The sequence below is a fragment of the Dipodomys merriami genome, unplaced genomic scaffold (genome assembly GCF_024711535.1).
Source record: "Dipodomys merriami isolate MVZ:Mamm:240054 unplaced genomic scaffold, mDipMer1.0.p SCAF_3, whole genome shotgun sequence".
NCBI classification, from domain to species: Eukaryota; Metazoa; Chordata; class Mammalia; order Rodentia; family Heteromyidae; genus Dipodomys; species Dipodomys merriami.
The window spans coordinates 81,591,581-81,663,287 of record NW_027204492.1 but is presented as its reverse complement, the minus strand read 5'-3'; the positions used below and the strand labels follow the sequence as shown (position 1 = coordinate 81,663,287).

The following is a 71,707-nucleotide window of genomic DNA, read 5'->3' as shown; positions in this document are numbered from 1 at the left end:
AAGTGGCACTGTAGCTCAAGTGGTAGAGTGCTCGCTTTGAGCTGAAGAGCTGAGGGACAGCGCCCAGGCCGAGTTCAAGCCCCACGACAGACAAAAAAAAAAAAAAAAAAGGGAGAAAAAGAAATGAGAAAAGATTGGAGAAAAGATGCAATAGACATATGATTAGGAGTTTGCCACATAGAAAATCAACTTATAAAAATCAATAACAAGCCTGGTGCTGGTAATTCATGCCTGTAATCCTAGCTGCTCTGGAGGCTGAGCTCTAAGGAGGATCACAGTTCAAAGCCAGCTTGGGCAGGAAAGAGTCTTTAAGACTTTTATCTCCAATAAACTACGCAGAAAAAGCCAGAAATGGTGCTGTGGCTCTAAGTGGTAGAGCAATAGTCTTTTTTTGTCAGTTGTGGAGCTTGAATTCGGTTTCTGGGCACTGTCCTTAGCTTCTTTTGCTCAAGGCTAGCACTCTACCACTTGAGCCACAGCTCCACTTCTGGCTTTTTCTGTTTATGTGGTGCTGAGGAGTCAAACCCAAGGCCTCATGCATGTGAGGCAAGCACTCTACCACTGAGCCCACCTTCCCAGCCCCGGTAAAGCAATAGTCTTGAGCAAAAGAAGCTCAGGGACAGCGTCCAGGCCCTGAGTTCAAGCCCCAGGACCAGAAAAAAATCATCCTGGTACCTGTGGCTCATGCCTGTAATCCTATCAACTCAGGAGGCTAAGATCTGAGGATCATTGTTCAAAGCCAACCCAGAAAGAAAAGTCCCCATGAGACTCTTATCTCCAATGAAATACTCAAAACCAGCTAGAAGTTGCTCAAGCCTTGAGCACAAAGATGCTCTGGAACAGCACTCAGGCCAAGAGTTTAAGCCCCAGAACCAGCTAAATAAATAAATAAATAACAAGGGCTAGAAATGCAACCCAGTGGTAGAGCACATGCTTAACATGCATGTGGCTCTAGGTAATATAACACTGAACACAAAATTTTACTATATTTTTTATATTTGCAATAAAGAATGAGAAAAAGGAGATGGGTACTGGTGGCTTTATGCCTTGCAATCTTAGCTATTCTGAAGGCTAAGATCTAAGGATCTCAGTTTAAAGCCAACCTGGGAAGAAAAATCTATGAGACTCTGATCTCCAGGTAGACAGCAAATATCTGGAAATGGAGTTATGGTTCAAGTGATAGAGCACCAATTCCTTTTTTTGTGTGTGTGACAGTACTGGGAATTGAACTCAGGGTGCTGTCCTGAGATTTTGTGCTCAAGGCTAGTGCATTACCACTTGAGCCACAGCACCACTTGCAGCCTTTTTTGGTGATGAATTAGACATAAGAGGCTCATTAATTTTCTTGCTTGGGCTGGCTTCAAACTACAATCCTTAGATCTTAGCCTCCTGAGTAGCTTACACCTGTAATCCCAGTACCACAGTACCAGCTTTGTGTGGAAAAAGCCAAGGGACAATACTCTGGCTCTGAGTTCAAGCTCCAGTACTGGCATAAAAAAAGAAAATATGAAACAAAATAACAAAGAAAAGAAAATAAATCGCTAGTCCAAAATCTAAACTCTTTTTCCATACTAGGGTTTGAACTGAGCATGTCATGCTTGCTAGTCCAGTGCTCTACCATTTGAAGCATACCTCTACCCTCTAAATCTAATTTTTTTCCAGTCCTGGGGCTTGTACTCAGGGCCTGAGTACTGTCCTTGAACTTCTTTTGCTCAAGGATAGCCCTGTACTGCTTGGCTTTTTCTGTTTATGTCGTACTGAGAAACCAAACCCAGGGCTTATGCATGCTAAGCAAGCACTGTACCACTAAGCCACATTCCCAGCCCCCTAAATCTAAACTTTTCTATCTTTCTTTTTCTTGTGTGTGTAAGTGCCATGGATTAAAGCCAGGCCCTCACACATGCCAGGTAAGCATTCTACCACAAAGGTATATGCCCAGTCCTAAACTTTTCTAAATGTCAGAATAACTATAAGAGGAAACAAAAATGTGACTATAGAGAGAACTACTTTCATTTCTTGCCAGTCCTGGGGCTTGAACTCAGGGCCTGGGCACTGTTCCTGAGCTTTTCTGTGCTGAAGGCTAGTGCTGTACCACTTGAGTCACAACACCACTGCTAGCATGTTTTGCTTATGTGGTACTGAGGAATTGAACCCAGAAATTCATGCATATTAGGCAAACACTTTACCACTAAGCTACATTCCCAGCCTGAGAGAACTACTTTCAATATATAAATATACATATTAAAATAAAATAAAATGATCAGCACCAAACATCTTTCATATCAATGTCATGGCTGATGTCTGTAATCTCAGCTATTCTTCAGGTGGAAATGAGCAGAACTGAGATTTGAGACCAGTCCAGGCAAAATGTCAGGAAACCAGACATGGTGACAACTTCCTGTAACTTAGCTATATAGAAGACACGGGTAGGAGGACTGTGGTTTGAGGCTGGCCCCAGGCAAGAAAAACCCAACTTCTATATTCAAGAGAATCAGCTATGGCATGGGATGAATCTCCTTGTTAGAAAGCTCCCTTAGCTCATGGCAGGAAAAGAGAGGAGAGCCAAGGAGAAGAGGAGAAGAGAAGGGACAGGAAGAGGGAGGGAAAGGGGCAAGAGACAAAAAGAGACATAAAAGGTGGAGGAGGGCAGAAAAAGAGAGAAAAAGGAGAGAGGAATGGACAGAAGGAAAGAGACAGAACAAATTGATCTAGAAAGGAAAAATTATGAGTGGAGCTGGGAGCTTGTAGCTCATGCTAGAATCTTAGCTACTCAGGAGGCTGAGATCTGAGGATTGCAGTTCAAAGCCAGCCTGGGCAGGAAAGTCCATGAGACTCTTATCTCCAATTAACTACCAAAACACCTGGAAGTGTAGCTGTAGCTCAAGTGTTTGACTCCTAGTCTTGAGCAAAAGAGTTCAGGGACAGCAAATAGGCCTGTACTTGAAGCACCATGACAGACCAAATATATATACATATATATATGAAAGATACATCAGTCAAATGGAAATAAAGATGGCAAATTTGCAGTCTTCACCCTTTCCATTGGTATTGGAGCTTGAACTCAGGCCCTCATATTTTCCATTGACTTTTTTGCTCCAGGCTGGTGCTCTTGAGCTCTACTTTTGGCTTTTTGCTGGTTAATTGGATAGAAGAGGCTTGTGGACTGTTCTGCCTGAGCTTTGAACCATGATCCTGAGGTCTCAATTTCCTTAGTATCTAGTATTACAGGTGTGTACCTGGTTTAGGTTGCAGATGTGTGTGTATGTGTTGGTCCTGGGGCTTGAATTCACAGCCTCGGTGCTGTACCTAAGCTTTTATTTTTATTTTTTCACTTAAGCCTTACCTCTACTTCTGGATTTTTTTGGTAGTTAACTTGGAGACAAGAGTTTCATTGCCTTTCTTCCCCAGACCAACTTCTAACTGCAATCCTTAGATCTCAGCCTCCTGAGTAGCTATGATTATAAGTGTGAATCACCATTGTCTGGCTAAGGTTGCAGTCTGTTTTTTTTGTTTTTTGTTTTTTTTGGGTCCGGTCGTGGGGCCTGAACTCTGGGCTTGGGCGCTGTCCCTCAGCTCTTCAGCTCAAGGCTAGTGCTCTACCACTTGAGCCACAGCGCCACTTCTGGCTTTTTTCTTTTTGCTTATGTGGTGCTGAGGAATCGAACCCAGGGCCTCATGCATGCAAGGCAAGCGCTCTACCACTGAGCCACCTTCCCAGCCCCTAAGGTTGCAGTCTTAATAGCAAATAAATAAGTTAGGAGTTCATAGTTGACAGCCGGGTGCTGGTGGCTCATGCCTGTAATCCTAGCTACTCAGGAGGCTTATATCTGAGGATCACAGTTCAAAGCCAGCCTGGGCAGAAAAGTCTCCAATAAACCACTAGAAAACTAGAAGTGGTGCTGTGGCTCAAGTAGAGCACTGGCTTGAGCTGAAGAGCGCAGGGTCAGCACCCAAGCCCAGAGTTCAAGCCCCACAACTGACAAAAAAATTAGTTGACTGTTGAAGTCATAAAATACAAAGGAACACTAGGACTGTCACATTGGAGCAGACATGGAGTAAATGCAATGTGGTATCCTGAAGTAGAACCTGGGAGAGATGGAGGAGGATGCCTGTAGAAACACTGATGAAACCTGAGATTGGTAGATAGAATGTACTAATGTGAATACTTTAATTGTAATAAAAGATGTTAACACAAAGGACAAAGGTGAAAAGTATATAGAAACTCTACAATTTTTCCAACTCTCTATAAACCTAAAATATTTCAAAACAAAATGTTTATTATAGGTGGTTTGTGTGTGTAATTCTAGCTATACAGGAGGCTGAGATCTGAGGATCACATTAGAAATCAACCCAGAAAGCAAGTCCAAGAGACTCTTATTGACAATTAACTAGTAAAAAGTAGGAAGTAAAGCTGTGGCTCAAGTAGTAGAGTGCTATTCTTGAGTGGAAAATACTAAGGAACAGCACTAAGGCCTTGGGTTCAAGCTCAGTTAAGGCGTGTACATGCATGTGCACACGCGCGCGCGCGTGCGCGCACACACACACACACACACACACGATTATTATAAAAAGAATTAATTGAAACAAAGAAGGTGCCAGGTCTTGGTGGCTCATGCCTATAATTCCTAGCTACTCAGAAAGCAGAGGTCTGAGGATTGTGGTTCAAAGCCACTCTGGGCATAAAAGACCATGAGACTCATATCTCCAATTAACCAAAAGAAAGCCAGAAGTGGAGATGTGTACAGTGCCAGCCTTGAGTGAAAAAGCCAAGTGAGGGTGTGAGGTCCTGAGTTCCAAGGCCCAGACTGGGTGGATGTTGGTGGCTCACAACTCTGATCTTAATTACTCTGGAGGCTGATATCTGAGGATACTGGTTCAAAGCTAATCGGGGCAGGAAAGTCCATGAGACTCTTATCACTACTTAATCAGAATTTTAAAAAAAAGTTGTGGGAACTGGGAAGGTAGCTCAGTGGTAGAATGCTTGCATGAATAAGGCCCTGGGTTCAATTCCTCAGTACCACATAAGCAGAAAAAAGCCAGACGTGGCACTGTGGCTCAAGTGGTGGGGCCCTAGCCTTGAGCTGAAGAGCTGAGGGACAGCACCCAGGCCCAGAGTTCAGGCCCCACAACCGACCAAAAAAAAAGGTTGCAAGTGGAGTTGTGGTTCAAGTGGTAGAATGTTTGTTGCTTGCCTTCAGTGGAAAAGCAAAGGGACAGTGCCCAGACTCTAAACTGCAAATGGCATGTGTGCATATATGTGCATGTCTCCACCTGTGTGCACATGTACAAACACACACACAAAATGGTACAACATCAGTGAAGAGAAATTTTTGCAATATCTAACAAGGTTCCAAATATAATTCTCAGAGTTCACCGTGAGAAATCTCAGCAAATGTGGCACCATCTGTAATACCAAAGAGTAAAAGCACTCCAAAGTCCATCAACAGGGAACTCTGCTCATCACATAAAAGACAGTACATCCACATAATTAAGCACATTTGCTATGTGCATTCATATAGCTACTTTCTGAGTACTGAACAATCTCTAGTGCAATTATATGGAAAGCTGTCCATGATGTATTATGTGAAATAACAACAAATATAACAGTATTTATAATATGGTACCTTTGGGGAAACAGAAGTGGGGAGTGGAAAAGGATTATATTTATATGTACAAGCATAAAAACATTGCAGGAACCAGCTGGGCCTCGGTAGCTCACACCTGTAATCCTAGCTATTCAGGAGGCTGAGATCTGAGGATCATGGTTTGAAGCCAGCCTGCATAGGAAAGTCCGTGAGACTCTTATTGCCAATTAACCACCAGAAAACCGAAAGTGGAGCTGTGGCTCAAGTGGTAGAGCACATGCCTTGAGCTGAAGTGCTGAGGGACAATGCCCAGGCCCAGAATTCAAGCCCCATGACGGACCAAAAACAAAACAAAACAAAAAACCCCACAAAACAAAAAAACAAAAAACCAACCACATTTCAGGAAGACAAAATATTCTAATAAAACAATATCTATGGAGGGATGTGGCAGGGGGTGGGGTGGAGGAGGGCAACCGGGTCATGGACAGTGGTAAGATATTTCAAAGTGTAATTTTGAATTGTTTTGAAATATATTGAACTGTTTCAAAATATATACTACTTACTAAAAGGTAAACAAAAATACATTTCATGTAACTGTAACCCCTCTGTGCAGTATCTTTACAATAAAAAATATATACTAGCCGGGCACTGGTGGCTCACGCCTGTAATCCTAGCTACTCAGGAGGCTGAGATCTGAGGATCACAGTTCAAAGCCAGCCCGGGCAGGAGAGACCGTGAGACTCCTATCTCCAATAAATCACCAGAAAACCAGAAGTGGCGCTGTAGCTCAAGTGGTAGAGCACTCGCCTTGAGCTGAAGAGCTGAGGGACAGCGCCCAGGCCCAGAGTTCAAGCCCCACGACTGACAAAAAAAAAAAAAAATACTAAAATGCAACACAGTAGTAACAAAAAGTGGAAAGCAAATACAAATTAATATATAATGCTAAAGAGAAAATTTTAAATAAAAGAACAAGCTGTACACAGTTGGCTGGAATCCTAGCTACTCAGGAGGCTGAGATTTGAGGATGCGGGTTTGAAGCCAGCTCCAGGAGGAAAGTTGGTGAGACTCTTTTTTTTTTTTTTTTTTTTTTTTTGTGAACATATTGTACAGAGGGGTTACAATTACATGGGCAGGATAATGCATACATTTCTTACCAAGCATTGCAGCCTCCTCCTTTGTTTACCCTCACATCCCTTCCCAGCCTCCCCCTTCCCCCCCATCCTTCCCCCCCCACCAACGTTGTAAAGCTCGTTTTCGACATGATTGGTGAGACTCTTAACTCCAAAAACTTCTCAGAAAAAGCTAGACACAGCACTGTGGCTCAAGTGGTAGAGTGTCAGCTTTGAGTCAAAGAAGCTCATGGACAGTGCCCAGACTCAGAGTTTGAGCCCCAGGACTGGCAAAGAAAACACACACACACACACACAGAGCACATGATATAGTGAACAAATTCTATATTCCATGCTCTTGCATAGAATAAGTCATTGCTACAATGTACAATGACATCAACTCTCCCAAATAAAATTTTAAATCCAGTGTCATTCCCATCAAAATTTTAGCTGGTTGTGCATGTGTGCACATGCTTGTGTGTGCGTGTGAGTGCGTGTGCTGGTAGAGGAACTTGAATTCAGGGCCTCATTCTCTTGCTTAGGGTTTTTCTCTTCAAGGCTCGTGTTCTACCACCTGAGCAACACTTCCACTTCTGTCTCTCTACTGGTTAACCAGAGTTAAAAGTCTCTCTCTCTCTCACATTTGTCTGCTGGTACTGGCTTTGAACCAGGATCTTCAGAACTGTTCAGCATTTTGCGGTGGAAATTCTTGCTCCCTATGTGAAAAAAAACAAAAGGGCATCCTTGGGCTGGGATGGAGCTTAGTGGCAAAGTGCTTGCCTAGCTAGTGCAACATTCTGGGCTTAATCCCCAGTATCAAAAAAGAAAAGACAATAAAAAGGGCATCCTTACATATTACCACTTATAAGAGTGGATTCTACATGGATAAAAATCTAAATTTGGAATTTAAAACTATGAAGTTAACAAAGAGAAGTAGGTGAGATATGCGAAGAGAGGGATAGTTGGGGAATACAATCATAATATTCAATATACATATGTGAAAATGGAGCCAAGTAACTTGAGGTAATGGGTAGAGTTGGGAGATGTGGGAGGAATGATGTAAGGTGACATTGATCATGATGCATTTTACTCATAAACCGACATGTTGAATTGAAATCCTTTTGTACAATCATCTAAAGATAATAAAATAGAAATAAATTAAACTGTAGTAGCTGGGTGCTGCTGGCTCACACCTGTGATCCTGCTATTCAGGAGGCTGAGATCTGAAGATCTGGCTCAAAGCCAGTCTGGGCAGGAAAGTCTCTGAGACTCTAATCTTTAATTAACCACCAGAAAACCGAAGTGGCACTGTGGCTCAAGTAGTAGAGTACCAGCCTTGATTAGGAAAAGGTATAATGAGCACCCAGGTTGTGAGTTCAAGCTCCAGTAGTAGCACGAAGAAAAAAAATCTATATTAAAATGAGGGAGGGAGGAAGGGAGGGAGGGAGGGAGGGAGAGGGAGGGGGAGGGAGGAAGAGAGAGAGAGAGATCTTTATGATCTAGGAAGAGGGAAGTACTTTAAAAATATAACCCCATACCAAAACCACAACAAAAACTGAATGAATGTGAGTTCAGCAAAATTAAGTTCTTTTCAGCTGGGCACTGGAAGTTTATGCCTGTAATTCTAGCTATTCAGAGACTGAGATCTGAGGACCAAACTCCCAAGTCAGCCTGGGAAGAAAGATCTATTAGACTCTGATCTCCAGTTAACCAGTGAAAGACAAGATGAGCTGTGGCTTACGTAGCAAAGCACTAGACTTTAGCGAAAAAGCTAAGGGGTAGCAATTGGGCTCTGAGTTCAAGCCTCAGTGCCAGCACACACACACAAAAGAATTTCTGTTCAAAGAAGTTCATGATTAGCAAGGTTAAAACAGAAGAATATTTGCAACATCTGAGGGCTAGACTCCATAAAGAACTCCAGGAAAAATAAGAATCTCAGATGGGAGGCAACTACACAAGAAATTTATAGAAGCGATGTTTAATTCACTTATGAAGGGATGCTAAAAGTTCATTAGTGACCATAAAATTAAATGTGATACAAAATATTACTTTATACCAGTTAGACTGGCAAAAATTAGAAAGCTGGAAAATACCAAGTGTTAGAATACAGAGGGGGCTCCTCTTCTAGATGGAAAATAATCTAGAAGTAAGTACTAATGTTTTGGGTTTTGACAAATTAAAATATGAAAAATTTGTACTGGGTGCCAGTGTCTCACACCTGTAATCCTAGCTTCTCAGGAGGTTGAGATCTGAGGATTGAGTTTTAAACCCAGCCCTAGCAGAAAAGTCTGTGAGACTACTTATTTATTTATTTATATTGTAAAGGTGATGTACAGAGAGGTTATAGTAACACAAGTCAGGTAATGAGTACACTTCTTTTTGAACAGTATCTCCAATTAACAACCAGAAAACCAGAAGTAGAGCTGTGGCTCAAATTATTAGAGCACTAGCTGTGCGGACAAACCTTCAGGGTTTGTCCTTGGGCTGGGATGGAGCTTAATGGCAATGTGTTTGCCTAGCTAGTGCAACATTCTGGGCTCAATCCCCAGTATCAAAAAAGAAAAGACAACAAAAAGGGCATCCTTACATATTACTACTTATAAGAATGGATTCTACATGGATAAAAATCTAAATTTGAAATTTAAAACTATGAAGTTAACAAAGAGAATCAGGTGAGATATGTGAAGAAAGGAATAGTGGGGGAATACAATCATAATATTCAATATACATATGTGAGGCCCTGAGTTCAAGCCCTAGGACTAGCACACACACACTCTCACACACTCACACACAAACAAACAAGCAGGATGCAGAAGCAAAAAAAAAAAAACAAAAAACAACAACAAAAAAAGCCACTTAATTTATATTCATAAAATATAAGAAAAACAGAAAATGAAATTTATTCAGTCTTATTTTTTCCATCAATCGTTCTCAAAATGTGGTATCTGGAATGGTATTAGTAACAGCTTCATCATTATCATTATTGTCATTGTCACCTGAGAACTTGCTGGAAATAAAAATTCCTGGGTCCTAGACCAGAGTTACCAAATCAAAACTCTGGGCAAGGAGCCCAGTATTTGCTATTTTAATAAGCTCTCCTAGTCATTTTGATCTTTGCCAAAGCTAGAAAACCAATAATCTGGATTTAACTATTACTAACATTTTGTAAATCCTTGATTTTTTTAAAAAATTATGAAATATTTAAGGCCCATAAATATAGAAAATAATACAACAAACACTCATGGACCATCCATGTATCCTGCTAAGAAAATAAAATATTATACAAATACTTAAATTCCTTTTATCTTCCTTTATTTTCCCTCTATTTGATATCTCTCTTTTTTTGGTCCTGGAGTTAGAATTCAGGGACTGGATGCTGTCTCCAAGCTTCTTTTGCTCATGGCTAGTGCTCTACCACTTGAGCCACAGCATCATTTCTGGTTTTCTGGTGGTTAATTGGAGATAATAGTCTCACGGACTTTTCTGCCTGGGCTTTGAACACAGATCCTCAGATTTCAGCCTCCTGAGAAGCTAGATGTTAGCCCAATGACTTCCCTTCCCATAGCTTAGTATGCTCCTTCCCCTTTTTTCTTTTTTTTGGGTCCGGTCGTGGGGCCTGAACTCTGGGCCTGGGCGCTGTCCCTCAGCTCTTCAGCTCAAGGCTAGCGCTCTACCACTTGAGCCACAGCGTCACTTCCAGCTTTTTTCTTTTTTGCTTATGTGGTGCTGAGGAATCGAACCCAGGGCCTCATGCATGCAAGGCAAGCGCTCTACCACTGAGCCACCTTCCCAGCCCCGCTCCTTCCCCTTTCCAAAGTTTAACATCTCCTTTCTTAGGCAACACTGGGCCCATTTAGTAAAGGCAGTAAATAATCAGCCTCCAACCCCCTTTACCTTGGGATGGCACTTCTCTGGGGCAGCTACCACCATAGAAGGCAACAAGAGCCCCTTAGAGTGACCTTCAGGTCTGGGCAGCTGCAGGGACCCTTTACTACTTGGGCAGCAGCCATAAATCCTAATCCATCATGATGAAGTCCCTGGCCCTCATGTCCACATCAAGGTCTCCACCTTCTAGCCTCTTCTAGGCTCTCCTAGCCTCAGTAGGTTATATAGGTCACCTCAGACAATAGTGGGTGCTTCTTCTCACTTCTCCCTTGTAAGAAGGGGTCTTGCAGGCCCCTTTCCTGACAATAAACCTTTCTTTGTACCTGGATGTCTGTGTGGTTTTCTGGCAAAGTCTAAAATACTCCAATACTAGGATTATAGGCATGAGCCACCAGCACTTAGGTGGACTTGTATTTTATCACTGTGTTTGTGAAATTTATTTGGGTTCATGCATGTAAACTAATTTACTCTTCTTCAATGTTGTATTTCATTTTATGGCTATCATTTTTATTCACTCTCCATTGGTAGACATTCAGATTTTTCAACTTTTTCTCTATTATAATAGTTCTCAATTAACCTACAAAAAACTGGAGTGGAGATGTGGCTTAAGTGGTAGACCCTCAGTCTTGAATGGAAAAAAGGTAAGGAAGAGAACACTGACTCTAGCCTGGTGCTGGTGGTGCATGCCTGTAATCCTCACTACTCTGGCTGAGATCTGGGGATCAGGGTTCAAAGCTGGCCAATGCAAAAAAATCCTTGAAAGTCTTATCGCCAATTAACCTCCAAAAAGTCATAAATGTAGCTGTGGCTCAAAGAGGAAGGGTGCTATTTTTTTTTTTTTGGTCGGTCGTGGGCCTGAACTCTGGGCCTGGGCACTGTCCCTCAGCTCTTCAGCTCAAGGCTAGCGCTCTACCACTTGAGCCACAGCACCAATTCTGGCTTTTTCTGCTTATATGGTGCTGAGGAATCAAACTCAGGACCTTATGCATGCAAGGCAAGCACTCTACCACTGAGCCACCTTCCCAGGCCTCAAAGGTATTTTTACACCACATTTTATATTAGCTTTTGAATTTTACCTTTCACATTCACAGTCCCTTTTCTCATGTAGAATAAATACTGATCCAGTCTTACTTTCCTCTTTTACCACTTCTTGGGAATTCTTCATTTCCTATTGATTTGTGGTACAGGCCTGAAACTCACCCATTTTTAACAAATTTGCTTGAGGCCAGCTTTGTATGAGTCTTATGCTGTGTGTGGTTGTGAGTTCAAGGACGTGCTGCCCCTGCTCTCAGGAGTCCTCACCTGTGGAAATACAACAACATAAATAAACACAGTTAAGAGTGGTTAAGTTCTAGTCATCTGTAGGAGAATAGATGATCTGGCTTTCTTATGGGATGGAGTCGGGGAAGAAGGTCTTATTGAGATACAAAGAATTTGCAAATACAGGGGGAAAGGTGAAGGTGGCCTGGGTTAGTCTGGGGTTCAGAGGAATTTCATGGGTCTCACTAGGGTGAAACATTCAAAGTGCCCTACGGATATAGGGGGTAGAGAGTCCAGTGTGAATGAAAGGCAGCAGGGGAGAGGGAATGCACAGTGCCGGGAGACCAAACCCCCAGGTTTTAGCCCCACCTACTTTGTGCCCCACCCTAAGGTTTTTGCCGGCAGAAAAGGTGTTGGAATTAATGATTGAGAACATTATTTTTCAGACTAATGTTTAGTTTTTAGAGATACGTCTCACTCTCCAGACACATCAGGGACTCCTTGAGATGAGTCTAAAGAAACCCTACTTGCTTCCATTTCAGAGATATACATGTATTCCCTTTTGTAGACCCGACTCCTGGAATTTGGGGAGGAGGAGGTGGGGGTGGGGGTGGCTGCCTGTTATGCAGATTTCTGCTCTAGATGGGCTTGGCCAAGGATCTGAGCTACTGGAACTAAAGTTTAGAGGACAGCTCTCAAGCCTGGGGGGACCGACGAGTCGGGAAGGTCACTGGGAGCCCCTAACCATTCATGTGTGAAAAACTCGGCCAGACATGTGACCCAGGCAGCCATTTTCTCACACCCTTTCACGTCGCCATCTTCCAGGCAGACAAAGACACCAAACCCCATCTTCGTCTGCTGCAGCAGACACAGTGATCGCTTGGCCATTAAGATTTGGGAGCAAGCATACTTAGTGCCAGACACAGGCCTACAGAGAAGATTGCATCCTACGAGTAGGTTATTTGGCCACACAAGTACATACACGCCTTTCTCTCACCATTTCCCCACCTTCCTTCTCCCCACCTCCGGTTTTTCTTTAACTCTTCCCGCAGCCAGAAGGCGGGGCGGGCGTGGGAGCTAGGAAGGGATCGGCAGGCGAGAGCTGTCAATCCGAATTCCCGCCCCTGCGTAGGACGCACAGTGGGCGGAGCCATACGCCGCAAGACTGGGATCCGGAAGTCGGAGTCTAGCGGCGTGAGCGCACCTCCTCCTCCTCAGTCAGCGTTGGTGAGCTATCCTGTTCTCTCAGATCCACGCCGGAAGTGTAGGTAAGAGACCACTCGGCTCTTTTGTCCTAATGAGCGCTCACTCAGCTAGCGGCACAATAAGAATCGTCGTTTTGAAACGGTCCAGAGATGCCCCCTCCAGCCTGAAATACAGAGGTAGACAGCTGGTTCCCTTCCCGGGTACCAGGGCCCAGAAGAGAGGTAGAAATGGCACCACACGCGGAGATGCGCCGAACTACATTCGTGCGGGGTGGGGGCGCGTGGACTCATACCCTACCTAGAAAGTTATATGTCCCGGACATAGTGTAGAGAGACACAGACCACACTTGTATGGAAAAGAAAGGGTTGATTGCCTTCCAACTCGCAGAACGGAGAGGATCCATTTCGCGTTACTCCTTCCGGTGTGACAGGTATCAGTTTTATTCGTTGAAGATGTGGCAACATCGTTCCACACTACTTAGCTGCGTAGACCTGTCCTGGTTTAAGACACATTGATCCACATCGAGGTAGCTCCTTCCTAAGGATGGGTTTTGTTATTAACGCCCCCCTCCCCCCAAAAATATGTAGGAGCTCAGAAACATACCTAAAGGAAGTAAAGCTCCTCTGATGTAGAGGGAGGGCTAGAGCTCTCTCCAAGTCTTCCGCACTCCTGCCTAATATTTAATTGAAGGAAACCTTCAAATCAGTTCTTCCCCAATTAATTAAAGCCAAAGACTTCAGCTTACTGAGAACCACTCAGATTTGCCCCCTCCTTGGCTAGAGTGAAGTCCCCGTTGTGGAAAATTAGACCCAACTCTGACCCCTTTAGGAAGGGCTATTTTACTGGATTTGAAAAGGCCCACAGAACAAATAACAACAGATCTTAGTCTCTGAAGAGACAGTCAGATTTGCCCCTCAAGAAGACCTCCGGGTAGAGTGACTAAGATTTATTCTTTATAAGCAGACAGATTATATACCCTCCGAAGACTTTACACCCTATTAGCCATGGGAGAGCCCTCACTGTGGCAGAGACTCAACTCTGTAAATGAGAAGCAGTAGAATCACTGATTACAATATTGTGAAGTGTTCCTTCCTTATCCAAGGTACAGACACTCAGATTTGTTTCTCCTAACCCAGGATAAAATGACAGACTCCTCTCCTGCCATGTAGGAGCAGATCATTTAAATTTATAACTGCATTGCCTTATGTGTCCTCATGCCATACCCCTGTAAAGAACCAGAGGCTGTATTCCTTGTAATGAATGTTAGTGTGCTACTCACTTCAACCCACATAAAAGATTTTGCCAGGTGTGGTAGTGCACAGCATGAATCCCAGCATTTGTGAGGCTGAGGCAGAAGAATCTCAAGTTCAAGGCCAACTTGGGCTGCATAACAAGTTCCAGGCTATTTAGTGAGACACTGACTCAGAAAAGAACAAAGAAAAAAGATACACATATCATCCCAGTCCACCATCCACAGAAAGATTCAGAACAGTCTCCTTCTTTCCTCAAGCAAGGTATAGATCCTACTTATTTAAAGCTGTGCAGTTTCTCTATTAGTATGACACAAATGTCACCTCATCACTTGAACAGGCAGAACAGTACCATCCTACAGCCCCCTCTGTGGCGTAGAAACATAGGATCCCTTCTCTTCTTCCTTTCCCAACAATTGAGATGTGTGGACCTGTGCTTCTTTCCCACACATCAGAGAGGTACAGTTACTGTGCTCTTTTTCTCAGTTCTCCGTATCTCAGAACAGAGAGGGACAGATGTCAAATCCCACCCAGTTGCCAAGGTATAGACCTGCAGGCATAGGGTTAACTCTCTCAAAAGATTTTGTATTGACCTTATTGACCTCAATCCACATAGCCATGCAGGTAAAAGACCTTGTTCTAAGGCCTCCTCAGTTAGATTTATGGGATATTCCTACCTCTTCCCAGGGTGGATACAATACACAAATCATTTCTTGGGAAAAGAGACACTATTATCACGCCACCCTATGAAGAGTCTCCTCTCAGTGGGGAGGGATTTACTACTGATTCCTTATTATTTTTTGTTGGTCCTGGAGCTTATACTCAAGTCCTGGTGCTGTCCCTGTGCTTTTGTGCTCATGGGTAGTGCTCTAAAACTTTGAGCTACAACTCCACTTTTGGTGATTAAATGGAGGTAAGAGTCTCACAGACTTTCCTGCTTGGGCTAGCTTTGAACCAAGCTACAGCTCCACTTCTAACTTTTTTTTGATAGTTAGAGATAAGACTCTCATGGACTCTTTACTGTCTGGGTTGACTTCTAACTGTGATCCTCAGATCTCAGCCTCCTAAGTAGCTAGGAATTGCAAGTGTGAGCTTCTGGTGCCTGGCTTTTAGGGAGTTTAAAAGGCCTTGGGGTTCCTGAGTTTGTCTTCAAATTTCTTGCTTCTATTCCCACAGGAAGAAAGTAGCATATTTGAGTATACCTGTTTTCAAGCTGATCTGATCATCATGGTGAAGCTCAGACACAGTGAGTTGCTTTTCCCACCCCTTCCTGATCCTCTACTTTTAATGAATATTTATAGTATAGTATTTCACAAGAACTTTTTTTTTTAACTTTTTGAGATAGAGTCCCACTATTCTACTAGGCTGCCCTTGTATTGTGATTCTTCTGTTACAGCTTCTCAAGTTCTGGGATTATAGACATGTACCACCCATCCTACTTGGCTCACAATAATGTTTAAAAATTGCTCAATATGTCAGGCTCACGCCTGTAATCCTTACTACTACGGAGGCAGAGATCTGAGGATCAAAGGCAGCCTGGGCAGGAAAGTCCATGAGACTCTTATCTCCAATAAACAACCAGAAAATCAGGAGTGGCACTGTGGCTCAAGGGGTAGAGTGCTAGCATTGAACTGATATGCTGAGGAACAGGCCCAGCGCTCAAGCCCCATGAAAAATTGCTCAATTTATTCTAGAGCTCAGTCTGGTCTTTTACATTGCTGTCCTCATAATTTCCTTGAAAGTTAATGTTTTCCTTATTGATACTTCCATTTTACAGAGGAGAATTTGAGGCTCAGCAAGACCAAATGATTTGATTTGAGGTAAATAGCAGTAAATACTAGGTACTAAGGTAGCATAACTTTTTTTTCTTTTTTCTTTCTTGAACTCAGGTCCTGGGCACTGTCCCTAGTGCTTTACCACTTGAAGCACAGCTCCACTTCTGACTTTTTTGCTGATTAACTAGAGATAAGAGTCTCACAGACTTTCCTGTGTGAGCTGGCACCAATCCTGGTCTGGCTTCAAACCCTGATCCTTAGGTGTTAGTCTCCTAAGTAACTAGGATTACAGATGTTAGACACTGGCACCCAGCTTCTTTGGCTTTCTTTGCTTAAGGCTTGTATTCTCCCACTTGGGCCATCCCTACACTTTCAGCTTTTTGGTGGTTTATTGAAGACAAGAATCTTAGGAAATTTCCTGCATGGGTTGGCATTGAACCTTGATCCTTAGATCTCAGCCTCCTGAGTAGCCAGTCATACCGTTTTCCTTTATTGTTGGTACCATACCTTGTACTAGTTAAACTCTAAGCTGCACTAGGTTTGAATTTCATCTCTCCCACTTATTATAGCTGTGTGTCTGTGGACACACAACTACATTTTCCTTGCCTATAAACAAAGACAAAGGCCAGGCACTGGTGGCTCATGCCTGTAATCCTAGCAACTATTCAAAGCCAGCCGGGCAGCAAAGTCGGAGACACTCTTATCTCCAATAAACCACTCAGAGAAGAAGAAGTGGTGCTGTAGCTCAAGTGGTAGAGTACTAACCTTGAGCTGATGAGCTGAGGGACAGCACCCAGGCCCAGAGTTCAAGCCCCACGACTGATAAAAACAAAAACCAAAAAAAGACAATTAATTATAGTATCTACATAGTAGTATTAAAAGTATTTATTAACTTTTATTAAGGGATTTCAATTCAAGAAGTCAGGTTATGAGTGCAATGCATCTTGATCAGTGCCACCCCTTCCATTGTTCTTCCCCATGTTAGCCCATCCCATCTTACCCTTGTTACATAATTCAATATTACATAATATATTGAATAAAATGACTGTATTTGCTCATTCTTCCTCCCTCCATTCATGTGCCACTTTGTATTGTTCCCCTACCCCGAACATATTTCAGTTTCCTGGTATTCATTTTTTTGTGCTGGTCCTGAGGCTTGAATTCAGAGCCTGGGTGTTGTCCTTGAGTTTTTTTGCTGAAGGTTAGCCCTGTATGAGTTTGAGTCATAGCTCCACTTTAGGCTTTATGGTGGTTTATTGGAGATAAAATGCTCATAGACGGGCTGGGAAGGTGGCTCAGTGGTAGAGCACTTGCCTTGCATGCATGAGGCCCTGGGTTCGATTCCTCAGCACCACATAAGCAAAAAGAAAAAAGCTGGAAGTGGTGCTGTGGCTCAAGTGGTAGAGCACTAGCCTTGAGCTGAAGAGCTGAGGGACAGCACCCAGGCCCAGAGTTCAGGCCCCACGACCGGACCCAAAGAATAAATAAATAAATAAATAAAATTCTCATAGACTTTTCCTGCCATGGCTGGCTTTGAACCTTGATCCTTAGCTCTCAGTCTCCTCAGTAAGTAGAATTATACACGTGAATTGTTCAAAGGAGTTACACTATTGGACTCCTCTCTTATACAATAGTTTAGTCAATTTGTGTGTGTATGCATATGCCCCTGTATATGTTATCATATTATGTTTGTATTTTATTTATTTTTGTTAGTCATAGGGCGTGAATTTGGAGCCTGGGTGCTGTCCCTGAGCTCTTGTTCAAGGCTAGTGCTCTACCACTGAGCCACAGCCCCATTTTGCATTTTCTGGTGGTTAACTGGAGATGAGTTTCATGGACTTTCCTCCCTAGGCTGGCTTTGAACTGCAATCCACACATCTAAGCTTCTTGAATATCTTGGATTATAGTGAGCCACCAGTGCCCAGCTATGTTTGTATTGTAGATCGGACTTTCATATATGAGGGAAAACCATATACCATTTGTCACTTGAGCCTGACTTACTTTGTTCTAGGTCCTTCCATTCCTCTGCAAATGATGTAATATTCTGATAGATGAATAAAGTTCCATTATGTATTTTTACCACATTTTCTTAATCTACTCATCCTTTGTAGGGCATCTGGGCTGTTTGTATAACTTGGCTGTTGTGAATGTTGTAGCAATAACTATGGATGTGCAAGTGGCCTTACCATATCCTGATGTGTTATGATCTAGGTAGATACCCAACATTGGTATGGCTGGATCATAGGGTAGTTCTATATATAGTTTTGAGGAATCTTCAAACCTCTATCCAGAGTAGTTACACTAATTTACTTTCCCACTAACAGTGGAATACAGTTCCTTTTCCCCCAAGTCATGACTGGCATTGTTAATATTTAAATTCTGGGTGCTGGCCAGTCTTACTGGGGTTAGATAGAATCTTGGTGGTGTTTTGATTTATATTTCCTTTATAATGGTTAATTAGATATATGAGTCTCATAGACTTTCCTGCCACAGCTAGCTTTGAACCTCAACCTTGTGTCTCAGCCTCCTGAGTAGCCACAACATTTTCTTTATCTGTTTAGGTTGTTACCAGCTGTGCTCTGGAGTCACACTAGGTTTGAATTTCAGTATGTTGAACATTTCCTCATGGTTTTTTTTTTTTTGGCTATTCTTAATTCTGAGAAATTTGTATTTCTCTCCTTGTCTATTTATTGAGTTACTGACTTGGGGGGGATTTAGTTTCTTTTCTTTCTTTTTGTTGTGTGCTGGTCCTGGGGCTTTAACTCAAGGCCTGGGTGCTGGCTCTGAACTTCTTTTGCAAAAGGCTAGAGCTCTACCACTTGCACCAGAGCTCCACTTCTGGCTTTTTTGGGGGGTGGGATAGTTTATTGGAGATAATAGTCTCATGGACTTTCTTGCCCAGGCTGGCTTGAACCCAATCCTCAGATCTCAGCCTCCTGAATAGGGATTTAGTTTCTTGAGTTCCCTGTACATTCTGTATTTTTAAAAATACTTACGATTTTGTCTAACCAGAATTAAAGATTTAGTTTTTCATTTTATCTTCTCCAATTGTTTTTTTTGTAACGTGCATATTTTGCCTTCAGCAAAAAAAAGCCAAAGGAAATTGTGAGGCTCTGAGTTCAAGCTCCACTACTGGAAAATAAACAGACAATAAAAAGTGTGGTCTTTGTAGACTATATGAAACTTATCATCTCAGCGGCCCTGTATTCCTTGTGAATGGTTTCCCTGCCTCTAGGGTTTGGTGAAGAAAATAATCAATACAATTGCCTTATATAATTATTCAAATCAAGAAACAAAACTATATTAATACCAAAAAGCAAATAATAATTTTCCAAATAACATAAAAAAATTAATACTTTATTTAGTCTAGTACCAGATGATAAAAATAGTGAGAATGGTAGAAAAAACAATAATTCACTGTTTCAATTAAGTAGCTAAATTCATAGCAGTTTAAAAAATGAGGAAGTTGTATATGGAAAGGTGATTTGGAAAAATTGTATTCTATGGAAAGATCATTAGATGGAAAGGTTTCCAGGATTTCTTAAGTGAAAAAACAAGTTACCAACAGGACTGCACTGTATTACCTTTTATGGGAGAGAATGAGAGGGAAGAATAAGAATATAAATTTGTGTTTGATAACGAAAAGAACATGGATTCTCATGGCCTTAAGGGACTATAGTGTACTAACATAGGAGGGGAAACTTTTCAAAATACAGTTTTCTTTTTTTTCTTTCCATTTTTTTGGGGGGTCCGGTCGTGGAGCCTGAACTCTGGGCCTGGGCTCTGTCCCTCAACTCTTCAGCTCAAGGCTAGTGCTCTACCACTTGAGCCACAGCACCACTTCCGGATTTTTTCTTTTTGCTTATGTGATGCTGAGGAATCGAACCCAGGGCCTCATGCATGCAAGGCAAGCGCTCTACCACTGAGCCACCTTCCCAGCCCCAGTTTTATTTTTATAGTGCTGGGGTCTGAAGCCAGCATCTTGTTCTGGGCAGGCACTGTGCTGCTAAGCTGTATCTTCAACCTGAAAATATACTTTTGATTTTGGAGCCATGTGACTCTCAATAGTTAAAAATTAAAAAAAAAAGGACTAAGTGGGTGGCTCAGCAGTAGGCCACTTGCCTAGCATGTGCAAAGTCCTGGGTTTGATCCCTAACTCTGCAAAATAAGAATATAACAAACAAAAGTACTAACCTCCCCCATAATACTATATATTTACATTAGAAGAGAAAAATGGTGAAAACACTTTTCACATGTACACAAAATCAAGACCTACTCTGGTAAATTGCAACAGAAATAATGATTATACTGCCTGTGATGATTTTGGGGAATGATAGGTGTAGCTGTGAGATGGTAACTGTCCCCTGAGCTCAGGACATCCTTTTTTTGGTGCCAGTACAGGGGCCTGAACCCAGGGCCTGGTTGCTATCCCTTAGCCTTTTTGCTGGAGGCTGGCACTCTGCCACTTGAGCCATAACTTCCAGCTTTTTGTTGCTGAATTGGAGATAAGAGTCTCAATAACTTTACTGCCAGGGTTGGCTTTGAACTTCTACTCAGATCTCAGACTCCTGAGTAGTTTAGGATTATGCATATGAGCCACCAGTGCCCAAACTGGAAGTTCATTAATTTAATAATAATAATGATTAAATCTGGTAACTTTGCAAAGAATGTTCAAATACATTTTTGCATGTGTATGGTGCTGGGGATTGAACCTAGGGCCTTGTGTGCTAAGCATATGCTCTACCACTGAGCTATACTTCCAGTGATCCCAATACAACTTTATAATTGTTGAGCATTATTGAATGATTATTAAAAAGGGAGATATTTTATCACTTTAAAAGCTTAAAACCACCAGGCATGGTGACACACACTTCTAATCCCAGCACTGTGGAGGCTGAGGCTGGAGGATTGTGTGTTTGAGGCCATTTTGGGCTAAGTAGTAGGATGTCTCAGAAGAAAAAGATTGCAAGTATCCTTGGTAGTATGGGTTATAATTCCTGGAAGCAGCCTGCTTTGCTTATCTGCTGGAGAGGAATTGAGGCTTTGTGTAAGAGTGCAGTGTAAATGAGTATAAATGAGGAATGAATGAATTAATAGAGAGATCTGCCTTTGAGTATTGATGTGAGTTAATAAAGTTAGATGATGGTGGATGTAGACATTGAGATAGAGGAGATTTATTTATTTTATTTTTTGCTGGGCTTAGGGTTTCAACTCAGGGCCTGGGCTCTGTCCCTGGGCCTCTTTCTGCTCAAGGTGAGCGCTGTACCACTTGAGCCACAGCACCACTCCTGGCTTTTTCTGTTTGTGTGGTACTGAGGAATTGAACCCAGGGCTTCATGAGTGCTAGGCAAGCACTCTACCACTAAGCCACATTCCTAGTCCCGGGAGATTTATTTATTTCCTTATTGTTGGTACTGAGGCTTGAACTCAGGAAATTTAAAAATATTCTTGACATTAGAGGTGTAGTTCAGGTGGTTGAGGGCCAGTCAGTGAGTGAAACTGTCAGATACTAAGTCTAGGTGTGTGTTTGGCTGGGGGTGAGGGAGGCGATTCTTGAGCCTGATGTTGATGAATCAAATTTATAATCCTAGCTACTCAGAGGCTGAGATCTGAGGATTGAAGTTCAAAGCCAGTCCTGAGTTCAAGTGTTGTAGCAGTACACACACACAAATCTCTGTGCCAGTTGTACAATGGTAGGTATTTGCTCTTTCAAGCTTTTGGAAATCTAATGAGCTGAAGCTCCAGTGCTATGGAGCAATGCCTGACTCCTCCCTGCCCTCTTCTACTTCTTTCTTTCCCTTTCCTTCTCTCCTCTGAAACAGATGCTTTTCCCCTTTCCCCCTTTGAATGATGTATTTTCTTTCATTGTGTGCCTGTGCCCTGCGCAGGGGCTCAGTTTTCCAGAGAAGTTCAGCAGATGGAAATAAAATGGCCAGACCTCTTTTTTCCTCCAATTTTTACATTTTTTTTGTTGAAACATGAGCATTTTGGAAAAGAAAGTTGGGTTTGTTGGTTTTTATTTTAATTAATTATTTTTTTTTATTTTTCTTTTTTTGGGTGTCCAGTTTAGGGCCTGTACTCTGGGCCTGAGCTCTGTCCTTCAGCTCTTCACCTCAAGACTAGCACTCTAACACTTGAGTCACAGTGCCACTTCTGGCTTTTTTTCCCTGCTTATGTGGTGCTGAGGAATCGAACCCAGGGCCTCATGTATGCAAGGCAAGCGCTCTACCACTGAGCCACCTTCCCAGCCCCTAATTAAATTACTTTTTTGATCAGTCATGGGGCTTGAACTCAGGGCCTGGATGCCATCCTGACCTCTTTTACTCAAGGCTAGTGCTCTACCACTTTGAGCTGCACCTCCACTTCTGGTTGTTGAGTGGTTAATTGGAGATAAGAGTCTCACAGGGACTTTTCTGCCCCAGCTGGCTTTGGACCATGATCCTCAGATATCAGCCTCCTGAGTACTAGGATTACAGACAAAGAGCCACCAGCACCTGGCTTTCTTTTTTCTTTTTTTTTTTTTAATTGTGAAAATACCTTACAGAGGGGTTACAATTACTTGGGCAAGATAATGAGTGCATTTCTTTCTTTCTTTTTTTGGGGGGGGCTCCGGTTGTGGGGCCTGAACTCTGGGCCTGGGCTCTGTCCCTCAGCTCTTCAGCTCAAGGCTAGTGCTCTACCACTTGAGTCACAGCGCCACTTCTGGCTTTTTTTCTTTTTGCTTATATGGTGCTGAGGAATCGAACCCAGGGCCTCAGGCATGCAAGGCAAGCGCTCTACCACTGAGCCACCTTCCCAGCCCATGAGTGCATTTCTTATCAAGCATTGTTGCCTCCTCCTTTGTTTCCCCTTCCCATCCCTTCCAATCTCTGCCCCCCTCACCCCCCCCTCCACGCCAAAGTTGTAAAGTTCAATTTCGACATTACATCTTGTACATCTCATAGGTGCAGTGGGTCCACCTGTATCCCTATTTAAACAATTTGTTTTTTTCCCTTCCCCTCCACAAATTATACCAACATCAAATACAGTGAAAACGGGTTATACTGTGGGGGAGGAACATATAAAGCAACAAAGAAATATAAATATGTTAGACACAATAGCAAGAAAGAAAAAACATTTGAGTCCTTAACTTGGGATTCATTTGGCTTAACATCAGCTTATCTGACCATTTCTGCTTGTCTCAAACATGTACTAGTTATTGCAAATAAGGGAAACCATGGGACCTATGTTTCTTTGGGCCTGGCTTACTTCACTTAATATAATTTTTTCCAAGTCTTTCCATTTCCTAACAAATGGGGCGATGTCGTTCTTTCTGATGGAGGCATAGAATTTCATTGTGTATATATAGCACATTTTCTTGATCCATTCATCTACTGAGGGGCATCTGGGTTGGTTCCATATCTTAGCTATGGTAAATAAGGCTGCAATAAACATAGTTGTGCTGGTAGCTTTAGTATGGTCTTGTTTGTGATCATTTGGGTAAATGCCCAAAAGTGGGATTGCTGGGTCATAGGGGTGCTCAGTAAATGGTGCTGGCAAAATTGGTTAATCACTTGTAGAAAACTAAAGCTAGATCCTTATATATCACCCTGCACCAGAATCAACTCCAAATGGATCAAAGACCTCGGAGTCAAAGCAGACACTCTGAAAACATTACAGGATGGAGTAGGATAAACCCTAGGTCTCCTTGGCACAGGCCAAAATTTTCTTAAAAGAGACTCAGAAACACAACAAATCAAAGAAAGGTTGGACAAATGGGATTGCATGAAATTGCAGAGCTTCTGCATGGCAAAGGACATAGCTAGCAAGATCAATAGAAAGCCCATGGATTGGGAGAAGATCTTCAGTAGTCATACAACGGACAAGGGTCTCATCTCTAAAATATACCTGGAACTCAAAAAATTAAATCCCCCAACAACAAATTTTCAAGGAAGGGCTGGGATGTAGCTCAGTGGCAAAGCGCTTGCCTAGCAAGTGCAACGTCCTGGGTTCGATCCCCAGTACCAAAAAAGAAAAGACAAAAAAAATACAGTTAAAAAAAAAAAAAACCAAACAAATTTTCAAGGAAACAACTGCCCGATAAATAAGTGGGCTAAAGACTTAAACTTCTCTGAAGAGGAAAGAAGGCTGGCCAGTAGACACATGCAGAAATGCTCAACCCCCCTAGCCATAAAAGAAATGCAAATCAAAACAGCATTGAGATACCACCTCACCCCAGTTAGAATGGCTATAATCAAGAACTCTAATAACAGCAGATGCTGGAGGGGATGTTGGTGGGAGTGTAAACTTGTTCAACCACTTTGGAAAGCAGTATGGAGGTTCCTCAAAAGACTCCACCAGCTTTATTATTTTTTTATTGTTTTGCTGGTTGTGGGGCCTGAACTCTGGGCCTGGGCGCTGTCCTTCAGCTCTTTAGCTCAAGGCTAGCACTCTACCACTTGAGCCACAGTGCCACTTCTGGCTTTTTCTGCTTATGTGGTGCTGAGGAATCAAACCCAGGGCCTCATGCATGCAAGGCAAGCGCTCTACCACTGAGTCACCTTCCTAGCCCCTATTTTTTTTTAAACAGAGAAGTACACATATTCATTATGACACAATATGTTTGGTCATATTTCTACAAAATGTCTGGTTAAATTTCTATTTGTTGTTTGTTTCCTATTGTTTATTTTTGTTAAACTGATGAAGTTTTAAATTGTTTAAATAGGGATACAGGTTGACCCATTACAACCATGAAATGTACAAGACACTGTCAAAAAACAAACTTACAATTTTTTGGGGGGGAGTGGGGAGGGGGAAGGGGAAGGGGTAGGGCCTGGCAGGGAAGGGAGTGTAGTTGTGGAAATGGGAGGGAAGAGATGGTAGGGGAGAAACAAAGGAGGAGGCAACAATGCTTGATAAGAAATGTACTCATTACCTTGCTCATGTGATTGTAACCCCTCTGTACAGTATTTTCACAATAAAATCTTAAATTAAAAAAAAAATCCTCTACCAGTAGTTAAAATTACATTAAGAATTGCATTTTTTTTTCTTTTGGTCATGGGTCTTGAACTCTGGGCCTGGGCACTTTCCCTGTGCTCTTCAGCTCAAGGCCAGTGCTCTACTGCTTGAGTTTTCTGAGTGGTTTATTGGAGGTAGTCTCAAGGACTTTCCTGCTTGGGCTGACTTTTAACTGTGATCCTCATATCTCAGCCTCCTGAGTAGCTAGGATGACAGGCGTGAGCCACCAGCACCCACTAAGAATTGCATTCTTATTTGTATCAAACATAATTAAATCTACATTTCTGTATTATGTTAAATAACAGCTATTTTGATCCTGCCTTTCCAGAGTGAAATCTTTAACATGCTTTTGCTTTTCCAATGCCTGTCACTTCATTCTAGGAATTTGTTGAAATTGGTGCTTTGGTTTTCCGGTAGCCCCCTGCAATATGCTTTCTGGATTTTAAGAGTCCTTTCTGTTTTCCTTTTTCTTTTTCTTTGTGCTGAATTTAAAGTGCTTGAGCTCAAGACTCTATGTTCTTACTTGGCTCTCTCCCCTCCTAGCACTTTACTACTTGAGCCATACATCTACTTCTAGCTTTTTGGTGGTTAATTGGAGATAAGGGTCTCACAGCTTTTTCTGCCCAGGCTGGCTTCGAACTTCTATCCTCAAATTTCAGTTTTCTGAGTAGCTAGGATTATAGGTGTGAGTCACTGGTGGTTTGGCCGGGAGTCTGTGTGTATGCTGGTCCTGGGGCTTGAACTCAGGGCCTGAGTACAGTCCTGAGTTTTTTGCTCAAGGCTAATGTTCCACCACTTGAGCCATAGCACTACTTCTGACTATTTTTGGTGATAAAAGATTCACAGATTTTCCTCCTGGTGCTGGCTTTGAACCATAATCCTCAGATCTCATCATCCTGACTAGCTAGCTTTACAGGCTCAAGCCATCATACTCAGCTGAGTCCTTTTTAAATACATCTTATAGTTTTTAGCCATATCTCTGGTTTCCTTTCCTAGGCTTTATGATAAATTTAATACACTTTTTGCATTTTTATACTTATATTACTAATGAAGGGGAGAGGATTTCATTGTGAGATTCCTCACTTTTTCAATTTTTTGGGGGGGGGGTTCCGGTCATGGGACCTGAACTCTGGGCCTGAGCGCTGTCCCTCAGCTCTTCAGCTCAAGGCTAGCGCTCTACCACTTGAGCCACAGCGCCACTTCCGGCTTTTTTCTTTTTTGCTTATGTGGTGCTGAGGAATCGAACCCAGGGCCTCATGCATGCAAGGCAAGCGCTCTACCACTGAGCCACCTTCCCAGCCCCTCCTCACTTTTTTATAGCATATTTCAATCAGTCTAAATCTCTCCCCCATCTCCTTTTTCCTTCCTAAGACAATTTAAACAAGTTTCATTTTATTTGAATTCACGTAAGCAATAATTTACTTTGACCATAATTATCCTCATTCATCCTTAATACACTTATTGCCTATCACTGTTTACTTTGTTATCTTTGATGTGTGTGTGCTGGTACTGTGGCTTGAACTCAGGGCTCTTGCTCTCACTTGGCTTTTTTATTCAAGATGACATTCTACCGCTTGAGCCATACCACTTGAGCCGTTTAATTATCATTATTATTTTTAGTGTTGGGGTTTGAAGCTGGGCCCTTGTGCATGTTAATCACATGCCCTACCACTGAGCAACATCCTTAGTCCTATTTTTCCCCTCTCTGTAGTATTACCAGAAAGGAGCAAAGGTGGTAATCTTTGTTATTGTTGTTTTTGGTCGGTCATGGAGTTTGAACTCTGGGCCTGGGTGCAGTCCCTCAGCTCTTCAGATCAAGGTGAGTGCTCTACCACTTGAGCTACAGCATCACTTCCAGTTTTCTGATAGTTAATTGGAGATAAGAGTGTCACGGACTTTGCTGACCTGGCTGACTTTGAACCTCCATCCTCAGATCTCAGTCTCCTGAATAGCTAGGATTACAGACGTGAGCCACCAGCGCCCAGCTAAAGGTGGTAATCTTTGTACACTTGAAAATGTCTTTTATTTTCATGTAAGAGGGATCTATTGAGCTGGGCAGGAAAGTCTGTGAGACTCTTATCTCCAATAAACCACCAGAAAACCAGAAGTGGTACTGTGGCTCAAGTGGTAGAATATTAGCTTTGAGCTGAAGGGCTGAGTGACAGCGCCCAGGCCCAGAGTTCAAGCCCCACAACTGACAAAAAAAATGATCTATTGGTCAGTTAGGGAATTTGATGTGCAACATGTTCCCTTTTCTTAGAAATTTTGTACAAGCTCAACATCCCTAACCCAATGCTCCAAAATTTGAAACTTAAAGTGTCAGCATGGTGCCACAAATGGAAAATTCCACACTTTGAACTTTGGTCTCATGCACAAAATTACTGAGAATATTATATAAAATTACCTTCAGGTTATGTACATAAGGCGTATGTGTGAAACATAAATTCGTCTCTTCAAGATATCTCAATCTGTATATATGACTATTCGAGAGTCTGAAAATATCCAAATCTGAACTTTTTTTTTAAAATGCTGATACTGGGGTTTGAAATCATGGCATGGTGCTCTTGCTTGATTTTTTTCACTAAAGGTAGGTGCTCTATTACTTGTGATTAAGAGTCACAGATTTTTGTTCCCAGGCTGGCTTTGAACCTTGATCCTCAGATCTAAGCCTCCTGATAGCTAGGACTACAGGTGTGAGCCACCAGCCCCTGGCTAAAATCAGACATTTCTGATTCCAAGTATAAGGGGTAAGCGATTCAATTTGTAATGATTTTTCTTTTGTCTTAAGTATTCCAGGTTGTAGCTTTCAGAAGGCTGTTTGCTTTTCTTTTGTTGGAAGGTCTTGCCATGGAAGCTTATAATAAAATTTTTCTTTTTCTATGGAGTTCAGATCTCTAGAGAGGGTGTGAATTTGACTTTTTTTCTCCAAGGTTGCTTTGAACCTTAGTCCTTTCAACTAACCTTCCTGAATAGGTAGCATTATAGATGAGAGCCACTGGCGTCCAGTCTTTCCCTCTTTCTGTTTCTCTCTGTCCTGGGCGTTGAACCTCAGACATTTCACATACTAGTCACATGGCCTGCCACTGAGCATTGTCCCCAGACCAATGTTGCTAATCTTTATCTTTCTTATCTGAAACCTCATATATGTCTTCATTAATATAAAGGACTTATCATTTAGCAAAATCACTGCGTCTCCATTTGTACCTTTTTATTTTACTGATATTGAGCCTTAAACTCAGGGCCTCATATTCTCTCTCTCTCTTTTTTTTTGGGGGGGAGGTTGTGGGGCTTGAACTCTGGGCCTGGGCACTGTCCCTCAGCTCTTCAGCTCAAGGCTAGTGCTCTACCACTTGAGCTACACAGCATCACTTCCTGTTTTCTGGTGGTTTATTGGAGATAAGGGTTTCATGAGCTTTCCTGTCTGGGCTGGTTTTGAACCGCAATCCTCAGATCTCAGCCTCCTGAGTAGGATTACAGGCGTGGCACCTGGCCCTCAAATTCTCTTGATTGGCTTTTTCACTCAAGGTTGGTGCTTTACCATCTGGTCCACACCTCCACTACTAGCATTTTGATGATTAGTTTGAGATAAGAGTTGAATGGGCTTTTCTGCCCTGGCTGGCTTTTGACTGGGATCCTTGGATCACCTCCTGAGAACCTAGGATTACAAGCATGAGCTACCAGTGTCTGACTCATTTGTACTTTTTTTTTCTTTTTTGCTAGCACTCTACGACTTGAGCCACAGCACCACTTCTTGTACCTTTAGTTCTTGTTGTTTAGATATAATTAACTTTTCCATGTTTAAATGTTCTGTTTTCATTCATAATTGTATTTCTTTGGCTTTTTATTCTAAGTAAACTTCCTCTCTTGGTCTTCTAGTGTATTATTTTACTTAGCAGTGTCTGTTCTGTTTTATTTATTTTTTTTAAACTACATCTATTGCACTTTTATTCAGTATCAATTTTGGGGTCTTTTATTTCCTCAGACCATACTGTACACATTCAGAATAACTTGTGTAGTAACAGACTATAGAAATGATCCCTGAAAGTACAGCTGTAATTTTTGGGGAATCTTCCACAGTTGAAGTATCTTCTTGAATTTCCTCAAGGATTTGTCACAATATTTAAGTTCTGTTTCCTATATTAACTTAGCATCAGTGTGAGCTACCCAATGTGTTTGTGCAGCCTGCTTTGTGTGTGTGTGTATTTGAAACTGCTCTTGTATTTGTTGTGTGTATTCTGAGCTTCTATAACCGCCCCCCCCCCCAGGAATTTAGTCCCTTGAAGGTGGGGAGAATTAAGGGAAACTGTTCTTCTCCTCAGAGGCCAGCTGTGAAGGGGATGACAGATGGGACTTTGAAGCCAGGAGAGGCCTCTTAAGTTCCTGGGCTTTTTTAAGGCATGATGGTATCTGAGGGAGGCAGCAGTTGAGCTGAGTAGGTAGTATGCTGTTGGAGGCAGTAAACTGAAACAGGTTCAACAGCAAGGGATTGTTCGTGTGTGTGTGTGTGTGTGTGTGTGTGTGTGTGTGTGTGTGTGTGTGTGTGTGTGTGTGTGTGTGTGTGAGTGTGTGTGAGTGTGTGTGTGTGTAACAATTATATATACTATATTAACATATACTGGTATGTATTAATACATAATAGGCAGTATAGCTATAATTATACATATGAAATTATATCGATATATAATTATATCGATATAATTTTATATATGTATATCTCTAAGTATTTGTACAAAGGAGTTGCCATTCCATGAAGTAGTATATAAATACTCCATCTTAATCAGTGTCACCCTTTTCATCATTCTCCCCCATCCCTCCCAACCCACCCCTTCCTTCAAGGGATAGTTCTTTCTGCACAAGCTGAGGTTTATCCCCAAGGTTTAGCTTCCTAGGATTTTGCACATCACCTTTCTGTTGCTGCTAGCTCCTTTACCTCATCTCTAGCCCTGAAACTGTTGAGATGCTGTAAGTAGACATTTGGGGCTCAGGGTGGAGCAGGAGACCCAAGCACTTATTCAGGCTACTCTGTAGAATTTTCTTCTGAATTGTTTGCATTTGCTTTGGAATAACTCTATAAACATAAATATGAAGTGCTTCCATTTGTGTCTCTTGTCTTGTGTTTGATACAGACAGACATGGTGTTTGAGGTATCCTAGGTTCTCATGGTGTGTCCTGACCTTGATTAGGTTGTTAGCACACATTGGATAGGTAGATGATGACTCTTTGTTTTATTTTGCAGAAAATAAAAAGCCAGGTAAAGGGTCCAAAGTCTGTAAGAAGGTAAGTTGGCTCTACCTTCAGGTGATGTATGCCTATTCCTGGGGGACAGGCCAGCAGATATGACTCTGGGAAGAACACCATATTAGAATGAACACAGCTGACTTTTTTTTGGGGGGGGCAGCAGAGAGTCAGCAGCATGCATTAATTTTTTTTTTTTTGCCAGTCATGGTCCCTGAACTCTGGGCCTGGGCGCTGTCCTTCAGCTCTTCAGCTCAAGGCTAGTACTCTACCACTTGAGCCACAGCGCCACTTCCGGCTTTTTCTGCTTATGTGGTGCTAAGGAATCGAACCCAGGGCCTCATGATGCAAGGCAAGCACTCTACCACTGAGCCACCTTCCCAGCCCCATGTATTAAATTTTTACCATACACGTACACATACTGCTTTGTGCTTGATTTAACTTGGTAGGGACTTTTTTAATTTTAGTACTGGGACTTGAACTCAGGGTCTGAGAACTTTCCCTTAGATTTTTTTCACTTAAGGCTGGTGCTCTGCTACTTGAGCCACAGCTCCATTTCTGGCTTTCTGCTGGTTAATTGGAGATAAGAGTTTCATAAACTTTCCTGCCTGGGCTGGCTTTGAGCCATGATCCTCATATTTCAGCCTCCCAAGTAACTAGGATTGCAGGTGTGGGCCACTGGCACCCAGCTGGTAGGGATTATCATCATCCTTATTTTTATTTTCTTTGCTGGAGATGGAATCCAGGCTTTGAACCGTGATCCTCAGATTTCAGCCTCCTGAGTAGCTAGGATTACAGGCATGAGCCACCAGTGCCCAGCTACAGTGATAATTTTTCTTTCTTTTTTCTTTCTTTTTGGTTGGTCATGGGGCGTGAACTCTGGGTCTGGGCACTGTCCCTCAGCTCTTCAACTCAAGGCTAGCGCTCTACCACTTGAGCCACAGCACCACTTCCAGCTATTTCTGCTTATGTGGGGCTGAGAAATCAACCCAGGGCTCCATGCATGCAAGGCAAACACTCTACCACTGAGCCACCTTCCCAGCCCTGATAATTTTTATTTCTAACAAGTTTCCAATGTGTCCAAAGACCACATTTCAGGATCTATGTGTCAAGAAAGTATTTCCTGTCTCTTTGAAGCTTTCTCAGCCACCCTTGCATCCTGCCCTTCCCCTCCATGTGCCCCCACCCTTTCCTAGACTCTTTAGTCAGGTCCTACTTGGCTGGGGAGAACAGGCCTCTCTCTCCCTAGGACAGACAGCAGGGCCATTTTTGTCCACTCCTTCCTTCCCCTCTTCCCCCACAACTATACTTCTCTGGCAGCTTTAATCCCTGCTCTTTTGGCTCTAGGGAGATTTCCACAGGTTTATCAGCTCTGCTTGCTTTTCTTCTCTTGCATGGTAACCAGCCTGCAAAGCAAAATGGGAAGAAAGCAACCTCCAGAGGGTCCTCAGCCTTCCAGCTTGTTCATGGCAATGATCACACCAGTCGGGAGGCTGAGTTAAAGAAGAAGAGGGTAAGCCTTTTACCTTGGAAGCTGGGGAGGCTAGTTTGAATGCCAGGTCTGCAGAAGTGTTTGCTAGAAGAGTAGAGGCCAGAGTTGGTAGGATACTGGAGGCTCTTTGTGAATGGTTGAAGTGAGGGGGTGTCACCTTGATACTGGATTTAAGGGTCTCCATTTTGGGACATTTCCTCTCCCTTCCTCATTCATTGCATTGGATTATGCTTTCTTTGAGGCATAATTTTTCTTTTTTCTTTTTTTTTTGGGGGGTCCGGTCGTGGGGCCTGAACCCTGGGCCTGGGCGCTGTCCCTCAGCTTTTCAGCTCAAGGCTGGTGCTCTACCACTTGAGCCACAGCGCCACTTCTGGCTTTTCTCTTTTTTGTTTATGTGGTGCTGAGGAATTGAACCCAGGGCCTCAGGCATGCAAGGCAAGCGCTCTACCACTGAGCTACCTTCCCAGCCCCTTGAGGCATAATTTTTAACTTTGTCGTCTCATGCTCTTTTACCAACCTTTTCTAGTCTCTTTTGCTGTTCTTTCCTCTTCCTGTTTTTGCTTATTTGTTGAGGCAGTGCCTCATTATCTTGTTTAGTCAGGCCTTAAATTCTGGGCTCCAAGAATTCTTCTTACTCAGCCTCCTGAGTAACTGGGACTACAAATGTGCACAACTACACCTGGCTTCCTCTTTCTGCTTTCAGAATGATGGCACATTCCAGGACCTTGGCTCTTTTTATGCATCTGATACTAAGTAGTTCCCTCTGCCTATAATACATTCTCTCCATGCTTTATATACCACCCCCTATTTTTTGTGCTAGTACCGTGGCTTGAACTCAGTGCTTTTTTTTGCTTGGCTTTTTTGCTCAAAGCAGACTTTACAATTTGAGCCACACTTCTACTTCTGACTTTTCTTTTTGGTGCTGATCCTGGGGCTTGAACTCACTGTCCCTAAGTTTCTTTTGCTCAGGGCTAACATTCTGCCACCTGAGCCTCCGCTGCACTTCCAGCTTATTTTTTTGTAATTTTAGTGGAGATAAGAGTCTCACAGACTTTCCTGCCTGAGCTGGCTTGGAACTGTGATCCTCAGCTCTGTCTCCTGAGTAGCTAAGAGTACAGGCGTGAGCCACTAATGCCCAACTCAAATAGCTTTACACACACACACACGCACGCACGCACGCACGCACGCACGCACGCACGCACGCACGCACGCACGCACGCACGCACGCACGCACACACACACACACACACACACACACAGAGTTTTTTCCTCTTTGCTACTCTCCATCACTTCATCTGTCTGGCCTTTTCTTCTCAAATACTATCTTCTATTGTCCTGCTTGCTCCCCTCCCACCTTTGCTTTGTCCATGCCGTTTCTTCCACCTGTTACCCATCCCTTCTGCTGCAGACCCAGTCAGCTATAGTCGCAGTATGTTTACTTGTTAGGTTGAGGAGATGAGGGAGAAGCAGCAAGCAGCTCGGGAGCAAGAGAGACAGAGACACAGAACCATGGAGAGCTACTGTCAGGATGTCCTGAAACGCCAGGAGGAGTTTGAACGCAAGGTAAGAACAGCCTTTGGCCCTGGGTGGGAATGAATAATGTGGGTTTACTGTTCCACTGAAGGAAAAGGAAGGTTGGTGTGGGGAGGAGGGGGAGAATGAGTGAAGAGAGGAAAGAAATCAGGGGGATCAGAGGAGGGAGGATGAGAGGGAGTCTTACCCATGACAGCACATTCCTGGAGAATGCTTTTCTCATATTTGAACCCCAAAGATTGGAAAGTGGGTGGGAGAAGGGGGACAGGAGAGCATGAAGGGATTGAGAGAGAGGCCTGTGTGAGGGTTTCAACTTCCTTCTGGGCCTTCTTGCTGCCTGCTGGCATCTGTTCTTGTCTTACACATAGAATATGCACCTGCCAGCTCAGGCTTGCTTCTCTGAATTCCAGTACAGATTTTGACTCCCCCGTCCCATGCTTGCCATAGATTGTTTTTCTCACAACTCTTCTGTCACATCCCTCTCTTACATATAGGCCTGGGCACACTCAGCCTCTCCTCTGGCTGGTGCTCGAATCTGCACATGCATACACACTGGCACATGCCAGAACCATGTGTGTCTGTCTACACTTGTTCTACTTCTCAACATTTTTGGTTCATCAAAATTACTTTTAGGTGGGCTGAGACTTAATGGCTTTCCCAGCCTTCTGTGCTTTTCAAAGCCAGGGTTTGCTCACTTTGTGTTTCTCTAATCTTTCTCTCTCCCTCTCCTTCTCCCTTTCTCTTCCTGCTCTCCCCCTTCCTCTTTCCCCTCACCCTCTCCCCCTTCCTCTCCTTCTCACTTTCCCTCACCCCTGCTCTCCTCTTCTCCCTCCTCCCTCCCCCTTTCTCTCCTTCTTGCTCCTTTTCCCCCCTCCCCTCCTTTACCCTCTCCTCCTGTTCCCACTCTCCTGACCCCACCCCCATTTTCTCCTTTCTCTTTTTTTCTCCTTTAGGAGGAAGTTTTGCAGGAATTAAATATGTTTCCTCAGCTGGATGATGAAGCAACACGAAAGGCTTATTACAAGGAATTCCGTAAGGTACAGGGACCCATTCCTTAAGGTCCTTTGTGAAAAGTAAAAGGTACTGATCTATTTCCTTCCTTCCTTCCTTCCTTCCTTCCTTCCTTCCTTCCTTCCTTCCTTCCTTCCTTCCTTCCTTCCTTCCCTCCCTCCCTCCCTCCCTCCCTCCCTCTCTCTCTCCCTCTCTCTCTCTTTCTCTCTCTCTCTCTCTTTCTCCCTCTTTCTCCCTCTCCCTCTCTCCCTCTCTCTCTCTTTCTCTTTCTCTCTTTCTTTCTTTCTCTTTCTTTCTTTCTTTCTTTCTCTCTTTCTCTCTTCCTTTCTCTTTCTTTCTCTCTTTCTCTCTCTTCCTTTCTCTTTCTTTCTCTCTTTCTCTCTCTTCCTTTCTCCTTCCTTTCTCTCTTTCTCTTTCTTTCTTTCTTTCTTTCTTTCTTTCTTTCTTTCTTTCTTTCTTTCTTTCTTTCTTTCTTTCTTTCTTTCTTTCTTTCTTTCTTTCTTTCTTTCTTTCTTTCTTTCTTTCTTTCTTTCTTTCTTCTGTGCTAGCACTTAGGTTTGAATCCAAGGCCTGGGTGCTGTCCTTTAGCTTTTTCAGCTCAAGGCTGGCACTCTGCCACTTGAGCCATACTTCCACTTTTGGCTTTTCTTTACCAGGTCTGGGACTTGAACTCAGGGCTTGGGCACTGTTCCTGAGCTGTTCTTTGCTCAAGGCTAGCACTCTATCATTTGAACCACAGTACCACTTCTGGCTTTTTCTGTTTATGTTATGTGGTACTGAGCAATTGAACCCAGGGCTTTATACATGCTAGGCAAGCACTCTACCACATTCCCAGCCCCAACTTCTGGCTTTTTGGTGGTTAATTGGAATTAAGAATCTCACAGACTTTTCTGTCCTGGCTGGCTTTGAACTGTGATCCTCAGCTCTTAATTTCTGAGTAGCTAAGATTGTAGGCCTGAGCCAGCAGTGCCTGGCCCAATCAATTTTCATTTCTTCATTTCTTTTTTTTTCCCCCTGACTGACCTTTTTCCCTTGATGACCTTTTCTTAGATGGGCTCAAGTGCTTGCTACATAGTCTGTTTCCTATCTTCTGCCTCTCTTCTGTTCTTTGGCCTGCAGGTGGTAGAATACTCTGATGTGATTCTGGAAGTCCTGGATGCCAGAGACCCATTAGGCTGCCGGTGTTTCCAAATGGAGGAGACTGTCCTGCGGGCAGAAGGCAACAAGAAGCTAGTCTTGGTCTTGAACAAGATTGGTAGGTGTTGGGGCAGGATTGGGTAAGTTAAGGAAGAGATTAGACCTTCTTGAAAGACTAGCTTGGACCAGATAGTAAGGCCCAGCAACTTGAGGGTCCTAATTATACAAGGTAAGAATTCTTGTTTGAATTTTCAAAGGCAGGAATGTAATCTGAAGACACACAGATTGTAGCACAAAAGGAAGAGGGAGCTCAAACCTATTTTATTTTTGGGCTCCTTTTCTTGATATTTTGAGCCATTCTGCAATTGCACAGTCAAAAAGAATACCCTTCCCCCAAACTGGAGACCAAAATTAGGGTAGAAAAGCATATGTGCTTCAAGGAGTCACTGAGGTCTGGGTCTCAGTCCACCTCTGCTATTCTCTTTGAGCTATTGGACAAGTCATGTCACTTCAAAGAGCTTCTAGTTTTGTAACTATGAAATGAACCATGAATGTCTGAGCCTTAGAGGTTTGTTGAATTAATGATAAAGTGCTTGGTACACAAACCAGTTCATCAGTGATAGCCATTCTTGTGATGATCTTGTGATTGTCTTTATTTATTTATTTTTGTGCTAGTCCTGGGGCTTGAACTCTGGGTCTGAGCACTGTTCCTAAGCCTTTTTTGCTCAAAGCTGATGTTCTGTCACTGAACCACAGCTCTGTTTCCAGCTTTTTGGTAGTTAATTGGAGATAGAAGTCTCACAGAACTTTCCTGCCTGGGCTGGCTTTGAACAGAGATTCTCAGATCTCAGGCTCCTAAGTATCTAGGATTAGATGCATGAACCATCAGTACTCAAATGTCTTGTCTTTTTTTTTTTTTTTTTGGTGCTAGTACTAGGGTTTGAATTCAGGCCCTCACACTTTTGCTTGGCTTTTTTGCTCACGGCTTGTGCTCTTATCACTTGAGTCATACTTCCACTTCTGGCTATTTGATGATTAATTGGTCATAAGAATCTCATGGAGAGGCTGGGAATGTGGTAAGCATGCTTGCCTCACATGCATGATGCCCTGGGTTTGATCCCTGTTACCACATAGACAGAAAAAGAAAAGCAGGAAGTGGCGCTGCGGCTCAAGTGTTAGAGTGCTAGGAAGGTGGCTCAGTGGTAGAGTGCTTGCCTTATATGCATGAGGCCCTGGGTTCAATTCCTCACCACATAAGCAGAAAAAGTCAGAAGTGGCGCTGTGGCTCAAGTGGTTAGAGCGCTAGCCTTGAGCTGAAGAGCTGAGGGACAGCGCCCAGGCTCAGAGTTCAAGCCCCATCACTGACCAAAAAAAAAAAAAAAAGCTCAGTGACAGTGCCCAGGCCATGAGTTCAAGCCCCAGGACTGGCCCCTCCAAAAAAGAACCTCATGGATTTTTTTCTGCTTGAGTTGGCTTTGAACCTTGATCCTCAGATCTCAGCCTCCTAAAGAGTTAGGATTTTACAGACCAGAGCAATACATATCTGACTTATCTCTTCCCTCGCCTTTTTTTTTTTTTTTTTTGGGTTCCAGTCGTGGGGCCTGAACTCTGGGCCTGGGTACTGTCCCTCAGCTCTTCAGCTCAAGGCTAGCGCTCTACCACTTGAGCCACAGCGCCACTTCCGGCTTTTTTCTTTTTGCTTATGTGGTGCTGAGGAATCGAACCCAGGGCCTCTTTTTTTTTTTGGGGTGGGGTCCGGTCATGGGGCCTGAACTCTGGGCTTGGGCGCTGTCCCTCAGCTCTTCAGCTCAAGGCCAGCGCTCTACCACTTGAACCACAGCGCCACTTCCGGTTTTTTTCTTTTTTGTTTATGTGGTGCTGAGGAATCGAACCCAGGGCCTCAGGCATGCAAGGCAAGCGCTCTACCACTGAGCCACCTTCCCAGCCTATCCCTTACTTTTTTGTTAAATGTGTTAATATGCACAATACAATTTTGTGTGAGTAAATTAAATTTAGCTCTGGATGAGAGTGACTCATGCCTGTGATGCTAACTACTTAGGAGGTTGAGATCTGAGGATTGCAATTCAAAGTCAGCCTGGAAAGACAAACTCAAAAGATTCATATCAGTTAACCACCAAAAAGTTGGAAGTGGCATTGTGGCTCAAGTGGTAGAGCACTAGCCTTGAGCACAAAAGTTTAGGGCCAGTGGCCAGGCTCTAATTCAAACCCTTGGAGTGGCACAAAAATCATTCAAATTCAGTCTAGATACTATAATGAAATGAACAAACATTTGTCGACAACTTAATGCTCAAATAAGACATGAGTTCACAAAAATATAGCAAACTTTACCAGCACCACCAAAAATTTTTCACCCTGTGATCCAGGTGAAACAAAATAGGTAGAGTCAGTTGGCTTTCAGGATGAGTTTGCTGATCTGTCATGGTACCACTGGATCTCCTCTCAAGGAAATACAGGTGCTAACTTAGGCTTACAGAACTCATATGAAAAGTGCCAAGAGAATAAAATAGGAAGGTGTGTGTTGGTTGTTTGCACGGAGTAACATTACTGTCAAAACAGCCAGTGCCTTGTTGTCACCCTTATCAGAAGTTTTTCTTATGAACAAATATTTAGAAAATTGAAATGATTAAAATCAAAGGAGAGAAAGTCAAATGATTAAAGTCAGTAAAGAGAATTACTGTCCTGACATGTCATTTCTTTAAAGGTATATTAATGTCATTAGGTTTGGTAGGAAAACTAGAATGCAAAGGCAATTGACTACATGGCAATTCCTAGAAAAATGTTGCAATTTGACATTTTGTAAGACTCGAATTTTCATTTCTAGCATGCAAAAGTATGCATTGCTACTGACATAATTGCCCATTACAGTCCTATAATGATCAAACATCATGTGATCAAACATATGCTTCCATGTCAGAAATGAATTAGTGATTTGAGTCCTATATCTAGAAATCATTAACTGGAAGATTTTGGATACATTTATTAACCTCTCTGAATGTTAGGCTTTTTTTTTAAGGTACTGAGGTTTGAATTTAGGGGCTTGCTTTTTTTTTTTTTGGGTCCGGTCATGAGGCTTAAACTCTGGGCCTGGGCGCTGTCCCTCAGCTCTTCAGCTCAGGGCTAGCGCTCTACCACTTGAGCCACAGCACCACTTCCAGCTTTTTTCTTTTTGCTTATGTGGTGCTGAGTAATTGAACCCAGGGCCTCAGGCTTGCAAGGCAAGCGCTCTACCACTGAGCCACCTTCCCAGCCCCAGGGGCTTGCTTTTGTAGGTAAGTGCTCTATCATTTTTCAGGCTCCAGACCAAGTGTTAATTTTACTATTTGTGTGGTCTTTTTTGTGCCAGTACTGGGGCTTTAATTCATGGTCTGGGTGCTGTCCTTTAGCTTCTTTTGCTCAAGGCTAGTGCTCTACCACTTAGGCCACAGCTTCACTTCAGGTTTTTGGGTTTTGGGGTTTTTTTTGTTCAGTCATAGGGCCTCAGCTCTTTAGTGCAAGCAAGGCTAGTGCTCTACCACTTGAGCCACAGAGCGACTTCTAGTTTTCTGTTGGTTAATTGGAGATAAGAGTCTCATGGACTTTCCTGCTCAGGCTGGCTTTGAACTGCAATCCTCAGATCTCAGCCTCCTGAGTAGCTAGGATTACAAGTGTGAGTCACTGGCACCTGCTATTTTTTTTGCCAGTCCTGGGGCTTGAATTCAGGGCCTGGGCACTGTCCCTGAGCTGCTTTTTGCTCAAGGCTAATACTCTACCACTTGAACCACAGCACCACTTGTGGCTATTTCTGTTTATGTGAATGGAACCAAGGTTTCATGCATGCTAGGAAAGCACTCTACCATTAAGCCACATTCCTAGCCTACAGGTTTCTTTTTTTTAAGTGATCAGTTAGAGATAAGACTCTCATGGACTTTTCCTCTTTGGCCTGGCTTTTAACATTCTCAGATCTCAGTTCCTTAGTAGTGAGGATTACAGATGTAAACCATCAGAACCTGCTTTATACTTGTGCTTTTTTCATATTTTTGATTAATATATGTTGTTTACAAAGGAATTTCACTGTGATATTTGCATATAAGTGTATAGTGTACCTCAATCAAATGTACTTTTCCTATATTCTCTCTGTCCTCCTTAAAACAAGTCCAACAGGTTTCATTGTTCAGTTTTCACACTTGTGTGTAAAATACTTCAATCATGTTTATCTCCCCCATATCCTCTCCTTTGATCCTTCCCCCTTCCGGCTGGTACCTAATCCCAAACAATTTGTTTTACATACCTATCATTCATGGAGAGAGCTGTGATACTTGCCTTTCTCAGTCTGTCTTACTGCATTTAACATAATAATCTCTAGTTCCATTGTAGTTTATTCTTGACATGTGACCAAGCATAGATCCAGAGAGAGGATGCAATATTTGGGAGGTCTCTGAAATCCTGACTTGGAAGGCTGATATCTAGGACCAAATAGTTTGTGCATTTTCCTTGAGGGTATATACCCTCATTAGGAAAGGTCAGCTGGTCTCCTAGAGCAGACTGTACCATGTAGCTCAAACTTGAAGACTGGACTGAGACTGACAGGGCTAGTGGAATAACTATTGCCAGGAGGTAAGAATAGCCTTGGGTATGAGTGAGTGAATTTCTGGAATGAACCATGGAAATGATGTCCTCCTTATATAGTCCCATCTGTTCTTGTCTTTCCCAGATCTGGTTCCCAAGGAAGTTGTGGAGAAGTGGCTGGATTACCTTCGCAATGAGCTGCCAACTGTAGCTTTCAAGGCTAGCACCCAACATCAGGTCAAAAATCTGGTAAGCCTGGGGTCAAGGGCATCTAGCCTTCTTCATTATAGTCTGAGGCCAGGGTTGGCGAGTTAATTTATCACTTGGACTGAGTCCTCCAAACTTTCAGTGATTGAATTGGGCTTTCAACTTTTGACGGTTTGCTTTACTGAGTGGCTTTTTTTATGGCCAGTCTTGGGGCTAGAACTCAGGGCCTGGGAACTGTCCCTGAGCTTCTTTTTTGGTCAAGGCTAGCAGTCTACTACTTGAGCAATAGTGCCACTTCTGGCTTTTTCTGTGTTTGTGGTACTCAGGAATTGAACCCAGGGTTTCATGCATGCTTGGCAAGTACTCTACCACTAAGCCACATTCCCAGCCCTGAGTGGCTTCTTTTTATTTGGGGGGGCTTGAACTCTGGGTCTGGGTGCTGCCCCTGAGCTCTTCAGCTTAAGGCAAGCATTCTACCACTTGAACCACAGCGCCAATTCTATTTTCTGGTGATTAATTGGAGATAAGAGTCTCACGAACTTTCCTGCCCAGGCTGGCTTTGAACTGCGATCCTCAGATTTCGGCCTCCTGAATAGCTAGGATTACAGGAGTGGTCCACCAGTGCCTGGCTCCTGAGTGGCTTCTTAATTGTAGTTTCATTTTGTTCCTTGAATTGCTCTTCAGGACATATGTTTTTGGTTTTTGTTTTTCTTTTTAGCTGTAAGTTTAATAAATCCTATCTGCAGATTTGGAAAATACAGTTTAACTGCTTGTTAGTTTTTTTTTGCTTGTTAGCTTTTGAAAACAATATTTACTTGCATTAATTTTCCTCTCTAAACAAGTCATAGCTGCTGGGTGCCAGTGGCTCATGCCTGTAATCTTAGCTACTCAGAGATTGAGATCTGAAGATGGCCATTTAAGCCAACCCAGGCAGTTTGTAGTCAGCCTGGACAGGGATGTTCAATAGATACGATCTCCAGAATAACCAGCAAGAAGCAGGGCTGGTGGGGTGGCTTAACTGCTAAAGTGTCAGTCTAACAAGCACAAAGGCATGGGTTCAGAGACCCTAGTATAAAAAAGATGCATTGTATGCATAAATGGCAAAAGGAATTCAATACCTAAAAAATTAAGAAGAATGAGGTGTGTTGGGAACGGTGGATGAGAATGTTGAAAGGGGTGACATTGATCTAGGCACAGAATTGCTTTGTTGAATGGCACTTTCTTTTGTACAGCTATTTAAAGATAATAAAAATATTAAAAACATTATAGTACTTCCTAATGGTATTATTAATATAGAGATATTTTCCAGTAGGATGCAGGCTCAGTGGTAATAGCACCTGCCTAACAATTGCAAGACCCTGAGTTCTAGCTATGGTACTTAAACTATGTGAACTATACCTTAGTTTCTAGTTTCCAGTTTTTCTTATTGATTGGGTTGATTTTGCTCATATGGGGGCTTGAACTATAGGCCTCTTACTCAGTTTTTTCTGCCCAGAGTTGGTGCTTTATCCACTTGCACCACACTACCACTTCTCTTTTTTTCTGGTTAGATAAAAGAGTCTCCCAGATTTGTCTGCCCTGGTTGGCTTCAAACCTTGATTCTCAGATATCAGCTAGTATTATAGGCTTGAGCCACTGGTTCCTGGCTCAGTTTCTCATTATTATAACCAGTGTGTCCACAGATGCTATTGTGGATGGCTCCTTGGTATGTATGTGAACAGATGTTGGTGTAGGAATGGAGTGGCAGACACTGACAATTGCTCTTCATAATGGCTATACAATTTAGCCTTCTTCCAGTGGGACAAATGAATGTGTTGAGACAGTCTCTTTACATCCTTGCCAATACTTGATGGCATTTAACATTTTTTCCTGTAGACACACCCAATTTTATTACCAGTGGCATGTGATTGATTTCCTCTCAACTCAACATTTTCCAAACTGAAATCCTATATTAATAGGATCAGTCTACATTGAATTTATTTAGATAGCATTACTGTTTAAACCTTTGAGAAACATGATATCTCATTTATAAATGTTTGATCTTCTTTCTGCAGTGGTGGGGATAATAAACACATGGGCTTTGTACATGCTAGGCAAGTGTTCTGTCTCTGAATTTCACATACCACCTCAATTTTGGTCCTTTTTGATGATAAAGATAAAAACATCCTTTTTTTTGTTTTTGTTTCTTTTTTAACTTTTTATTTTTGATTTTTGGGTCCAGTCGTGGGGCCTGAGCTCTGGGCCTGGATGCTGTTCCTCAGCTCTTCAGCTCAAGGCTAGCACTCTACCACTTGAGCCACAGCGCCACTTCCAGATATTTTTTTCTGCTTATGTGGTGCTGAGGAATTGAACCCAGGGCCTCATGCATACAAGGCAAACGCTCTGCCACTGAGCCACCTTCCCAGCCCCCTTTTTTAACTTTTTAAATTATTATTAAATAGTTGTACAAAGAGGTTTTAGTACCACAAGTCAGTTATGAGTACAATGCTTCTTGCCAAGGTCACCCCTTCTTTTGTTCTCCCCCATTTACATCCTTTTGTCCCTACTCACATGTTACCTAGTTTGAATATAATGACTGTATTTGTTTACCCTTCCTCCCTCCATTCCTGTGCTCACCCTTTGTCCCCTAAAGATCTTTGAATCACTGCTTTCTCTTTGTATTCTATCTTAAGTGTATGCCTTTTTTTGGATAGTAACAGGGTTTGAACTCAGGAGCTCATACTTATAAGGAAAGGACTGTACTGCTGAGCCATGCATCTAGCTAGCCCTGTTTTTCACTGGTTATTTTTATTTGGGTCCAGTCGTGGGGCCTGAACTCTGGGCCTGGGCGCTGTCCCTCAGCTCTTCAGCTCAAGGCTAGCGCTCTACCACTTGAGCCACAGCGCCACTTCCGGCCTTTTTCTTTTTGCTTATGTGGTGCTGAGGAATCGAACCCAGGGCCTCATGAATGCCAGGCAAGCGCTCTACCACTGAGCCACCTTCCCAGCCCCTTCACTGGTTATTTTTAAGAAAAGGTCTCACTTCTTGCCTGGGTGCATACCTAGGCTGTGTTCTGCCTAGACTTCCCATGGTTGCTGCAATGGCTAGCGCATGCCTTTACATTAAACTTTGCTCCATTCAAATGGAGTCTCACAGACTTTTTTGCCTATGTTGTTCTCTCACTTTTTTTTTTTTTTGGCTGGTCCTCGGGTTTGGGCAGTCCCTGAGCTTTTGCTCCAGGCTAGTGGTCTACCACTTGAGCCATAGTGCCACTTCTGGCCTTTTCTGAGTAGTTTATTGGAGATAAGAGTGTCAAGGACTTTCTTGCCCGGGCTGGCTTCGAACTGTGATCCTCAGATCTCAGCCTCTTGAGAAGCTAGGATTACAAGCATGAGCCACCAGTGCCTGGCATGTCCTAGAATCTTGATACTTCCAATCTCAGCCTCCTACAACCTTATAATGACAAGCACATAGCACTGTACTCAGCTAAATGTGTGCCTTTTTAAGTGAATCTCAGTTTTGTGATATTAAAAACAGTACTGTGGTAAGTAGGGGAAGTGAAAGAGGATGAAGGGCATTCTGGGAAGAAGAGATGGCATCAGGAATAGAAATAGAGGTTGGAGTGACTGTAGTCCAGGCACCATCTTATCTTACACCAGCAGAAAGAGGAACATCACTGAGAGTACTGAGCAACTTATGCATATCCCCTGTAAGAAGTAAGGTTGGGAGGTAAATTTTTCTTACTTAGAACCAAAATGTCGGGTTTCTCTTATGTAAGTAATACAGCTGGCTGTCACTCAGGCACTGGTAGCTGGTGGCTCATGCTGTAATTCTAGCTTCTCAGGAGGCTGAGATACGGGGATTGTGGTTCAATTGCCAGCCTGTGCAGACAAATTCAAGAAACTCTTTACTTCAAGTGAACCAGCAGATAAAGGCAATGTCCATATGTCTCTTATGTATATTGTGTTAGACGCATAAATTTCTCTTAATATAGCATCAGAGTGAAAAGAAAACTAGCAGAAAAGAAAACTAGCAGAAATTTATAAGTAGAAGCATGGTTCAACTGGTAGAACACCAGTTGTGAGAAAAAATGCTGATGGAGAGTATAAGGCCTTGAGTTCAAGCCCCAGTAGTGGCATAGAAGGAATGAAGCAAGGAAGGCAGGTAGGAAGGCAGGCAGTTAGGCAAGGCAGGCAGTTAGGCAGACATAGAAATAGAGGGACAGAGAGAACAAATGCAGCACTGGTTCTCAATAGACACTGTGTTGAAAATTAACTACTTGTGGATGGGGATGGGAGGGAAGACAGAGATAGTGAAGGAAGGGGTGACATTGTCCAAAAAGAAATGTACTCATGGGCTGGGAAGGTGGCTTAGTGGTAGAGTGCTTGCCTTGCATGCATGAGAGACCCTGGGTTCGATTCCTCAGCACCACATAAGCAAAAAGAAAAAAGCCGGAAGTGGCGCTGTGGCTCAAGTGGTGGTAGAGCGCTAGCCTTGAGTTGAAGAGCTGAGGGACAGCGCCCAGGGCCAGAGTTCAGGCCCTACGACTGGACCCCCCCCCCCAAAAAAAAGAGAAATGTACTCATTTACCTGACTTACGCAACTGTAACCTGTCTGTATATCACCTTTATAATAACAATAAAATTATGTTTTTAAGGAAGGAAGGGAGGAGAGGGGAAATGTGTGAAGCAGGAGAAGGGAAGAGAGGAAACTGGAGACACAAGGACAGTGGAGGGAAATGTAGAAGCAGTATCCAGTGCCATGTGAGAAGCCTTCTGTTCAAGCTGTGGAGTTCAGTGATCACAGGAGGGTCCTCTGTGTTTCTCTTGTAGGTTGGAAATTTGGGTTTTCTGATGGGCTTCTCACACCTGATGCTGTTCTATGTTATCCTTTGTCTTCCAGAACCAGTGCAGTGTGCCAGTGGCTCAGGCCTCTGAGTCACTGCTGAAGAGCAAAGCCTGCTTTGGAGCTGAAAACCTCATGAGGGTTCTGGGGAACTATTGTCGCCTGGGTGAAGTGCGCACCCACATCCGTGTGGGTGTTGTGGGTAAGGCTTGGTGAAATAGTCATGGAACCTGGGCTCTTTCTGTGTTCCGTCTTTGAGGAGGAATAGAGTGGTTCAGGAAGGTTATGGAGATTTGTAGTTTGGGTAGGTGGGCATATGGGAGGCACTCTTTTTGTTTTTCGTTGATCATGGGGGCTTGAGCTCTGGGCCTGGGCATTCCTGTACCTGAGCTTTTTTGCTCAAGCCTAAGACTCTACCACTCTGAGCCACAGCGCCACTTGTGATTTTCTGGTGGTTAATTGGAGATAAGAGTCTCTTGGTCTTTCCTGCCCGGGCTGGCTTTGAACTGTGATCCTCAGATTTCAGCCTCCTGAGTACGTAGGATTACAGGCATAAGTCAACAATGCCTGGCTGGGAGGCACTCCCATTATATGTAGAGTGTTAGAGCCATGGAGCAATTGTGTGGTGTCAGGCTTGGGGGTTGCTCCATCCCCTCCCGTCAGGGCTGTGAGAAGGAATCCTGACCATCTGTCTTTTTATAGATGAGAACACTGATGCCCAGAGAAGGGAAAAAGAACTTGCAGAGCGTAGCCCTGTGTAAGACAAAGCAAAGCCAGGGCTCAAATCCTTAATTTTGCGAGAGGGCTCATCAGAACAAACACAAATAGAGAGGCAGAGACAGTTGATCAGGGAAAGTAATGCTGAGAGATACATTGGAGAGTTGGACACTGACAATGTATAGACACTGCTAGACACTGGGGAAGTCAGAAAAATACTGCATGCTGGAGAATGAGAAAAAGAGAGACAAACACAACCTCAAATGCCAAAAGGGACACTGAAACATATTTATATATGGAGACCTGCAGAGGGGATGTGAGAAGGGTAGAGTATGTGCATGTATGGACATGAATACCCAAAGAAAAGACTCCTAGCCATAGGGATGGGGACAGATTCAGAGACACCCCTAGACACGGGAACCTAAGTATGTTTATTTACATCCCCGTATGTGGAGTCACACATAGACTTGGAAGAGGTGCATCTAGAGATGCAGATAGAGGCAAAATACATACCAAAATTTCCCCTCCTCATGTCAGCTCTGCTGCCCAAAGCAAAAAAAACAAAAAAAGCCGCAGGAAGATACACCTATGACCCTCTGACACAACCCCAAGTCACAGAGAGAGACAGATATGCAGGCATGTCTGTGATGAGATAGATAGATACCTACATAGAGAGCTTGAGACAGAGAGGGAAAGGGAGACATAAAAAAGAAGGAAAAGGGGTTGGAGGTGTCGCTTAGTTGGTAGAGTGCTAGCCATTGAACTTTTGAGTTCTAGCCTCAGACCAATAAAAACAGGAGGAAAAGAAGCTGGGCATTGATGGGCTATGTTTATCATTCTAGCTACTCAGGTGGCTGAGATCTGAGGATCAAGGTTCAAAGCCAGCTTGGGCAAGAAATTTCATGAGACCCTTATCTCCAGTTAAGTATCAAAAAGCTAAAAGTGAAGGCATGGCTGAAGTGGTAAAGTGCCAGCTTTGAGTGAAAAATCCAAGTGAGAGATGAAGGCCCTGAGTTGAAGCCAAGTACTGGTGCATGTATGCATGCATGTGTGCGCACGCGCGTACACACGCAAACACACACACACACACACATGAAATAGAGGAAAAGAGCCTATTTGAAACAAGCTCAGAGGCCAATGCATGGAGACAGGCTGCAGAGAGGAGGAATGGGTCTAAGAAGACACTGACAAGAGTTAGTATTAGAGGGAATTACAAAGAGAGGCAGAATTGATGGAATGGAAGCCAGGCACCTGTGGCTCACACCTATAATTCTAGCTACTCAAGAGGCTGAGATATGAAGATCACAGTTCAAAGCCAGTCTGGGAAGAACAAATTGAGAAACTTAGCTCCAATTAACCAGCCAAAAGCTGGAAGTAGAGGTGTGGCTGATGTTGTAGGGTGCAAGCTTTAAACAGGGGGTGGGGAACCTAAGCAAGAGCATGAAGCCTTAGTACTGGCACAAGAAAAATTGCTGGAGTCCAGAGTATTAGAGTAAAAGGACAATGGCCAGAATAAGAAAGGGATGCTTGGAGACAGACAATGCAGAGAAACAGAGTTGCTAGAGAAATAAACTGAGGGGTGGGAATGTGGCTTAATGGTAGTGTGCTTGCCTAGCATGCATGAAACCCTGGGTTCGATTCCTCAGTACCACATAAACAGAAAAAAACCGGAAGTGGCACTGTGGCTCAAAGGATAGAACGCTCCAGGACAGTGCCCAAGCCCTGAGTTCAAGCCACAGGACTGGCAAAAAAAAAAAAGATAAACAGACTGAGTGGGAAAGATTCTAAAAAGGAAAAGAAAATAGAATGGCCAAGAGATACCCCAAGGGGATGGAGGGGGTACAGAAACTTCCTGGGATGCTCCAGGAACATAAGTAAGAGTGGTACACAATGGTAAATTCATGCAAACAGTGAGAACAATGAAGGTGAGGCCCAGAAAAAGAGAAACTATCCACTGGCTGAGAGCGGCTTATAGGTGCCCTAATATCAAAAACACACCATAGACAAAGACAGTTGCATAGAGAGTTGGACATGTGGAGATGAAGCGTTACTTCTCTGAGACAGCACACACCAGAACAGATGGCCCTCTTGTTCCCTACATTTCTGGAAGTCCACCTTCTGTTGGATAATGTCTGCAAGACCTTACATGGTGTATTTCTGCAGGCCCGTTGTGGGTGGGAGGTGAGGGGTCCCATCTAGAGAGCATGCATGCTCATAAAACAAAACAAAACAAAAAAGAACTGGAGAGAGCTAGAAAGGCCCTGTAGGGACTTACTTGGTCAGGGAGTGGGGTATGAAGGCAGGAAGCCAGGCTCTATTTTTGGTTTGTCCCTGACCTGGTCACTGCCGTTGCCAGGACCTCCCTCACACAGGCAGGCCTGAATGTTCCCGAGGGTTCTTTCTGTCCTGAGCCATCTGCTGCTACTTTGTAGGCCTTCCCAATGTTGGCAAAAGCAGTCTGATCAATAGTCTGAAGCGCAGCCGTGCATGCAGTGTGGGAGCTGTTCCTGGGATCACCAAGTAAGCACCTGCCTGTTCTTCCACTCTATAACAACTTCATGTTACTGCTATTCCCAAATCCCATGCCTTCAATCTCCTGTCCATATCCTAGTTTTGGATATGGGCCTTCATGGATAAGGCTTCTTAGGTGAGTTCCTGGCTCCCTGATGGGTGCTTTCTCATTAGCTGCTTGAAGCCTCCTAACCACTGCAAGCTTAGATTCCTCATGAATAGCTTGTATAGCCCGGATGAAGCAGTTGACAACTAGAGAATCAGAAACTTGCCCTAAATCCTGCATCTCAGTCTGCAGTGGCAGAAGTTAGCTCTTAGGATCAGTTGGAGGTTTGAAAGGTTGTAAAACCTATTGTTCCTATATCTTTCCATCTCACCTCTAAGTTTCCCACCCAACTCCTCTGCCTTCCCTCAACCTACCTACAACCAATCTTTGGGACTTGATGCCAGACACAGCCAAACTACCTTTTACCCCAGATTTATGCAGGAGGTTCACCTGGACAAGTTCATCAGACTGCTGGATGCTCCAGGCATCGTCCCAGGACCCAACTCAGAGGTGGGCACCATCCTGCGAAATTGCATCCAGGTGCAGAAGCTGGCCGACCCTGTGACTCCAGTGGAAACCATCCTGCAGCGCTGCAACCTGGAGGAGGTACACAGAAGAGCCTCTGGTGTACCCCCAATCTCTCTTTTTTTGTCTGGGGCTTGAACTCAAGGCCTGGGTACTGTCCTGGAGCTTTTGGGCTCAAAGCTAGTGCTCTAACACTTGAGCCCAGATCTACTTCTGGCATTTTTTGCTGGTTAATTCAAGACACGAGTTTTAAGGATTTCCCTGCCTGGGATGGCTTCAAATTGTGATCTTTAGATCTCAGCCTCCTGAGTAGATAGACTACAAGCATGAGCCAGTGGCACCTAACTGAACCTCCAATCTTCTTTCTTTTTACAAATCATCGGGCTTGAATTCATTCAGGGCCTGGACACTGTCCCCGAGCTTCTTTTGCTCAGGGCTAGCACTCTACCATTTGAGCCACAGTGCCACTTACAGCTTTTTCTGTTTATATGTACTGAGGAATCAAACCTGGGGCTTCATGCATGCTAGGCAAGCACTCTACCACTGAGCCACATTCCCGGCCTCTGAACCTCCAATCTTAACTGCTCCCAGGGCACTCCACTTTTTTTCTTTTCCCCTTTTTGGTGGTTGAACTCAGGGGCCTCATCCCTGCTGCACAAGTGCTCTACCACTTGAGCCTGTCTGTACTCTTTTGCTTTTAGTTTTTTTTGCATAGGGTCTTTTGTCCAGGTTGATGTTGCATTGGCAGGCTACCTCTGTCTCCTGAGTAACTGGGATTACATACATGTACCACCACGCTCAGCTTCTTTTCCAGCTTTTTTTTTTTTTTTTGTCAGTCATAGCTAGGCTTGAACTCTGGGCCTGAGTGCTGTCCCTGCTCTCGTGAGCTCATGGCTAGCAGTCTGCCACTTGAGCCACAGCCCCACTTCCGGTTTTCTGGTGGTTTATTGGACATAAGAGTTACATGGCCTTTCCTGCCCCAGCTGGCTTTGAACACGATCCTTAGATTTCAGCCTCTTGAGTAGCTAGGATTATAGGTGTGAGCCACCAGCACCTGACTCAGCTTCTTTTTGAGGTAGAGTTTCTCTTAACTTTGCTGTTCTGGATTTGAATCATGATCCTCCATTGTCTACTACCTGAGTAGTTGGGAATACAGGTGTGTGTCATCATGCCTACCAGCACTCTGCTCTTCAGTGTGACTTCTCACCTTCCTTTCACCAGATCTCCAACCATTATGGTGTCTCAGGATTCCAAACCACTGAGCACTTTCTGACTGCTGTGGCCCACCGTTTGGGGAAGAAGAAGAAGGGAGGCATATACAGTCAGGAACAGGCGGCTAAAGCTGTCCTGGCTGACTGGGTGAGGTGAGGAGTAGCTAAACATGAGGCTTGCTGGGAGTCTGGCTTTTATGTCTCATCTGTGTTCATTGTAGCTCAAAGTGTAACCTGATTTTCTGAGTCCCAGGGTAGGGGACAGAATTATGCCATGTTTTGCTCTGGATTTTATGACCAGAGCCATCTGGGTTTTCTTTTTTTTTTTGTCGGTAGCGGGGCTTGAACTCTGGGCTTGGGCCCTATCCCTGTGCTCTTCAGCTCAAGGAGAGTGCTCTACTGCTTGAGCCACAGTGCCACTTCCCGTTTTATTGGTTTATTGGAGATAAGAGTCTCACGGACTTTCCTGCCTGGGCTGGCTTTGAATCGAGATCCTCAGATCTCAGCCTCCTGAGTAGCTAGGATTACAGCCATTAGCCACCGGCGCCAGCTTGGGTTTTCTTATCTGTCTGGTTTTTGGCTTGCAAATGTATTCTCTTTTTGATTGGTCATTTGTTCTCTCAATGACCTCACCACAAATCTCCCCTCCTCTCCCAATGCAGTGGGAAGATCAGTTTCTATATACCACCACCACCCACTCACACTCTGCCTGCCCATCTCAGTGCTGAGATTGTTAAGGAGATGACTGAAGTCTTTGACATTGAGGATACTGAACATGCTAATGAAGACACCATGGAATGTAAGTATGGATGGGTGGGGGAACTTGATTTTGTCTTAGACCTGATAATAGAGCCCACTTTTTTATCTCCCCTTTCTTGAGATTTTTATTAGACTAACTAATTCAAAGCTTAATTTAGGGGCTGGGAAGGTGGCTCAGTGGTATAGCACTTGCCTTGCATGCAAGAGGCCCTGGGTTTGATTCCTCAGCACCACATAAGCAAAAAGCCGGAAGTGGCGCTGTGGCTCAAGTGGTAGAGCGCTAGCCTTGAGCTGAAGAGCTGAGGGACAGCACCCAGGCCCAGAGTTCAGGCCCCACGACCGGACCCAAAAAAACAAAAAATTAATTTCCTTTAAGATAGAGAATTCTAATTTGGGCCATGGGGTTATTTGTTCATGGGATTACTTGATGGTTGTGAGCTTTTGGTAAATAAGAAGGAATTGGCAAATATCTGGTATGGCTTAAGGTGCTCCAGAAAGAGGAGCCTCCACTACTGTTGCTGTCTCAAAAAACAAGCAAATAGCCAACCACCAGTGGTTCCTGTCTGTGATCTTAGCTACTCAGGAGGGTGAGATCTGAGAATTGTGGTTTGCAGCCAGCCCAGCTGCTTATCTCCATTTAACCAGCAAAAATAAGCTGGAAGTGGAGCAGCTGTGGCTCAAGTGGTCGAGTGCTAACCTTGAGCAAAAAGAGCTTAGCAACAGCATCCAGGCCCTGATTTCAAGCCCCAGCACTGATGGGGGAGCACACACAGACACATTGACACACACAAAACCAAGCAAGGAAAAATATTCTCTCTACTGTTGTCCTAGACTTTCAGAGCTATTTCAAGTGTATTCCTAGATTTTCCTTCATGTTAATTTTTTGTGTGTGCCAGTTTGATGGCTTGAACCCAGACTATAAGCACTGTCCCTTAGATTTTCCACTCAAAGCTGGTGCTTTGCCACTTGAGCCACATCTCGTCCACTTTCACAGATTGTCCTTTTTATTCCCATTGGTCAAAAGATATATAAATAGCCAGGCTCCGGTGGCTCACACCTATAATCCTAGCTACTCAAGAGGCTGAGATCTTAAGATCATGGTTCAAAGTCAGCATGGGCAGGAAAGTCTGTGATACTTTTTTTTGGTCTCTGTCTGTCTGTCTGTCTGTCTGTCTGTCTCTCTCCTTCTCTCTCTCTCTCTCTCTCTCTCTCTCTCTCTCTCTCTCTCTCTCTCTCTCTCTCTCTCTCTCTCTCTCTCTCTCTCTCTCTCTCTCTCTTTCTTTCTCTCTTTCTCTCTTTCTCTCTTTCTTTACCAGTCCTAGTGCTTTAACTCAGAGCCTGAGCACTGTCCCTGAGCCTCTTTGTGCTCAATGCTAGCACTCTACCATTTGAAGCATTTCCAGCTTTTTCTGAGTAGTTTATTGGAGATTAGAATCTCATGGATTTTTCTGCCTGGGCTGGCTTTGAATTGTGATCCTTAGATCTCAGCCTCCTGAGTAGTTGAGATTACAGGCATGATCCTCTGGCACCTGGTCCCTTGCTGAATTCTAATTTCTGCTTCTGTCTGGTGGACAGTTGAGAGGAGTTGAGCTCAGATTCTACAGATGATGCTCCAACCTACTGGATGGAAAGAGAAGAGTGGCTCCATCACTGCGAATTGCTTTTTTGACTGTGTGTTGGTCCTGGGGTTTGAGCTTTTCTGCTCAAGGCTAGCACTCTGTCGCTTGAGACACAGTTCCATTTCCAGCTTTTTGGTGGCTAATTGGCAATAAATGTCTCATAGACTTTCCTGCCCAGGCTGGCTTGGAACTGTAATCCTAAAATCTCAGCCCCCTGCATAGCTAGGATTACAGGCATGAGCCACTGGCACTTGACCAAACCCATGCTTTTAATCCTTTGCCATGTAACCTTGAAGCAAGAACAAAAGTCCCCCCCCCCCACACCTGCAGCCCACATGACTTCTCTCATATGTCTTCCTTTTTGCTGAGATGTGACTGATTAGTGTATTGCAGCAGGGAGGAGCCAGCTTCCTGACAAAGTGTTGTGTTAAATGCTTGGACACCAGATAACAATGGTGTTGCTTGTGTTACAGGTTTGGCCACTGGAGAATCCGATGAGCTGTTGGGTGATACAGACCCACTTGAAATGGATGTCAAGTGGCTTCATTCTCCAATGGTGAAAATAGCAGATGCTATTGAAAATAAAACCACTGTATATAAGGTACCTGTTTGCTTTTTCATGGCAGCCCTTTCCTGTACTCAGGGTTCTAGAAACAACTCAGTCCCTTCCACTTTACCCCCACGAGGAGTGATTAGTTCCCATACTCCTTGCTAGCTTCTGGGTGGTTATATCTTTTGTCAAATAATGGCAGGTCCAAGGAGGATCTTTTAGTTTAGCAGCTTCCCAGCCCTGGTTCTGGCCCATAGAACCAGTATCAGTCTAGTCATGTTCAAGTTCCAGATAACTTATCCTTTTCCTGACTGGTATGCAAGACTCCATATTATTAGTCACTAAGTCCTGTGGCTTCTCCCTCCTGAATCTCTTGAGAAGCTGTCATATGTGTGTGTGGGTGCATGTACACGTGTGTACATACTGGTCCTAGGATGTGAACTCAAGGCCTGGGTGCTTTCCCTGAGCTATTTTTTGCTTAAGGCTAGTGAGTACTCTACCTCTTGAGCACAGCTCCACTTCTGGCTTTTTGGTAGTAAATTGGAGATAAGAGATCTTAAGGACTTTTCCTGCCCAGTTTGGCTTCAAACTTTGATCGTCAGATCTCAGCCTCCTGAGTGGCTAGGATTACCTCAAGAAGCTGTAATTTTCTTATCAACCATACCATTACCACAATCCTAGGATGAGCTTCCACTACGCAGCTCACCTGGACAACTTGTCCCATGTTTTCTGATGACTGGGATTCGAACTCAGGGCCTCATACTTCCTATGGAGGTGCTCAACCAATTAATCCATGCCTCCAGTATTTTTTGCTTTATTTTTCTGGTAGGGTCTTGTGGGTTTTTTTCTTTTTGTTGGGGCTGGTATTTGACTGCAATTCTCCTATCTCTATTTCCTGTGTAGCTGAGATTATAGCCATATACCACTATGCCTGGCTTGTTTTTTTTTTTTTTTTGGTCCAGTTGTGGGGCCTGAACTCTGGGCCTGGGTGCTGTCCCTCAGCTCTTCAGCTCAAGGCTAGCGCTCTACCACTTGACCCACAGCGCCACTTCCAGCTTTTTTCTTTTTGCTTATGTGGTGCAGTGGAATCAAACCCAGGGCCTCATGCATGCAAGGCAAGCGCTCTACCACTGAGCCACCTTCCCAGCCCCTGGCTTGTTTTTTGAGATAAGAGTCTCATTAACTTTTTCCTTGGTCTGGTCTAGAACCACATTTATCCTGGTCTGTACCGCTCAAGGAATTCAGATTATGGTCATGATCCTGAGCCAAACTGTGCCCAGCTATCCCATAGAGTCTTTTTTTTTGTATCAGTACTAGGACTTGTATTCAGGGTCTTGGGCTCTTGCTCAACTTTTTTGCTCATGGCTAGCACTCTAGTACTTGAGCCAAGTCTCCATTATGATATTTTGCTGGTTAATTAGAGATATATAGAGTGTGCCTGGACTGACTTGAACTCTGATCTTCCAGTGACTTACTTAGCCTCCTGATTAGCTAGGATTATAGGTATAAACCACTGGCATCCAGCTTGTCTCAGGTTTTTTGTTTTGTTTTGTTTTGTTTTTGCCGGTGGTGGGGCCAGAACTCTGGGCCTAGGCACTGTCCCTCAGCTCTTCAGCTCAAGGCTAGCACTCTACCACTTGAGCCACAGCACCACTTCTGGCTTTTTGTGCTTATGTGGTACTGAGGAATCGAACCCAGGGCCTCATGCATGCAAGGCAAGCACTCTACCACTGAGCCACCTTCCCAGGCCCCCATAATTTCTTTTTTGTGTGCCAGTCCTGGGTCTTGAACTCAGGGCCTGGGAACTGTCCCTGAGTTTTTGTGCTCAAGGCTAGCACTCTACCACTTGAGCCACAGCTCTACTTTTAGCTTTTTGTTTTTTAATTAGAGAGAAGAAACTCATGGACTTTTCTTGACTGGCTTTGAACCATGATCTTTATATGTCAGCCCCTTAAGTAGCTAGAATTATAGCCTTGAGCCGCCAGTGCCAAGCATGCCTATTTATTTATTTATTTATTTATTTATTTATTTATTTATTTATTTATTTATTTATTTATTTATTTATTTATTTATGACCCGGTCGTGGCCCTGAACTCTGGGCCTGGGCGCTGTCCCTCAGCTCTTCAGCTCAAGGCTAGCGCTCTACTACTTGAGCCACAGCGCCACTTCTGGCTTTTTCTTTTTGCTTACGTGGTGCTGAGGAATCGAACCCAGGGCCTCAGGCATGCAAGGCAAGCGCTGTACCACTGAGCCAACTTCCCAGCCCATGCCTATTTATTTTTAAATAAACATTTCAAAAGGACTAATGAGTATACAGTGAAATGTAAATCTCCTTCTACTTCTATCTCCCAACTACTCTGTTCTCTATCACTATTTGCAGACATTTGGATGTACTTTCCAGTGATATTGTGGACATTTAAACATCCCTGTTTATATAAACACATAAGCAGCTGCAGAAAAAAATGTTGAGTATTTTTTTTGAATGGGACCTGCTAGAATGGAATCCAAGGACTTGAACCTTTTTAATTCATTTTAGTTTTTACTTATTTATTTATTTATTTATTTTGTTGGTCGTGGGGCTTGAACTCTGGGCTTGGTCGCTGTCCTTGCACTCTTCAGCTCAAGGCGAGCGCTCTACCGCTTGAGCCATAGCACCACTTCTGGTTTTCTAGTGGTTTATTAGAGATAAGAGTCTCACAGACTTTCCTGCGTGGGCTGGCTTTGAACTGAGATCCTCAGATCTCAGCCTCCTGAGTAGCTAGGATTACAGGCGTGAGCCACTGGCACCCGACTCATTTTAGTTTTTTGAAGGTATTTTTCCAGCTTTTTATTCCTTTAATGTCTTAACAAAAGATTGCCCCACATTTTTAAATAGACGTTTGAAAATATAGCTTTATATTATTGTTTTTGTTTTGTGTGCTCACATCTTTGCTTTGCTTTTTCCACTCAAAGTTGACATTCTACCACTTGAGCCCCCAGCTCTACTTCTGCCTTTTTGCTGGTTAATTGGAGAGGGGAGTCTTGCAGACTTTTCTTCGTAGGTTGACAGATCCTCAGATCTTAGCCTCATGAGTAGCTAAGAATACAGGTTTTAGTTACCTTATCTGGCTTAGTTTTACATTGTTGTTGTTGTTGTTATTGCTGCTCCTGGGGCTTTAAATCAGTGCTTGGGCACTATCTCTGAGCTTTTGTGCTCAAAGCTAGGGCTATGCCACTTGAGCCATAGCTGTACTTCTGGCTTTTTGTGGTTAATTAGAGATAAAAGTGTCATGGATTTTTCCGTCTGGGATGGGTTTGAACCGTTTTCCTCAGATCTCAGCCTCTTGAATAGCTAGGATTATAGGTACGAGCCACTGGCACCCATTGAACTATTTTTAAATGCATTTTTTAAAAGCCTAACAAATAATTTCTTTATTTTTTGCACATACTGCAGTTTGAACATAAGGCCTCACAATCTTGCTTACATCTTTCACTTTGCCACTTTAGCTATGCCTCTGATCTAGATGGGAGTCTCATAGACTAATGTTCCAGGCTAGTTTGGAATTGTGTTCCTTGAGGTCTTATCCTCTTGAGTAGTTAGGATTGCAAATATGAGTCACCAGTTCCCAGCGCAGGTAATTATTTTAATTAAATTAGCAGCAGGCTATTCAAATTGTTCCACATTTTATTTCATCTACAAATTCATCTTGGAGATTATTCTGTGTGATTACTTGAAGAGTTGTCCTTTTTTTTTGGTGGCTAGATAATATCTGGGATTGTTTCTTAAGCTAGGAAGAGAGAAGGTCAAGCTTGTATATTAGAACAATTACTCAGAAGAAAGGTACTGGAATGGGGGCAGGGAGTCCAGGAAGGAAACTGGCCTCTACTCAGTCCTTAAAAGAAGATAGTCATTGAACTTGGGCAGTGGCAAGAATTATATTATTCCTGTCCTTATATAGTTTTGGAGATTTCCCTATTGCTTAAAGAGAATTCCCATTTAAAGTTATCTTCAAAGTGAATATTTTTACTAAGCCCATATGTCTCAGAGCAGACCATATTTCTCAGAAACATGTAAGTAGTTCTCTTTTTTTTACTACAAGTTCCTGGCTCTTTCCAGGGCCCTCAGCAAGGCCACCACATGATACAACTCCAAGAGACTTTATTTAGGTTTCCTGTCTTGTGAATGGTGCCACTGCCACCAACTACAGAGTTGTAGCTTTGCTCTGACCTACCTTGCATGCCTTTTCCCTTCTCTAGTATAGTAGGTGGTCTGGAAGCAGACTTCTTGGGTTTTAGTTTATTTCACAGCTGGCTTAGCTATGTGATCACAGATATCTTGTTTATCATAGTATTTTTTTTTGTGTGTGTGTGTGTGTGTGTGAGAGAGAGAGAGAGAGAGAGAGAGAGAGCACACGTGCGCGTGCGCACATGCATGCTGATACTGGGGCTTTAACGTAGAGACTGGGTGCTATCCCTTAGCTTTTTTTTCCCCATTCAAAGTTAGTGCTCTGCCACTTGATCCACACCACCACTTCTGGCCTTCTGCTGGTTTATTGGAGACAAGAATCTTATAGACTTTCCTACCCCAGCTGGCTTTGAGCCATGATCTTCAGATTTCAGTCTCCTAAATAGCTAGGAGTACATATATGAACCACTGGTGCTCAGCCTGTCATATCATTCTTAGAAGAATTAAATTAATACATGTGTACAAAGGAGTTTATACATGATGCTTAGCCATAGGGATTTTGATCTGAGAGATGAATTGTTAGATGATTTTGTTGCTGTATCAATATCCTAGAGTATACTTACACAAAATAAGACAAGTTATAGAAGGCAGTATCTTTCATGATACTGCCACGTAGTTCATTGTTGCCTGAATCATGTTTATGTGGTACATGTCAGTATATATGTACCTATGGGTGTATATTCTTAGAGAATAATATGCTTTCTGTGTTTTTCCAGTGTTTAGTCAGGTGTACCTCTCCCTATCAGTGGTATGTTGACCACCACCATCGCCTCGAGCCTCTCAGTCACCAATTCTTTGTAATGGGCAGACAACATACATCTGATTTGTGAGATAGATTGCTATATACTCCTTGTCTAGATTGCTTCCTGAACATGAAGCTGAGTCTGGCTCATTTCTCTGTCTCCAGCATTACCCCACCCAGGGCTGAGCATAAAATAGGTGTCAAGTGTAGCTGTGGCTCAAGTGGTAGAGTGCTAGCCTGAGCACAAAAGCTCAGGGACAGTGCCCAGGCCCTGAGTTGAAGCCCCAGTATCTGCACCCCTAAAAAAAGACCTTAAAGCAAAGAGTCATTATAATACCAATTATCATTAATATAGTCATCCTCCTTTTAAGTTGTATTCTTGCAGAACCCGTGTCAACTACCCATGATCCACCTCATTTGATGAGTGGCAGACTCAGACTGAGGCTACCTAAGCAGCTGGAGAACCCAAATTGGAACTGAGTTCTCAATGGCCCCAGGACTTTTCTTCCTACCAAAGCCTGTCCATGCCTCTCTGTAGAAGTCTTTGGAGATTTTCTAGAGGTCAGGATTTCAACATTATATTCTTCCTCCCCAGATTGGTGACCTCACTGGCTATTGTACCAATCCAAACCGTCATCAGATAGGATGGGCTAAACGTAATGTGGACCAGTATGGCACCAGGAACAATGGTGTGATACATGTGCGCTCAGTGGACCGCCGCCCAATGCTACAGAGAATCATGGAGACAGACCCTCTGCAACAGGGCCAGGCTCTGGCATCTGCCCTGAAGAATAAGAAGAAAATGCAGAAGCGTACAGGTGGGATTACCTGACCCCCTTGTGCCTGTCTGAGTTTGGATTAGGGGGCTCCTCAGTGAGCATCTGTATGTCCAACTCCATGCTAGGGATGGGTTAGAAGGCTCAATTACTAACACCAGGCTCTCAAGCTGTAGATTTCATCAAAATCATGTAAAGAGTTTGTTGAGTCTCAGATTTCAAGGACCAACTATGTAGCTCAGTGGTAAGAGGACCCTTCATAATATCAGCGAGGACATAGTATATTTTAAAATTAATAACTATAATACAAAATACAAAAATCACAGCAAAAATCCTATTAATTTCTGGAGACCACAGTTGGATAACCACAGGCCTAGTCTATATATAGTATAGTGTCAGCCAGGCACTGGTGGCTCCTGCCTGTAATCCTACCTACTCAGGAGACTGAGATCTGAGGATCGCAGTTCAAAGCCAGCCCGGACAGGAAAGTCCATGAAACTCTTTTTTTTTTTTTTTTTTTTTTGTCGGTCGGGGCTTGAACTCTGGGCCTGGGCACTGTCCCTCAGCTCTTCAGCTCAAGGCGAGCGCTCTACCACTTGAGCTACAGTGCCACTTCCGGTTTTCTGGTGCTTTATTGGAGATAGGAGTCTCACGGTCTCTCCTGCCCGGGCTGGCTTTGAACCACGATCCTCAGATCTCAGCCTCCTGAGTAGCTAGGATTACAGGCGTGAGCCACCAGCGCCTGGCTTCCATGAAACTCTTATCTCCATTGTATACTAAGTCAGTGGACTTAATTTTTCCCCAAATATCCCATGGATTCCGAAGGCTAACTGTATGTATCTTCACTCATTGTTATACTCAGTGTTATACTCATTTTGGTCAGTGAGTAAACAGGCATGCAGGTGGTAAGCCATATATTCCAAGTAAGATTGCAGGCATTAAGCCACATATTCATATTAGTATTTGATGGCATACAAAATGCAAACCTAGGTAGGGTTGATTGATCCTGTAAGCTTTATTTGTGTTTTTTGTTGTTTGTTTTGGTGTTGTGCTACAATTTGAACTCAGGGCCTCGTAGTGTCCCTGAGCTTTTTCAGTGCAGGGCTAGAGCTCTACCAATTGAGCCACAGCACTACTTCCAGCTTTTTGGTGATTAATTGAGGATAAGGGTCTTGTAGATTTTCTTGCCCCAGCTGGCTTCAAACTGTCATCCTTAGATCTTAGCCTCCTGAGTAGCTAGGATTATAGGTGGGATCCCTGCTAGTCCCTTAGCTTTTTCACTCAAGTCTGGTGTTCTACCACTTTAACTACACTTCCAATTCTGGCTTTTTGGTGGTTAGTTGGAAATAAGAATGTCTTGGGACGGGGCTGGGAAGGTGGCTCAGTGGTAGAGTGCTTGCCTTGCAATGCATGAGGCCCTGGGTTCGATTCCCTGGGTTCGATTCCCCAGCACCACATAAGCAAAAAGAAAAAAGCCGGAAGTGGCGCTGTGGCTCAAGTGGTAGAGTGCTAGCCTTGAGCTGAAGAGATGAGGGACAGCACCCAGACCCAGAGTTCAGGCCCCACAACCGGACCCAAAAAAAAAAAAAAAAAAAAAGAATGTCTTGGGAGTTTCCGCTTAGGCTAGCTTCAAACCAGGATTCCTTGATCTCATCCCCCTCAGTAGCTAGGGTTATAGGCATGGTCCACTGACACCTGGCTAGCCCTATTCTTTTAATTAGGCCATATTTCATAATCAAGCATTCACTTATGGCCTGTTTCCACACTGAGTCTCAGGAATCCAGAGATGAATTGCCCTTGAACTCCTAGTCTCTTGTTAGGAAGTAGAATGGAGATAAAAGAAAGGTCCCATGATCACTCTGAAACATAGCAAGCACTGTGAGGGACTCTAACTCACAGGGAACTGTGAGTGGTGGTTGGGTGGAAGTAATCAAAGGCTTCCTGGTAGAGGTGAAAACTCAGAATCCTGAGGAACAGGAGGTATGTCTGGAGGATGGGAGGTTTGAATGGTGATCAGGGAGTCTCCAAGCTGGTACTACTGAGCTGCAACTTTTGTTATGAAAGGTTTGAGGTGTAATGGTGCAGTGCTAAGTTTATATAATAGAGGGAAAATGCTGTTACTGAGTGCTGGTGGCTCACACCTATAATCCTAGCTACTCAGGAGGCTGAGATTTGAGGATTGAGTTCAAAGCCATCCTGGGCAGACAAACCCAAGAGACTCATCTAGTTATCCAGCAAAAAGTGAGAACTGGAGGTGTGGCTTCACCAATGTAACATCAGGATTAAGCAGAAAATTTAAGCAAGAACATGATGCCCTGCCGGGCGCTGGTGGCTCACGCCTGTAATCCTAGCAACTCAGGAGGCTGAGATATGAGGATCACGGTTCAAAGTCAGCCCGGGTCTTACCGTGAGACTCCTATCTCCAATAAAGCACCAGAAAACCGGAAGTGGCGCTGTAGCTCAAGTGGTAGAGCGCTCGCCTTGAGCTGAAGAGCTGAGGGACAGCACCCAGGCCCAGAGTTCAAGCCCCACGACTGAGAAAAAAAAAAGAACATGATGCCCTGAGTTCAAGCCCCAGTATTCACATGTGTGTGTGCGCGTGCGCGCGCGCACACACACACACACACACACACACACACACACACACACACACACACACACACACACACACACACACACACACACACACACACACACACACACACACACACACACACACACACACACACACACACACACACACGAAAACTGCTGGGTTTTTCTGTTGTTATTTGGAAGACAGAAAAATGCTTCAAGCCTCATAGTATGAAATCCTGACATAGAAGCTCTGATGGAGTGATACTTCACAGAGAAATGGATGTTCCTGTGAGGTTGGACTGTGGTTTGTTTGTTTGTTTTTGTCAGTCGTGGGGCCTGAACTCAGGGCTTGAGCGCTGTCCCAGTGCTCTTCAGCTCAAGGAGAGTGCTCTATCGCTTGAGCACAGCACCACTTCCAGTTTTCTAGTGGTTAATTGGAGATAAGAGTCTCTTGGACTTTCGTGCCTGGGCTGGCTTTGAACATCAATCCTCAGACCTCAGCCTCCTGAGTAGCTAGGATTACAGGCGTGAGTCCGTCAAACTGTGGTTTCTTTTTTTTTTTTTTTTTTTTTTTTGTCGGCCGTGGGGCTTGAACTCTGGGCCTGGGCACTGTCCCTCAGCTCTTCAGCTCAAGGCCAGCGCTCTACCACTTGAGCTACAGCGCCACTTCCGGTTTTCTGGTGGTTTATTGGAGGTAGTAGTCTCACGGTCTCTCCTGCCCGGGCTGGCTTTGAACCGTGATCCTCAGATCTCAGCCTCCTGAGTAGCTAGGATTACAGGCGTGAGCCACCAGCGCCCGGCAAACTGGTTTCTTATAGTAGCCACAGTTCCACTTTTTTTGTGCCAGTCCTAGGGCTTGAACTCAGGGCCTGGGTGCTATCCCTATTTTTTTTTTTTGGTCCGGTCGTGGGGCCTGAACTCTGGGCCTGGGCTCTGTCCCTCAGCTCTTCAGCTCAAGGCTAGCGCTCTACCACTTGAGCCACAGCGCCACTTCTGGCTTTTTTCTTTTTGCTTATGTGGTGCTGAGGAATTGAACCCAGGGCCTCATGCATGCAAGGCAAGCAAGCGCTCTACCACTGAGCCACCTTCCCAGCCCCTATCCCTGAGATTTTTAAAAAAATATTTATATTGTCAAGGTTATGCACAGAGTGTTTACAGTTATATAAGTAAGGTGATAAGTACATTTCTTGTTGAACTTGTTACCCCCTCTGAGATTCTTTTTCTCAAGGCTAGTGCTCTGCTACTTGATCCACAGCACTATTTCCAGCTTTTTCTGAGTAGTTTATTAGAGATACTCTCATGGACTTCCCTGCCCAGAGTGGCTTTAAACTTCACATCCTGAGATCTCAGCCTCCTGAGTAGCTAGGATTACAGACTCCAGCCACCAGTGCCTTGCCAGTTTTGTCTTTTTGTTGATTAATTACCTATAAGAATCTCATGACTGGGGCTGGGAAGATGAGTCAGTGGTAGAGTGCTTGCCTTGCATGCCTGAGGCCCTGGATTCGATTCCTCAGCACCACATAAGCAAAAAGAAAAAAGCCGGAAGTGGCGCTGTGGGTCAAGTGGTAGCGCGCTAGCCTTGAGCTGAAGAGCTGAGGGACAGCGCCCAGGCCCAGAGTTCAGGCCCCATGACCGGACCCCAAGGAAAAAAAAAAAAAAGAATCTCATGACTTACCTGTTCCAGCTGGCTTTCAACCATGATCCTCTTCAGATCTCAGCCTCCTAAGTAGCAAGAATTACAGGAGAAATCCACCAGGACATAGCTAACAGTTGTTTTATTAAGTAATAAATATTTTAGGGGTATTTGAGCCATGTTGTGCAGGCGAAGCCAGATACAGACCAGCTGTGACAGCCCTTCTACTGGCAAGCCAGTTACCAAAAGATTGCCTGTATTTCTTCCTCTGCAGATAAAATCGCCAGCAAGCTGTCTGATTCTATGATGACAGCCCTCGACCTTTCTGGGAACGGTGATGACAGTGCTGGAGATTGATCTGCTGATGTCCCTCCCCTCCTCTCCAAACTTGGATTCCTGTGGGATGGGAGATAAAAATTGGTTCTCCTAGAAGTACCTGTATATTGAAAGAATACCTTTACACCCTTTATCTCCTCCCCGCATGGTTCCCTCCTTTCTCTCTGGTAAAAAGAGTCCCAAGGGACTAGAGCTGCCAAATCCAATACCCTGTATTTAATCCCTACTCTTTTCCAAGAGGCATTAAATAATCAACAGAAACTAGGTGCCAACAATATATTTCCCATCTCCTATTCCAGGGTCTCAACTCTGTAGTTTGAACTGATATGAGGGCTTACTTCCCACCAAACCGTGTTGGATAGCTGAATATACAAGTAACTAGAGGTTAGACTGCTGGTTGTTCTGGACATCCCCAGAAGAAGAGTGATTTTTTTTTTTTTACCATTCCACAAGGGATTTGAACAGGAAGTACTTCCTTGAGTTGGCTCTCAGCCATGTATCTTGTTCCTAAGTCTACAGGTCTCACCTGGGTGATAAGTGGGGATTAGGTACATCAGTGATGAATCTTCTGTCTCTGGAAGGGTCTGGAGAGTGGTGAATTGTTACAGACCTTATTTGTTGTTGTTGTTGACAAGAAAAAGGCACCTATTGGTGGGACACTGGATGCCTTAAGGACAAGTCCAATCTTGTCACTTGTGTTTTTGGAGGAATCACTTTAATTCAAGTGATTCACTTGGCCACACTTTTGTGTGACTTTGTCTCATGCAGTGCCATCTTTTGAATGCCATGATTCAAGAGGGTTCTGGTAACCTTTTATTCAGAGTGGTCCTCAAGAAAGCTGCTACAGGTGGGAATGTATGAGCCAACTCTACCCTGTGCCTGGAAGCCACTCCTTTACAGCATAATGAACACTTTTAGGGCATCCTTAACCCTATCAGGAAAGCACCTGGGACCCTGGGTTAGCTTTTTATCACTACAGCAAAATTCCTGATTGCCTACAGTGTTTTGTCCCTGTAGTAAGGTATCATGTTGCAATAGGTACTTGTGGTAAAGCAAAACATCTCATGGTCAAGAAGCAAAAAAGGAAGAGGAGTTTGGGAGGGTGTCCCACAATCCCTTTGGAGAGGGTCTTCCATCAAGCCCCACCTGATGGGAGTTTCCTTTCCCTTCCAATGGCGCCACCCTGTGACCAACCTTTAACACGCAGGCTTTTGAGTAATAGGTGGGATCCACCCAAACAAGGCCACAGAGATGATTTCAGTGGTATTCCAAACAAAATCTGTTTCTAATGGAGTATTGGTTCATGTATACAACTTCAGTTCCTGAAGTTCTATTTGAGCTGACACATTGGAAGGAGGTGAATATTATATTATTTGTATTATTTGCCACCTTCTCCCAAATACCACAGGGAAATTGGAGTAGTAGATAAACCAGCCTTTGCCCTTGTCAGTCTCAAAGTCCCTACCCCCCTCATTTACATAGGAAGATACTAAAAGGGAAATTATAATAAGTACTGAAAAGCCATTGGCTGTAGGGTATCCTGAGACCCCTTCTACATTCAGGGGCATCCACAGGAGATGATTATTGATTGAGCACAAACCACTGAGCTCTGAGAATCTATTGTTTCCTTTATTGTTTTGGTGTCACTATTGGGGCTTGAACACTGGGGCTGGGTGTTGTTCTTGAGTTTTTTTTTTGTTTTGTTTTGTTTTTTTTTTGCTTAAGGCTAGCAATCTTGTCACTTGTTCCACTTCTGCTTTTTTTTTTTTTTTGGTGATTAATTGGATATAAGAATTTCATACACTTTGCTACCAGGACTGGCTTTGAACTGTGATCTTTAGCTCTCAGCATCCTAAATAGCTAGGGTTACAGGTGTGGGCCACCAGTGGCTGGCTTCTAGTGCCTCCTTGAACCTTTGATAGAGCTCTGCCAGTAATGGATTATGTTCTAAATATTGACAAAATGCATTTAGATTTGGAACCCAAGTGTAATTAAATTAAAATGCTGTATTTCCTGTGGGTGCGTTGTGCTGCCATCTTAACAAATGGACAAGGATCATTTATCTACAGTGTACCAGACTGTTATGGAGTCCTTTAAATACATTTGATCTTTTTTGGTTTAGAAAAACCAGTATCTTATAAAGCTGTGCTCCCAGAGTCTTCTTCAATGATGTCCAACTTATTTCACATTACCAGTGTCACATTATCAGTAGATAATAATCAGTAGATAAGAATGTCAGATGCCAGGCATTCTACCAATAACATATCAAGTTTTTTTTTTCTTCTGTATTTCACTCTCTAGCTTATGCTAGCCTTGAACCCATGATCCTCTTGCCCCTGCCTCCCAAGTGCTAGAGTTACAGGTATATGCTACCATTTCTAACTATATCTCAAGTTGTTTTTCATTTTTACCCCAATGCTGACAAGTGTACATACAAGACAGGTACTCCTCCACCAATCTATGCTCCAGCTCTCAAGTTTTTATTTATTTTTTTTTGTGGCCCTAAAGTAAGGCCAGTTCATTCCCAATTCCTGTTTGCTTACAAAGTATTTTCTCTTTAAAAAAATATCAGACGTTACGTACAGTAAAGATTACCCTTTAAGTTCTGTGAATTTGGAGACATGTGCAGAAGTATCCCACCACTGTTGTCATTATACAGAATGTTTCCATCACCCCCTCAAACTCTGCATACTTTGGAGTCAGCTCCCACATCCCCCACCCCCAAACCTGCCCCAGTCCTCAGGATATATCCCTATGGTTTGGTTTTGGTGTGGATATTATATAAATAAAATCATGGGTAGGGTTGTTTTAGATCATTAAGTTTTTAATTGTTGATTTTTTTAAGGAATAAAGTCTTGTGTAACCTAGGCTGGCCTTAAACTTAGGAGTCTCCTGCCTCAGTCTCCCCAGTAGCTGAGACTACAGGCATGCAGCTGCGGGCAACTTCAACACTTTTTTTTTTTTTTGGCATTACTGGGATTTGACCTTGACTCCTTGTGCTTGCTTAAGCAAAGTTGCCATGTGAGCCACATACCCCCAATACCATTGGCTTTGAAAACTTTTATTTTTAAGTTTGCATCTGAGTAAAATGTGTTGTGTGTAGTCTGTAAGCTTTGATAAATGTATTGAGTTGTGTTAACTACTAACACAAGAACGAAACAGTTCTTCAGCTTTCTCCCAACAGATTTCATTTCCTGCTACTTTAGAGTCAAATCCAGTACCCTACACTCTGGCAATGTCTGGTTTGTTCTTGGACCTTAGCATTTGTGTTTTTAAAAATGTGTGTAAGTGGAATCACACAGTACATAACCTTTTGGGATAACTTGCTGTGAATAATAGATTTGATGTTTATCCATGCTGTTAGGTGTATCAGTAGTTCTAATTTCTGAGCCTTGCTTTATAATGTGGATATACTAAACATTTATTCATTCCCAAGTTGGGGGACGTTTGGATTCTTTCCAGTTTGGGAGCACTGAATAAAACTACCATAAATGTTTTTGACTTTCTGTGTTTTCATTTTACTAGAGTAACTAGTGATGGATTGTTGAGATATATGCCCAATGTATTTTGAGAACCTGCTCAACTGTTTTCAAAGTGGCTATACCAGTTGGCCTATTTGTCCTACTATGACTGGCATATTTCACTTCAAAAGTTCATCTATATTGTAATGCGTGTCATAAATTCCTTTTTTAAAGGCTGAATAGTATTGTAAGTATGTCATCTTTTTCAGCTTTCAAGGTATAAATTGACAAATAAAAATTACATATTCAAGGTGTACAGCGTGATGATTTATTTAAAGTTGTGGTGGGAAAAGAACCCAAAACTTTATGCATGCTAGGAAAGTATTATACACCTGAGACCCAGCCCTATCCTCAATTTGGTGTTTTGATATAGATTCATAACTTCCTAGAAACTATTGAAGTGTTTGCAAAGTTACTCTACCATTGGATGTACTCATCAGGGTATAAAAGTTTCAGTTCCACATTTCCAAGATTTTTGTTTTTTGTCGGTTGTGGGGCTTGAACTCTAGGCCTAGGCACTGTCCTTCAGCGCTTCAGCTCAAGGCTAGCACTCTACCACTTGAGCCACAGTAACACTTCTGGTTTTCTGAGTGGTTTATTGGAGATAAGAGTTTCACAGTCTTTCCTGTCTGTGCTGGCTTTGAACCACGATTCTCAGATCTCAGCCTCCTGAGTAGCTATGATTACAGGAGTGAGCCACTGGCACCCGGCCTCAGCATTACTTTTTTTTTTTTTTTGGTCGTGGGGCCAGAACTCTGGGTCTGGGTGCTGTCCCTCAGCTTTCAGCTCAAGGCTAACACTACCACCTGAGCCACAGCACCACTTCTGGCTTTTTCTGCTTATGTGGTGGTGAGGAATTGAACCCAGGGCCTCATGCATGCAAGGCAAGCACTCTACCAGTGAGCCAGCCACCTTCCCTGCCCTCAGCATTACTTTTTCGGTGAAACTCTTTTCCCTATTGTATGTTCTTGCCAACTCAGTTAAAAATCCATTGGATGTAGACTTGTGGGTTTATTTGGAGAATTTCTATATTTTTTTCCATTTGTGTATGTGTTTACTTTTATATCAGGAACATTGTTTTAATTACTACAATTTTGTAATGTGTTTTGAAATAAGGAAGTATGCTGCTGCTTACTTTTCTCAGTATTGATTTGACTATTAAGGTCTTTTGTACCTGTATGAACCTTAGGATTTTTTTTCTATTTTTTTTTTGTGAAAAATGCCATTGGAAAGCTGGGCACTGGTGGCTCATGCCTATAATCTCAGCTACTCAGGACACTTGAGATCTATTTATTGTAGTTTGCTCAAAGTCCATGATACTTACATCTCCAATTAGCCACCAGCAAGCTGGAAGTGGAGCTGTGACTCAAGTAATAGAGGGCCATCCTTGAGTGAAAAAGCTAAAGGACAGCACCTAGGCCCTGAGTTTAAGCCACAGTACCAACACACACACACACACACACACGCGTGCGTGCACACACACACACACACACACACACACGGATCATTGAAATTTTCATAGAGATTGCAATAAACCTGTATTTTTTCTGAGTTATTTAAAAATAGATGTCAAATTTTATAATGTTTTCTTGTATCTGTTGATACGATTTTTTTTTCTTTTATTCTGGTCCTGGGGCTTGAACTCAGAGTATGGGTGTTATCTCTGAGCTTTTGTGTTCAATGCTAGTGCTCTACTAGTTGAACCACAGCTCCACTTCAAGCTTTTTGGTGGTTAATTAGAGATAAGATGCTTCTGACTTTTGACTTTTGACTCTCGCCTGGGCTGGCTCTGAATTTCAGTCCTCAAATCTCAGCCTCCTGAGTTGAGTTGCAAGGATTACAGGTGTGAGACACTGGCACTGGCTGATAGGTTTGTTTGTTTGTTTGTTTGTTTGTTTATTGCTGGTCCTAGAGCTTGAACTCTGTCTCTGAGCTTTTTCACTCAAGGCTAGTGTACTACCACTTGAGCCAAGGCTCCACTTTTGGCTTTTTTGTGGTTATTCAATGATAAGGGTTTCATGTACTTTCCTGCCCAGGCTAACTTTGAACCATGATCCTCAGATCTTAGTTAGCCTCCTGAGTAGGTAGAATTACAGATATGAGTCACCAGCACCCAACAATTCTATTTTTATTTAGACTATCAAAGTGGTGGATTCCATTGACTGATACGATTTTTTTTTTTTTTTGCCTGTTGTGGGGCTTGAACTCAGGGACTGGGTGCTGTCCTTAAGCCTCTTTGTGCTCAAGGCTAGTGCTCTGCCACTTGAGCCACAGCCCCACTTTCAGCTTTTTCTGAGTGGTTTTTGGAGATATGAGTCTCACAGACTTTTCTGCTCAAGCTGGCTTTGAACCATGATCCTCAGATCTCAGCCTCCTGAATAGCTAGGATTACAGGTGTAAGCCACTGATGCCCAGCTGACTGGTAAGGTATTATCATCCATGTAAGAATGCTTTAACTTGACTCTTCAAATTTTATTACTATTATTACTTTGTATGTAAGGATATGGGTCTTGAACTCAGAGCATCATCCTCTCAATTGGCATTTTCACTCAAGACAGGCACTCTGCCACTTGAATTGACCCCTAGTCCCTTATTGTGTTTTTTATTAGACCCTTTCCAAAACAAGATAGATGTAACCATGTTTAACTGTGCATTCCTCCTGCTCTTTCCCTCTCTCAGATGGTGGAATATGTGATGGCCTGGACAAGCAGCCAGGGCTTCTATAGTAAGGATGACTTCATGCAGATTACCCTGGCCAGCTTGCCTTTGGGAGTGGACAGGCACTGGCAAGGCCCTGCCCTTTACCATTTTGCAATCGTGTCACAACAACGCTACTTTAAACACCTGAGCCAAACCTCAGCGTAGAGGGACAGACAAGGAGGTCTCTACTGACCATATCCTACTCCATCCTGTCATCCTCTTTCCCACCCCACACTCTAGAGCAGAACTTTCCAAATCCATCTGCACTTGTACATGTACACAGTTTTTTAGTTGTTTAAATCACAATTGGGAGCTGGGTGCTGGTGAGTAGATTACAATCTGGGGATTGCAGTTAAGCCAGCCAGGGCACACAAATCCTGTAGTCTCTTGCATCTGGTTGCCCAGTGCCTACTAAATTCATGTTGGCATGAGGCTGGGAGGTCAGCCCTTTACCCATAATGCCTCATGATTACTCCATGGGATAGATAGAGGATACTGAGGCTCCAGGGGGTAAAATAACCCATTTGTCAGAGCCCAGGTCTGCCTGACATCCACTTGATCACTTGTGTTCTGTGCTACTGCACAGACATCTTCAGGATGGGGAGATATTATGGGAACTTTTAAGAAACCTCAGGCCGGCATGCCTGCTGGAAAAGATCAATGAAATCTCACATCTAGTATTTGCCTTACTTGCTGCCTGACCAGAAGATGCTGCTGGTGGATCGTGGAGGAATGAAGCTGTGGTTGGGTATTCCTCTGAGCCCTGAGGGTTCTGGGCCTACCAAGTAGCTAGAGCCATTGTGCCTGGCTTAGTTTAAGGTGGGGAGAGGGGAGTGCACGCGCACATGCGCATGTGCGTGCATGTCAGTACTGGGGCTTGAACTCAGGGTCTTATACTTTCCTTTAGCTTTTGTGTTCAAGGCCAGTGCTTTACCACTTGAGTCACACCTCCACTTCCAGCTTTTTATTGATTAATTAGAGATTAGAGTCCCCTGGATTTCTCTGTCTAGCCTGACTTCAAACTGCAATCCTAATATCTAGCCTCCTGAATAGCTAGGATCACAGGCATGAGCCACTGGTGCCGGAAAAGTTGTAGGTTTTTAAAATAGATGCTCTTTTATCAACTTGTAGAACCATTCCTTTATTTTTTGTGCTGTTTCTGGAGTTGAATTCTGGAGTTGAACCCAGAGCCTGGGTAATGTCACTGAGTTGTGGTTTATTTTGTTTTTTTGGTTTTTTGCTCCAGGCTAGCTAGTGCTCTACCACTTGAACCACAACTCCACTTCCAGCTTTTTGGTGGTTAATCAGAGCTTTGAACTATGATCTCCAGAACTCAGCCTCCTGAGTAACTAGGATTACAGACATGAGACAACAGCACCCAGCTTCCTCTCCTCTATTTCTATTTTCTGAGCCTTTTTGTTTCAAAACAATAGTCATGAATGGGCGCTGATTTCTTTCAGCTTATCCTGTTTATCATCAGTTGATATTATAATGTGGGTTTTTAGTCTGTTAATATAGTGAATTACTTTTTTTGGTGCCAGTCTTGGGGCTTGAACTTAGACTAGTGCTCTACCACTTGAGCCACAGGTTTACTTCTGGCTTTTTGGTGATTAATTGAAGATAAGAGTCTCAAGGACTTCCTGCCCATTGATTTCCAACCATGATCCTCAGATCTCAGCCTCCTGAATAGCTAAGATTAAAGCATGAACCACCAGCATCTGGCTACATTTCTTTTTTTGAATTTTCTCTGCATTGCCAAGATAAACTTAATGTGAAACTTTATTTGTTGTACATATTGTTGGGTTTAGTTAAGGAGAAGCAAGATAGCTATTTAGTAATGTCTTTGATGAAGTGAGTGGGAGTTTGGGGAATTAGGTGTTGGGTGGAATTAGTGGCAGTTTTATCGTTAGGATTACAATTTGGTAACTATAGTAACAAAGGTGGCAGAGACAAGTGTAAATAGGCAGATATAGTGAGAAACTGAGTACTTTCTTCTGATGGCTCCTAGTTTTGATGTGTTAAACTAATCTAAAGCATAGGAAAGGTAGAGAAGGATGACAAGAATGCCAAGTCTGGGGACTCCATCTTTCTTTAGTTGGGGACTTTGGCCAGCCACTTAATGTGCTGGAGTAAAGGAATGTGATATGATCACAGATGGAGTTTAGATTTAATTTGGTAGACAGGATT

The 71,707-nt window shown here is 43.4% G+C and overlaps 1 protein-coding gene across 1 annotated transcript; it reads left to right on the top strand.

Annotated features, from left to right (window-relative positions):
* Positions 1-13,010: 13,010 nt before the first annotated feature.
* Positions 13,011-67,074, top strand: Gnl3l (G protein nucleolar 3 like). Its single transcript, XM_070040392.1, has 16 exons — positions 13,011-13,107; positions 15,472-15,541; positions 30,304-30,344; positions 31,708-31,815; positions 33,241-33,357; positions 34,281-34,364; positions 35,458-35,593; positions 40,187-40,290; positions 45,130-45,274; positions 48,222-48,309; positions 48,778-48,952; positions 50,093-50,235; positions 50,745-50,881; positions 52,934-53,061; positions 58,573-58,795; positions 63,238-67,074. Exons 2-16 carry the CDS (start codon positions 15,523-15,525, stop codon positions 63,318-63,320), a joined length of 1,731 nt encoding a protein of 576 aa, XP_069896493.1. The 5' UTR covers positions 13,011-13,107; positions 15,472-15,522; the 3' UTR covers positions 63,321-67,074.
* The last annotated feature ends 4,633 nt before the right edge of the window (positions 67,075-71,707 follow it).

Coding starts and splice junctions, on each gene's coding strand:
- Gnl3l (XM_070040392.1), top strand. Junction 35,594..40,186: donor CTTGGTCTTGAACAAGATTG/GTAGGTGTTGGG, acceptor TGTCTTTCCCAG/ATCTGGTTCCCAAGGAAGTT. Junction 48,310..48,777: donor GCTGTTCCTGGGATCACCAA/GTAAGCACCTGC, acceptor CTTTTACCCCAG/ATTTATGCAGGAGGTTCACC.